The sequence below is a fragment of the Triturus cristatus genome, chromosome 2_1 (assembly GCF_964204655.1).
Source record: "Triturus cristatus chromosome 2_1, aTriCri1.1, whole genome shotgun sequence".
Taxonomy (NCBI): Eukaryota; Metazoa; Chordata; class Amphibia; order Caudata; family Salamandridae; genus Triturus; species Triturus cristatus.
Genome location: NC_140581.1, coordinates 95,391,475 through 95,463,563, shown reverse-complemented (window position 1 = coordinate 95,463,563; position 72,089 = coordinate 95,391,475). Strand labels below are relative to the sequence as shown.

The 72,089-nt window shown below is 48.5% G+C and overlaps 1 protein-coding gene across 1 annotated transcript; it reads right to left on the bottom strand.

Moving 5' to 3' along the window:
* Window positions 1-18,486: 18,486 nt before the first annotated feature.
* CCL19 (C-C motif chemokine ligand 19) lies at window positions 18,487-52,249 on the bottom strand. The gene is made up of 4 exons (XM_085628278.1): window positions 51,994-52,249; window positions 46,715-46,841; window positions 28,238-28,343; window positions 18,487-19,811 (listed from the first exon to the last, which is right to left on the bottom strand). The coding sequence occupies exons 1-4, from the start codon at window positions 52,052-52,054 to the stop codon at window positions 19,788-19,790; spliced, it is 318 nt and encodes a 105-aa protein (XP_085484404.1). The 5' UTR covers window positions 52,055-52,249; the 3' UTR covers window positions 18,487-19,787.
* Between the last annotated feature and the right edge of the window lie 19,840 nt (window positions 52,250-72,089).

Genomic DNA, 72,089 nt, shown 5'->3' with positions numbered 1-72,089 from the left:
CTTCCGTTGTTGCGGTACGCAGGGGTTGCTGGCCACGCCCCCCCCAAGTGACCAGACCCTGGTGGTAATGTATGGCCTCCATATTATAGGTTTGGCTTTGAGTATGGGGTTTGTTTCCTGCCCCTCACCCCCACCCTGGCCCCTGGGTGTTGTTCTCACCTTCTGCGGCATGTGCGTCGGGTGCGGTGCACCAGGTCGTAGGCCAAGAGGACTGGGATGACACGTACGACGGGGTTCATGGCGTGTACGTCATGTACCGGGGCTCCTCTGCGTAGCGGTTCGCGTCAGACTCTGCTTTTCCGGCTGTGTTTAACTCCCGTAAAAAAAGAGCCGTACGGTGTGACGTAGGGACGAATCGTACTTGCTGGGCCGGAAACAGCTGCCTGAATACGTCCGGACGTCGCGTACAAGCTGTTCCGGATCAGAATCGTAGGTTTTTTTGACCCGTACGGGCTTTTTTACGAAACGTACAGAAATAGGCTTTCTGTACGAATCGTACTTCCTAGGTTGTACGGAAAGTGTACCGGGTACGAGTCGTACGGGGTATACGCTCTGTACAACGATTCGTACAGCCTTTTTACAGGATCGGAATCGGCCCCTTAGTGTCAGAATTAAGAGACTGAATAAACAGACATTTTGTTACCTGAGTTCTTGTGACCTACAGATCAATCATTTCACAGTTCCACTTGTATGCTCATTATACAGACACGGGATGTGGCTCTGCTGTTAAGGTTTCGGACCTGATACAGGGTGATTCCCTTTGAAATTGCATTATCTGGCTGTAGATCAGACACAGCTTTTGTGCATGGTGATGGCTCTCACAGAAATAGAAATAGTGGCGGCTCCAAGCAGGATTATCCAAAACAAGGACACAATGAAGCGTGAGATCTCAGCACCTGTTTGTCATTAGCCTTCCTGAGCAGTCATCAGGCAAAGAGAAAAGGGCAGCCCTGCTTAGAAACGTGGTCACCTTTAGCAAAAGAAACGTCTGACCTAACTTTCACTTCTGGCATCTACCCTAGGCTGTCACTCAGGAAGAACCAATAAGCAGCCCTTTGCTAACAAAGACCTCCTATGAATCCCACTGCTCTGTGCAATTAGACCTTCAGCACAGAAGGAATCTTATTACTATACACTTGCTACATACCCACCAGACATACACCAAGATGGAATGTCAGCACTAATGTCTGGGAGTCACACAGGCTACTCTACTGGTCTTGACACTCATTGCCTCCTTGATGACCTTACAATCACTTCTGTCACATATGTATCTCCGCCATCCTTCATCCCAGAGTTTCACAGACCACTCGTCTTGTGCAGAAGCAATCACTGCTGGCCTTGTTTCCCAGCGCTATCACAGATGGCAATCAGAGCTGTTTTCTACTCAGTGCCCCTGTGGACCATCTGAGATGATCTATTTGAAGCCTCCCTCCACCCCTCATCTGCTCATCAGAGCTCTTTTATGATCCTGAGTTTCTCCTTCCTGATTGCAATAGCCCTTGACCTCCTTTGCTTGCAGACATCTGACTTTCTCAAACTCTTTCTGCTGTCCTTCTCAACTAAACTCCTTTTCACCCATCCACCTTTAGACACCTCTGCCAAGCTACAGTCCCTCTGCCACCTGATTCAGCATCAGACAGTGTGTTTTATCACTCAGAGGTCAGAGTGCAAAACTTCTGTTTTGTATTCATTTAGCATGCTCTGACTTTTCAGCAAATACTTACCAGTTATATACATGGGCTGCAAAAGTTGGGGGTTTCTAGAGGTTGTCAGCATAAGAGCATGAATAAGAACCATTTCCAAAAGGGATTATCCTCATCCTGGCCCTGGTCCTATTAGTTCTAGTCACCGTGCTACTGGTTTCCTGAATCTGGTGCTGCTAGCTCTAGTCCTTCTAGACCCTGGTCTTCATGGCCCTGCTCCTGATTCTGACCTATCCTTGGATTCACCCTTCCTAGTCCTCCTGATACTGGTACTACTGATCCTTACCCTAATCCTGCTAGTACGATGGGTCCTTCACCACCTAGCCCTATTGTCCTGGTTCCCCTAGTTTTGGCACTCCTCGTCTTCCTGGTTTGGGTTTCTGATCTCCTTGCCTTGGTCCTTGTTGTCTATATGATACATGATCTACTGGCCCTGGTCCTCTTTATTAGATTCTCTTGGGCTGAGCATTGTCATTTTGGTCCTGGTCTGATCCCATTGGTCCTTGTGGCTCTGGTTGTCCTGGTTCCTCTGACCCTCACCAGCCTGGTCCTGATACCGCAATTCCTAGTCCTGATCGACTTGGTACTTCAATGTTCAGGTCTCCTTGATTCTGACCTCTTTGTTTCTCCTAACCCTGTTCCTGGTCCTATGATCCTTGTAGTCAACGGCAGCCCACAGCAGACCCAAAAGAGCTCCGCAACTACAGACCCACCTCACTGCTGCCTTTCTCATCCAAAGTCATGTAGAAAGTTATCCACAAACAGCTCTTTAACCACTTGAACAGCAGCACATATTAGAAATTGTGCAATCTGGATTACGCAGCAGCCGCAGCACAGAACAGTTCTCATTGTAGGAACTGACGGCATCTGGACCATCAGGGGCAAAGGGGAAACTGCAGCACTCATACTACTCAACCTCTCCGGAGCCTTGACATCATCTCCCACAGCACCCTCATCACACGACTCCACAACTCCAGAGTACCGATGAAGAATCTAATCTGCGGAGTCCCTCAAGGATCATCCCTGAGCCCTACGGTCTTCAAAGTCTAAATGGTACCACTTGCCACATCATAACATCCCAAGGACTCAACATTGTCTCCTACACAGATGACACCCAGCTCATTCTCACCCTCACAGACAACCATACCACCAGGACCACCTTCACCACCTTTCTGTCAAACATAGCAAACTTGAAGAAACAGAACTGCCTAAAACTCAACACGGATAAAACAGAAGTCCTCATCTTCGTGAACAAGTACTCTCCATGGGACTCCTCCTGGTGGCCAACAGACCTGGAACCTGCACCCACCCCAACTGACCACACCAAAAACCTCAGTGTCATCCTGGATGACAAACTCACGATTGTCAAAGAAGTGAATGCTATCTCATCCCATGTATGCTCTGCAAAATATTCCAATGGCTCCCCACTGACAATAGATGCACTGTCATCCAGGCCTTCACCACATACAGACTAGACTACGGCAACACACTCGACATCAGCATTACGAATCACCTCAAAAAAAGACTCTAGACCACCTAGACTGCCGTGGCCAGACTCCTCCTCAACATCTCCCACAGCACACACATCACGCCCCACCTCAGAGAGCTACACTGCTACCAATCCAGAAGCGATGCCAATTCAAACTGCTTACCCACGGTTTCAAAGTCCTACACAACATCAGACCTGCCCACTTCAGCCACGGCCTAAACTTACACCAACCCTCCAGGCAACTGCGCTCAGCCACACCCCACCTTGCACAAATGCCCTACATCCGCAGGACCAAATCAGGAGACTGTTCCTTCTCCTACAATGCCATCAAATCCTGAAACGACGTTCCACACCACATCAGGACCTCCCCATCCCTGCCTGAGTTTTGCAAGAAACTGAAGATCTGGCTATTCAACTAGGAGCCTGATCAGCCTACTCTTCTACTCCAGGGCCTGGATTCCTCTTGGTTGATAGCATGCTATGCAAATCCTTATAACAAAATACCTAATACTCCACCTTCTGCTCCCTGGCCTTACTGGGCCCTAGTCCTCCTGACCTGACTAGTTCTCCTCGTTCTCTTCCAACATGTCATGATACTATTGGACCTGGTCCTCCCTCTCCCTATTACCCTGGTTCTGTACTAACATGTCCACACAGTCCTGAACCTCCTTGTTCAGGCAATCCTGTTCTTAGCCACTTGGCTTGGTCATCCTGGCTCCTGTCATCCTGGCACTCCTTGTCCTGGCCCTCATTTTCCTACATGTCCTTTGTCCTCCTTGTCCAGGTATGCAAGGCTCTGATATTCCTGGACCTCTGAGATGACTTGATGTTCCTTATCTCCTTGGTAGTGATCCCACTGGTCTTCCTTGCAATGGTCCACTGCGGCCTTGGTTCTCTTTGTTTGGGCACTTCTGAGCCTCACCATTTTGGTTCGGGTTCTCCTGAACATCCAGGTCTAGTCCCCTTAGAGTTTCTGGTTCTGACTGTTCTGGTCCTCCTGATCTTCCTCACTCTTGTACTCTAGGCCCTAGTCTGATAGTCATGGTCCCCTCAGGACTCCGAGGCCTGTTCCTGGTCTATTTGGTGGTGACCCTTCTAATCCTCCTTGGTCTGGTCCTGATCCTCCTAGCTCTTGTCCTCCTGGTATCCTTGGTACTGATCCCTTTGCCTTCCATGCTTATTCTGGTCCCCTGATCCTATTGGCCATAATCATCATGATCCTCTACCTAGTCATCCTGGATCTGGTCCTGATCCTCCTGGAAGTGGTCCTTCTTCTCCTTGTGCTTCTACACAAACTGATCAGGCCCTTCTTCCTGTGGTACTCCTTGGCTTGGCCTTCCTGTTTCTTATCTCCCTGGCCATCTTGTTCCTTGCCCTGAGGCCTGAACCACCAGGTTGTGTTCTGATGTCCCTGATCCTCCTTTCCCTTCTCACCCTGTTCCTCCTCGCTGTGATATTCAAGGTCCTGATCCTCTTTGCCCTGCTTTTCCTGGTCCCTTGTCTTTTGTTTTCTGCTCCATTTCTTTTTCGCTGTGGATGCCTGTGTCCTTGATCTCACTTACCTTGCACTCCTGGCCCTACTCATGTCCTTCTTGTTTATAATAGTCCTTCTCAAGATTCTGTGTTCATTGGCCGTGATCCTCTTCATCCTCGTCCTTATAGTTTGGAATCATCTGGCCTAGTTCTCCTGGACCGGCCCATCAGCAATTCTAGTCTTGGGTTGCTTTGTCTTGGTTAACCTGGTCCTTCTTGGCTATTGGGCATGTTATCATAAACTTTGCCTTTATGTTATCAAGGCCATTCTTGGTTCACCTAGTCTTGGCCCATGTGGTTCTCCTGGTCACCTTGTTCTGGTTCTCCTCAACTTGAACCTCCTGCCACTAGTACTGCAGATCCTGAACCATCGTACCTCCAGTGTTCTGCCCTCATTGTCTTTGGCCTCCAGGTTGGATTTTTCCTGGTCATCCTGGATCTATTCCTTGTCCTATTAGGAATACTGGTACTGTAGATATCGATTATGGCCCTCTTGATCCAGGTTCTCCTTGTTCTTGTCCTCCGAAGCCTGGTCATTTTGGTCTGGCTCCTCCTGGTCACCACTGTCCATTCCCCTTGTTCTACCAGATTCTGGTTAGCCCTCTAACATCTGATTCTCTTCTCTCTGGTCCTGCTACCTGCAATGATTGCTCTGCCTCACTTGATAATCTACACCCATGTCCCCTAGGTCCTGATCGTCATGCCCCTCTTAGCGTTTTTTCCGGTTCTCCTGCTCATGATCCTTTCAGCTCACCTAGTTCTTGTTGATCTGATCTTCTGGGTGCCCTTAGTACTGGTCCACCTGTTCTTTTTAGTCCCTGTCCTGCTTATCCTGGTATCCTTATCCTACTGGCCATTTCCCTCCAGGTCCTGATCTTTGCAGAAAAAAACATAATAATTAACTATATGTAACACCATAACACACAAGTCTGCCAAACGCTGGTCGTGCAATAATGCAAATTTGTAATTAAAAAAACCTGCCTGATTTTACCCCTTTGGTAAACACAGCCATCAACCAATCACATCACCAGTTTGAAGCCCCATGTACTTTCATATACCTTGAACTTTGCACGGTATACCATACGACATTGCAGACAATGTATAAGTTTACAATTACTTATACACTCAGAAAAGTAACATTTAGATAATCAAATTCATATTTTACAGATATAATATTCAAGTTTTCCCATTTTTTTATTGTACCTTTCATTTTAATTACACACTCCACTTTACGCCACTCCAGTGTATGAGTTGACTTTATGCCACTGCACCCTACTTTATTTACACTATACCACTCTATTGTACGACACTCCATTATACCTATTAAATTGTACACCAATCCACTGTACGTTACTCCACTCTACTCCTCCCAACTCCACTGTACGTTATTCCATTATGACCCATCTTATGGTACATTACTGGAGTGTATGCTATTCCAGTTTACGCTAATCCACTCTATAGCACTCAATTCTACTAAAATGCAGTATACACCACTGCAGTGTACCACAATGTACAATATGTTATTTCACTTTACAAAACTACATTCTGTGCCACTACCTTAAACAACCCTTCAGTGTACATCACTAAACCCTACGCTTGTATATTGAACCCTTTTGAATTGTACTGCACTCTACTGTACACTACTCCACTATATGCCACTCCAATGTACATCTCAAGACTTAACGCCAGTAATCTCTACATTCTTACAGTAAAAGCTAGTTAAATGTAAGCTATTTCACTGTATGGCACTACACTTTAGGCTACTCCAGTATACATCATTGCACTGTATCCTATTACATTGTACGCCACTATAGTATACACTATTCTGCTCTGCACCACTGCACTGTACAGCACTCCAATATACGCCACTCCGCTTCACAAAACTGGTCTTTACAACACTACACTGTACGACACTCAATCTCTGATTAAGCCCACTGTACATCAATCAACTGTACGCCACTCCACTGTGTGGCACTCCACCATACCCCACTCCAGTGTACGATATTCCAGATTATGACATGCTACTGTACCACACTCCACTATATGCCACTGGACTGAGCTCTATTTTAGTATATGATTTTGATATATATGCCACAACACTATACAACACTCCACTCTATAGCATCCTCTATAGTCTACACGAATACACTCTATCCCACTGTATACCACTGTACTGTATGCCACTACACTCTAAGTCACTGCAATATATGCCACTCTACAGTATCCGACTTCAGTGTACACCATTCCCCTGTATGTGACTCCACTCTACGCCACTCTGCTGTATGCTGTATACGTAATTCCCCTTTATTCCACTCCACTATAGTAAAATATACTGTACCACAGTACACTTTACATCAGTATACTACACTATATTCTACCACACATCACTTAATAACACTCCAGTCCACACTGCTAAACTGTACCAATAATATACATTTGTTACTAACATTAGAAAAACCATTAAAATCCACACAAAAATCAAAGGTGCAAAATAAGTTATAGTTAGGAAAACCTTTGTTATGTTTGGTATACAAACCCAGCGTAAACTACACAAACATTAGAAATTATACTGTGATAGTTAAATCTTTAATTTCTCATATAAGCTCCACTTACAAGGTTATGTAAGTTATACTTATAACTCACATTTATACTTATTCACCACCTTGAAATTCAGATAATTCACGCACGTCCATACACAGTCTTTTACCTCACTTGCCACACTACATTAACTATATCTCGCACCTTCTCCATAAATTACCCATACTCTTGCTTATTACAGAAGTTAGAGCATGTGAAATCACTGTATTAATAGCAACACTTATGACATCTCAAATTATATGATTTGCCTGAACACACTGCATGGTACAGTGGCTAGTTATTGTTAATGTAGTGTGGCAAATGAGGTGAGAAGACTGTACGGAGATGTGTGAGTTATTTGAATTCTAAGGTGGTGCATAAGTATAAATATGACTTATAAGTATGACTTATACAACTTTCTAAGTGGTGCTTAAGTTAAAAATGAAAGCTCCCTGGGCCAATCAGAATGCTCTATTTTTAAATTGGCACAAGACCGTCTTGGAAGTCCCTCGGACAGTCCAGAAATAGATATACAGATATTTTGAAACCTTAAATTCTCAAAAACTACTGAATTGGTTTACACCAAATCACTAAAAGCACAATATACGGACTACAATTTTCCTTCCTGACAAATTTAGTGCATTCCATTTAGCAGTTTTTGCAGTTGCGCTTTTTAAAGAAGTCTATTGAAAATGCATGGGGATTTTGGGGTTTGGAACCCCCTTTTTTCTTGGACCCCGTTCAGTGGTGATTGCTCAAACAGTGCCAAAGTTATTAGCAACACAAAAAATGCCTTTCCTTTTTTTTTTTTTTTTTAATTTCTTTATTGAATAGAGATCACGGGTACAAACAAAGAAGAAAAGAAACATAACACACGATTCAATTTGTTATACAATGCAGGATCAATTCACAAAATTTAAATTGCTATAATATTCAGCAGATTTCAGGCTGTATAACAGCCGGTATAGCTAATACAGAAGGAAAAAATATTCCATTATATCATTCAGTGCAAAAATAATAAATAAAAAAAAGATAAGACCAGGTAATTAATAGGTACACCAAATAGCTCAAGACCATCCTACTTATCCATATATGCACGGACAGCACCCCATATCATCTGCCCCAATGCCATTTTCCGCCTCCCCTTAACAATATATAGGTTATATTCCATATTATACGTGAACAAAAAACGAGTTCTCCACATCTCAAATGGGGGGGCATCAATTTGTAACCAGACTGAGGCAGTACACATCCTAAGCACTGCGGCTGCCATAAATATCAGATACCTAACTTCCTTACTAGAGTCCGTGCGTGCCCCACCTGCATCTATACCCAATAGAATCTCACTAATTGACACTTGTATAGAAACACCAAGAATCTCAGATAAAAACCTATTTATATGTCCGAGCAATTCTGATAATTTAGCACAGGTGGCAAAGATATGTGCTACATCAGCGTGTAAAATGTTACATCTGAAACACTGAAAAAATGCCTTTCCTATGGAAATACTGACCTTATTATAACTACGCTGGGGTGACTAGAAAATGTAGGATCAGAAGAAAAGAACAGCCAGCCAGGGCAAAAATCCTGATCCCACAGGATACAATGAGTCACAAAGAAATTAAATATACAAGAAAGAAGCGACTCAAACAGATGGACTCACCAAAGAAAAAAATCTTCTTCCACTACAACATTTCGGCTTCCACCATCCTCATGTAGTACAAGATTGTTTGCTCAGTGGCTGCACAACTGACACTACTGGGTTTTCAAAAAGCATCACTCGTGGTGCTTTGGCGAGTCCATCTGTTTGAGTCACTTCTTTCCTGGATATATATATATAATCCCACAAGCTGTCATCCCACTTTTACGGCTCGATACATTCCCAGTCGCATAGCCCCCATTGATCGCGGGATGGTGCGTCCTTCACGGCAGGGACCGCCGTGTTTAAATGAAAGCTCCAGTTGTGCCCCTCAGCAACAAGAACACACTCTACAACAGCTGACTGCCAAAGCTTTAATGTGTGAGGACGGAAACAGGCAATGCGATGTCATTTGCAGTCCCAAAAGCTGATTTAGCCTGACGTGTTTCAGGGCTTGGTGCACTTTCCTCAGAGGCTCGCCGATGGTAATTGCTCATATTCCCACGCCCTCATATTTAACTGAATAACCCACCCTAACATGTGCCGCATTGATTTCTGGGCATTGTAGTGCCTTAGCCAACTTTACAACTCCAAATGGATGCACATAATCATTTCTGCAAAATGTGAAAGTTTTCCAAAGCCCTGGATGGGCCTCGCAGTGCCAGACCATCCATAATCTCACAAGCTGTCGTCCCACTTTTACGGCTCGATAGATTCTCAGTCGCATGGCCCCCAGTGATCGCGGGGTGGTGCGTCCTTCACAGCAGAGACCGCCGTGTTTAAATGAAAGCTCCAGTTGTGCCCTTCAGCAACAAGAACGCACTCTTCAACAGCTGACAGCCAAGTCTTTAATGAGTAAGGATGGAAACAGGCAATGCGATGTCATTTGCAGTCCCAAAAGCTGATTTAGCTTGACGCGTTTCAGCGCTTGGTGCGCTTTCCTCAGAGGCTCGACAATGGTAAGTGCTCATATTGCCACGCCCTCATATTTAACTGAATAGCCCGCACTAACATGGGCCGCATTGATTCCTGGGCATTGTAGTGCATTAGCCAACTTTACAACTCCAAATGGATGCACATAATCATTTTTGCAAAATGTGAACGTTTTCCAAAGCCCTGGATGGGCCTCGCAGTGTTGGACAGTCCATAATCCCACAAACTGTCGTCCCACTCTTAAGGCTCAATACATTCCCAGTCGCATGGCCCCCATTAATCGCGGGGTGGTGCGTACTTCATGGCAGGGACCGCCGTGTTTAAATGAAAGCTCCAGTTGTGCCCATCAGTAACAAGAACACACTCTACAACATCTGACAGCAAAGTCTTTAATGAGCTTTCATATAAGCAGGTATATAAGTCCTCATCTACATTCAAACCATGAGACTCCATGCTGTTGAACTCTAATATAAACTAAGTTTCTAGTTTTCTTAGGTCCTTTTCCTGACCTGAGTGATGTCAACAATGACGTCCATAAACATGTCATGAGTGTTGTAATATGTAAGGTCAAAAGGAGAAGATGGCATGGGCACAAGCTATAGTTAGCTCAGTAAACTATAACTAGTAAATTTCAGCATTTTTCGGTTTTGTAAGCATACATTTGTACATTATACAACACCTAACTATAACATCACATTGACCTTTATTTTTTCAGTGAATTTATAGGATTTTTTAAACATACGCTACATTTTATTACCTTACCTAACTAAAACAATGTAACCTTTTTTGTGTGAATATTTTCATTATTTTGATCCAGTTTTCCCACCGAGCAGTATATCCCAAAATGCTGCATCTTGTCATAATGTTCTTGCTGTTCTTGCTGCAGCACTTTTTCAGTATCTCTGCATGCTTTATACTGTTTGGGTGCATAGCCCTCAGGTGCTGCCATGTTCCAGTGGTTCCCATTGAAGATTGCCAGGTCTTTGCTCTTTGGAGCACCATCTGGCACAAAGTGCACATCACCGTCTGCGCCCCCTTTTTTTTGCCTTCTATAAGGTCGAACAACTGCCACAGCAGTTATTACTTCGATGACCTTGCATCTTGTGTGGCTGCGGAAATACATGGTAGAACATGACGTCATCACCTTCAGATGCTTGCATAGGCCTGATAGATGATGCGCTTCATGTTTGCTGGTCTCCAGTTTTTAGATGTAACAGTACCTGAAAACAGTACTGCAGTACCTGTGACAGACAGAGAAACACCATCTCATTGGCTAATTCTGTTAAATTCACATATTCCCACGGAGTTCCCTCTCATGTTCTGTTATTAGCGACGGAAAAGATTTCCACCCTCTGCGGTGTCTCCTGCCTTTATTTTTGGTTTTCCTAATTTGTTTCAGATTGAGGATTAATCATGGCATCACCAGTAGAGGACAGAGAAGAACATTCCCATGAAGAGGGCAAGCAGCAGATTGAGCCACAGACCACACACAAGTCTGCTGTGTAGGAATGTTTACAATTCCTGAGGGGCAGAAGAAAGTGGCATGATCAAACCGGTCTTACCACAGCAGGCACCTTATCGATGCAAGCATGATGTAGACGAAGATTCTACATCAACAGCTACCCTACTCATGGTCCAGGAGGTGACACTGCTCCTCCTGGTGCAGCTGATGCCTTCTGTCATTGACCCAGCCCCCTGTACCAGCTCTTTGAGCTCTATTGAACTGACCGGCAAATCTGTATCTTCAGGCAAGCAGAATACAAAGGGCAGGGGAAGTTTACTAACTGTACATGTAAATCTTTGCAAGTAGTCTTTTATTTTAGTTTTTTAATTCAGGTTTTGATCCCATTTATATTCCCTTTTTAGATGCATTAAAAAATAATTTAAAAAAACAAAATAAAAACAGTTTAAAAAGGTTCCTGTTGGAACCACCTTTTATGGTTGAAAATAGGAAAACGTATGTATGTTATTTGCTATGTCTTTCTATTATAGTCTGCCATACAGGGTATAGCTATCATAAAAAGACCAGCCTGCTCTGATAAGTGCAACCTAAAGGCAAACACCTATAACAAGAGATTTGGACTTCAATGACCACAATAGCATGCTATAGCTATATGTAAAAGTATAGGAACATTCTGCTTTATGATGCAGAATGTCCTTATGTACCCTTATAACCCACAGCAGCAGGATACACAAGCAGTAAAAGGCCTACTCTAGAATAACTGCCCCAAGGCAAAAACAATGACTTAGAACAAACAAGGGAATAGGCCATTAATGGCTGTTATATGCTGCTAGGATAGTCTATAAACTATTAGAGCATTCCACTCCATAAGGTTGAAATGTCCTAATTGACAACAAAACAGACTCCAGGGACGCAAATAAGGTTTACAATATCGCACACCTTTGAGGCTTAAGCACCTGTCTAAGCATTTTCTGTGTGTGTGGCAGTGTTAGATCTGGCATCTTTTGGCATGGTTTCCCCAGCCTTTTTGCTTCCCACCTCCTGTTTTTGACTGTGTACTGAACTTCGTTTTTGTTGGTTTGGGACTCTGGGCACTTTACCACTACTGACCAGTGCTAAAGAGCATGTGCTCTGTGTCTAAAATGTAATGGCATTTGATTTCTCCATGACTGGCATATTTGATTTGCTAACAAGTCCCTAGTACAGTGCACTACATGTGCCCAGAGCCTCTAAATCAAATGCTACTAGTGGGCCTACAGCATTGATTGTGCCACCCACATGAGTAGTCCTTCAAACATGTCTCAGACCTGCCACTGCAGAGCCTGTTTGGGCAGTTTAAACTGCCACGTCGACCTGGCAAGTTCACCTACTTGCCAGGCCCCAACCTACCCCAACCTACCTTTTTATTACATGTAACCCCTAAGGTCGGCGACAGGCAGCCCTATGGGCAGGGTGCAGTGTATTTAAGAGGTAGGATATGGGCTTTTAGGAATTACATGTCCTGGTAGTGAAACACCACTAAATTCGTTTTTCCTTACAGCAAGGCCTATCTATCCCAAAGGTTAACATTGAAGCTGCCTTGTAACACTTTACAAGTGTAACTTCCAATTGAGAGCAGATAGAAAATTGGAGTTTGGTGTCTCTGGACTCACAATTTACAAACACAACTTGTAGTGAAGTTGGTTTTTGAGTAGCAGGTCTGAATATGCCACTTTAGAAAGTGGGCATTTTCTTACTTTAACCATTCTGTGCCCTGGTCTGTCCCTAAAATACACGTCTGTGTCGGATGACACCTGGGCTTTGTAAATTTTGTTTAGACAGTCACACACAAAGAGAGCTAAGGTGTGCCCTGCATATCCTGATCGGCCATTTTAATTCTGATGAGCCTTCCTGAGCTTGAGTGGGGGGGGTGACACTTGCACCTGAATAGGACTGTGCCTTTCCCCACACAAAGAGCTGCATACCTCACCCCCCTGTAGTGTGTCTGGAGCCATGGCTAGGAAGGGCAGGGTTCTGGGCACTACAAAGACCTTTCTTTGAAGGCGCCCTACTTCAAAGACCAAAATGGATATAATTACTGGACCTCTGACACCATACACTCAGAACACTTCTGGACTGAGAACATTCTGCCAGGAAGAACTGTTGTCCTGTAAGGAGGGACTGCCACTTTGCTGCATGCTTCGCTGTGCTGGCCTGCTGCCTGCTGCTTCTTGCCTGTGAGTGAGAGGACTGGACTGGACTTTACTCTCTACATCCTGCTTTCTATGGTTCTCCAAGGGCTTAACTGATCTTGCCACCTGTTGCTGAAGATTCAGGGACATCAAAGACTTCTCCTGCATGTTTCTACCAGCACCTGGGCTCCTCTGCTGTGACTCCTGCCCTGCCAAGCGCTGGCAAATCCAGTCCTGGGTCTTTGGAAGTGAATTTGGTGCTGCAACCAAGAAATCAACATATCGACTCCAAAACGTCAGTTTGGAGCCAGCGCATCCCTGTGAAATCGACGCATTGCCACTGCCTGCACCGAAGCTGTGGTCCCCACTCACTGAGTGTGTTCTGCAACAACCGCAACTTACAACTCAGTCCTGACTTTGCTGCAGCACCTCCGAAGAACTGCCACTGCATGAGTTTCAAACACCGCCTTACCGAAGTCTGTGACACAGCATTCACCTCTGATGCAGTCCTGTCCCTGAGTGGCTTTCGATCGACACATTGCCTTCAGTCCAGCAGTTCGACTTCGACACAGTAGAATTGACGCATCGTGCTCTGAGATCGAGGCATCATTAAGGAACCAAGGCCTCACACCAGCAACCAACGCATCACTTTCTTTGCACACTGCATCGTCCCCAGACGTTAAAGGTTCAACGACCTTACACTGCCTTCAGGAACTGACGAACCACCTGCATCCACAACGTTCACCTCCTCTGCGTCACACATCATCTTTGATTTCTAATGCATCCAAGGTACTGTAAGGGGGTCTGTGTGACTCCTGTATCCAGCCTGCACTACATTGCGGTCCGACTGAACTTTTGGATTTGTTCCGGTAAAGCCTGAGCTGATAGCCCCAGTTGGATTTACTTCTAAAGCACTGAATTTTGTCTTACTCAGATAAATAGTGGCTATTTTTCTAAACAAGTGTGGATTACATTTGTGGCGTTTTCCCTGTGTTACTGTGTGTGTGTGCACAAATACTGTACACATTGCCTCTTTAGTTTAGACTAACTGCTCTGATAGCCAACTTTGATCTGGTCCTGAAGAAGGCCCACAGACCCGTGAAGGCTTCCCAGGGCCGAAACATGTCGACCTTCCATGAACTATCACCAGGTGCAGTGTAACAGTAGCACTTCCACAAGAGCACCACCCGACACATTTTAATCTTGCCCCATCCTCAACAATTAAAGATTCAAACTGAGGAAAGAGGGTATTTTTAACTCACGCTACGCTAGGAAATTCTTCCACTTTTTATCACAACTGTAAAAAAACAAGGCGGTCTACCTCCGGGTGGAAAAAGCAGATCGCTGGAGAACCCAGTGTTCGAGTGATAAAGGAACCAATGATGAGGCTATTCACATAGCCGACAGGGCGGAGAACTAAGATATACCGCACCACCTGTCGCATGTGAATGAGGGTCTTCAATATACTAGAACCCTAGACCCTGGAAATAACAGATTTTGTGATGCATTCCTGCTCTCTCCATTTGACACAGATCTATTGTCCAACGTTCATCACAGGACTGTTTTTTTAATCCTTCTTAGGCAATGTTCTTGTTTAGATTCATGTTATGTATATTTATCTCACTTGGATAGTCTGAACATCTGGAGTATCACTGCCCTCCACAGACCGGTTTTAGGCACATCTTGGGCCAGATTTACAGACCCTTTGCCCTTAGTTTTAAAAGGTTTGTTGTTGGATTTAAAGTTGCCTGAAAATAACGCCATGAAGTGCTGCTTTCATTACTCTCCAACAGAGGGACGTAACATGGGTGGTACGTAGGTGTTCCCATGAAACCACCCATTCTTTTTAAAGCAAACCCCTATCTACTAACAATAATAAACAGGGTTTTCTGCCAACAAATTATGCCACTTTAACCCCTTCGGTGCTGCGCGAATTCTCCCGCTGTGCGGGAGAATTAATGAGTGGGCGTGTTTCGGGCGGCCCCCGGCCGTCCTCCGCACACGCCCACTGTGACGTCGGACAGCCGGGGGCTGTCCTGAGCGCCGTAGAGGTTAAGCAGGCGTTAAAAGGAGAAATTCTTTTATTCCTCTTTTCTTTTCCAATTTTGCATGTGTGCTGCACTGTACAAGATACAACCAAAGTAGGAAAAGTTTGACAGTGTATCTATGCATAGTATGTTGTACTGGAAGGGTACCTTTCCTGGGCAAAACCTTTGCAAGACTCACACAGATACCTTTGTACTATGGTGCAAAGGTGATGTGGGGCACTCAGCAACATGACTGTGAGCCAGTGCTAGGGAGAGGGGACAAGAGTGCCACAGCTCTACAGATATGGTACTTCAATCCCCGCTCCCTGTCACGTAACGCAGTGCAGCAACTTTGTATGCTGCGCTGCGTTTTATGACAAAGTCGTGAACCTAGGCCTCAAATTATTCACTCATCTGGTCACTTATAAACTTATGTAGAAGGCGTTTCTTCCACTTTTATTGCTCATCTTTAAAAAGCAGGGAGTGAGCAAAGCAGGAAAGGTGCAGTAATATCGACAGCGAGCTGAAACGGTTAGCAAGGCTTTAAGTGGGCCAGGTCCCTCCAGGTCTAAGACCCGGTAGTAATAGCATATTGAAATGGGTCTTTTTTGGGCCATACATCCATGTCAGCACTTCAGTCCATGTTTATATTTTTAATGTGTTACTTGCTTTCTCTAAGAGTGCAGGCTATTAGCATGCTGTTGTTTCTTTACTTTACGTGTAGCATATTTCTATTGCATAGCGTATACTTTCAACTGAGTCACCTCCGAGTATTTATAACGGGCCTTGATTGAGAGCTCTGGAGTTGAGGCTGAAGGCAGTGTGAGTTTCTCACAGTGCCTGTCAGTCAGTGCTTAATTTGAGCTGGTGGTTTCCAGTGCTTAGCACCGGCACCTAATCCTCTGCACCAGCACTTATAGCATCAGTTAAGGAGACACTCATTTGGAAGGCACACGATTTTGCCTAGAATTGTAGGATGTTGAGCCACACCAAGACTCGAACCAAGTTCCCCGCTCCGGAATCGGCAGCTCTAGCCATTAGGCCAAATCCTGTCCAGAATAATAAGTGCTGGGCCTCTAGTCAGAAGGCAGTTTGCACCAGCACATTGCTCCTGTTAGCGCTGCCTCCTGAGGAGAGCCCGGCACTTTTTATTTTACAAATTAACCACTGCTGTCAGTGGGTCAGAAAGGTGTTCAGAATACAGGACCATCCAATCATTGGCCTCTCTGCAGAATGCACAGAGCAAAGGCCATGTGTTCCAGTTGCAATTGTGACTCTGTGCAAGTGCCTAGGAAGGAAAACATTGACAAGGCGGAAGTAAAATCAAATGTGATGCCTACAGGGAGGGTGCGTTGTGTCCTTTTTGGGTGGTGAAGTGAATGAGATGCGAGGAAGTCCATTCATGATAAAGTGGAAAGATTGTGCGAAGAGGAAAGAGATGAGGTGTAACATATGTAGATGGTCGAAATGTGGAGAGAAATAGGGTGTGAATATATAACATATAGTGAACATAACAGGAGTGATTGAGACACACTGAAGACTTTCCCCAGGCCCCAAAAATGGTTATTTTGCCTTCTCACAACTTTAGAATTGAAAAATGTTCAATATTATTTACAACAACATCTTTGTTGCCACTTATTTCTCTACCTAAAAGCTATTGACAAAGCCAGTAGCCCTGGCTGATTTTAGATATGTGTCACTTATGTTATTTATCTGAATTAAAAAAGAGGAAGCTCAGAAAGGAACTAAAATACCATTCAGTGGCTCACTATGTGAATCACGAAAATTCGGTTTACATATTTGAGCCACACCCTTGATTACATAAGCCACACCCTTTTTAGAGAGCTCCCCACTTTTTTCATTGCACTTAACGCCCTGACACCTAGACTCCAACATAAACTTTCTGATAAATGAGGCAGCTGCTGTAGTAACATTGGTGGTCCTTCCTACCACCATATTTAGAGGTTTCCTGGTAAAGATGGGAAATAACTGGTGGTGACATTTGTTACCCATAGCTACATTCTAAGGACCACATGTATGAAGCCTTTTTGAGGTCGCAAATGGGCCGATTCGCAGAATCAGCGTGTTTGTGACTGCAAAAAGGCATTTTGACATTCACCAAACCCAAATAGCGATTCGTTAACCTGTTACCAAATCGCAATTTGGGTTTACGATTCGGTATTAGGAAGGGGTGTGTTGAGGGCGTCCCTTCCTAATACTGAATCGCAGCAGTAGGTATGAATGTTTTGTGACCGAAAATGCAGTTGCAAAACATTTACATTTTACCACCAAATTTAATTTGGTGGCAACCCATTTGCAAATGGGAAGGGGTCCCCAAGGGACATCTTCCCCTTTGTGAATATTGTAAAATATTTTTTTAAGAGCAGGCAGTGGTCCCACAGACTCTTACAATATGAAAAGAAAACTTTTCATTTTTTGTTTTTGAAACGCAACTTGTTTTCCTTTAAGGAAAACGGGCTGCATTTAAAAAAAAAAAAAAGATAAGATTGCTTGATTTAAAAGCAATCACGGACATAGTGGTATGCTGACCCCAGCAGGCCACCATCCCTGTTATTTTGCCGATTCCCAGGGGTTCGTAAAACGAGACCTACCTCATTAATATTCATGACGTAGGTCTGTTTGCGACCCACTGGGAATAGCAAATGAAACTTAAAAGAGTTTCACATATTTGAAATAGTGATTTCTTAATTGCAATTCGCAGGAAATCACAATTCGGAACTCGCTATTTCAAACTTTCATACATGTGGCCCTAACAGTCTTCAGCCACTGGAAGCACTGCCAGAAATGACTAGGTTGTGCAAAGGTATTAACAACGAAACTGGTAATTTCTGCTAATGGTAAAATGTAACAGAGAGGAGGAGTCGTCTACTCAGCCTCGCCCAGCGACCACACTGAAACTGGCACATGTAACGAAGAGCACCACACAGCACCTTTTAATTATATCATTTATTGTATTAAAAATATACTTTGAGAAAAGTTAAAAATCAGAGATTATAATGCATTAATCCTGCATGAAAAGGTACAGCCATAAACCACATGCTCCCACCCTCTCCCAATGTACACTGGTGACTAAGAAACAGTCATCATACGCAGAAACCAGGAAGCTCCAGTCACCATCACCAAAGAGCAGCTTTACAACATAGAGCCCTACGTCACCAGATCCCTCGTCCTATCCTGTAACGTGTGCCATCACCGCTGGGATGGACAGGTGCTCATCTGCATGAAATGGGGGAAGAGCCGAGCTCTCCTTCTAAGAGGGCGTTTCATTGGATATTTTCATGGTCCACAGACTGGTTCACAAATTTGCACAATATATCAGCATAAAAACCAGACTGAGGGCAGCATTCAGCACAGCAATAATTGCCCAATTCACAGCGAACCTTGCAATCCAAGCTGGAAAGATCACCTTGCACAGAGCTAAGAATTTCCAAGAACAGGTCACGCGTCGAGCGCGCGGGCCTGACTCTGGCTCGCGCGGCTTGGGCGTGAACGGTCTTGTGCCGCAGCGTCCAACAGGCAAACTTGGGATCTTCATTAATGCCAATTTCTGTCAGGTGGGAAACTATCAGCAGCCTGTGCAAGAAGTTATAATAATTTGTTATTCTTTAGATCTAAGGGTGTGGAGGGGGGCTCCCGGAATGGGGGTCTGTGGAATAGAAAAGATGCTCGGCTCGCCCTGTCTTCCTTGGTTTCCTTAGAGAATCTAGCACCTCCAATCAATTTACTGAAAACATGCATAGTACCATAAAAAAATGTTGATATTGATTGGGACAAACATTTTAAGGACCACTCATTGTCATGCATGCCACACCACCCTATGTCACCACTATAGATGCATGCATCCTCATAGTGGACAAGCTCCCTTCTCTGCCATACACAGACTCAGCTATCTAATTCACATTTTGTTTCACAATGGCAAAATAACTTCCAGAAAATGCTCTTTCCAAATGACCATCACGTCTGTCGCAGGGATTTCCTTTCCAAGAAGTCAGAAGAGACACAAAAGAACACACAGTTTGCTGGGGAGGACAGGTTTCAGCACAGGAGGCCTCACTCCCCTGCTGTCTGCCCTCAGAGGCCCAGCTTCACATTTGAAAGGACTATGGCCCTCGCCCTCAGCATCTGCCGCTAGGGAAGCTGGGAAGGAACGAAGACTTCAGATGTTGCCCCCGAACTTCTTGCATCCTTCACTTCCCAAGGTCACGGGTCAGCCTTGGGGGGCATCATGGTGGCTAGTAGCTGCTGTCCTGCTTGACCTTTAAAATACAAAACAGAGAATATGTCCTGAGTGGGAGGACAGCGTGCTTCATGACAAATGCATTTTGTCCTAGTAGTCACTCCCTAGACTTCTGGATCGCAGAGTGACACACCTCTTGGGCATTATTTGAATGTCCAGGGCTTTTCTAAGGCAGACACATCACATGAGACAACTTCAATACAATAACACCATGGTCAGAAAAGAAGTTACATCTTCAAAAGCAGTCAGAGTATCTTTGAACAGCGCTCTGATACCTTGATGGTCATTCTTTGCGCTTTATGAAACATTATAAATAAATAGACGTCATATTGAGAGGGCCACTGAGAGAAGATCATCCCTGCCTTCCATTTGAGATCTGAGTGACAAGGTGAAAGTGTCTGATGAAGGATGTGTCACAATATATCACAATCTCTTGGTTCCACAGGACCACTAGACAGGTTTGCTAGTTGTAGTAAAGGAGCTATTCTTATTGATGGATTTCAGTATGTACTTCAATGTGTATTTATTTATAAAGAACCAACATAACGCCCTTCAGCCACTCCCGAACACTGGGGGCAAGGTGGAGAACATAGGGGCATATTATCAAGACAGGCGATAATATTATCGCCGCTTTAGCGGCAGAAAACTGCCACTAAAACGGCGATAATGGGCTTGATAATATGCTCCATGGAATTCCAATTGAAGCCCGTGTTAGATGTGAAGGACATCTAACCTGAGCTTCAATTGGAATTCCATAGAGCATATTATCAAGCCCATTATCGCCGCTCTAGCAGCTGCCGCTAAAGCGGCGATAATTTTATCGCCTGTCTTCATAATATGTCCCATAGTTGGGTGGTTATGTGCTTGGTGGGGTTTTAGTAACAGACTGAACTAGTTGTTCGTTTGAGTTCAGTGAATGACAATACATCTGCCTGTTTATCACAGTTCATGGTTGACTTGTTAACAGTGGAATGTGGACAGAAACTCTGACAATAGCTCAAACATTGTAAGAAGACTGACCTTGGCTTCAGTTTCTATACACTCGAAGCTGTGAATTGTACGGTGATTATAAACAGTGTTCTTTTAATTTTTTGTATTGCATGCTATCAGGAGAAGCTGACAAAAATCACAGTATTCTATTATATTGCATTGTATTGTAGTGTTCTTGTTACTGTGTGCTGTCACTTCCCATGATTTTCAGCAGTGTCCTGAAAATGAGGTCATCTGGTTGTGGACCGGAGGGAGAATGATCTAAGGGTTTTGGCCCTGAAACCACTGGCTTCTGACCACATGATTTAGCCTTTTGCATTTTGGTTGTGAGAGGTCTTTGTATTTATATTGCAAGTACTCTGCAGAACCTAGCTGAGCAGATTCAGGGCCGTGTTCCAGAATCATGTGCGCATAGCCCGTAGAATCTTCAGTCCAATCCTGGCTCGCAGCCAGAGCAAGTGGAATGTCTCCAAAGCAGGTCTGATGCCAGCTCCTTTCCTCTGAATCAGACCCAGCCTTGTTTCTTGAAGCTTCTGAACAACCCTTTTACGTTGGGGGGTGCAGCCCAAAATGCAATTGTCTAGTCGATCATAAGTCCTGATCTGGTGAGAACCACTCTGGGTTCTGTTTGCAGAAGAGGTAGAACTTTATGGACCTGCGAGAGCTGGAAGCTGGTTACTTTTACAACAGCATTTATTTGTCGGTGGACGGTTTATGAAAGACCAAAGTCAAAGATTCCACCTAGGTTTCTTAAATTTCAAAGAGTGAAAATCTTTCCAAAAATCTAGTACAGGCTAGTCCATAAAAAATAGTCACCGCATCTGTGAAATTGGGTTATTGGTTAAGGGGGGTCGGTCCTGCGGCGTTATCCTCAGGCTCAGCCTCCTCTCTGACTGTGGGAGTTTTAGGAGTGGGTTTCCCTCATCCCCTATGCTTCCTCTTTTGGCGGGTACCAGGGCCATTTTTCAAGGCTCCAGGTCCTCTCAGGGGGTTACGCACACCCACTCAGGCAACCCTAACATTTCCAGGTGGAACTGGAGCTCCATCTCCTTGCAAATAGTGTGCTACGTGTTGTTACCAAGCGGGCAATCCTCAGGCATGGCTAGACTCGCTGATACTCTCAAGGAACCTGACAAATTGCCCCCATTCAAAGGGAACCAGAGCAATGGGATAGTGACTCTCATGGTCGTCAGCTACTACAACCTGGTGGAACACATTAGGGGTTACCTGAGGACACCAGATGACACTGGACAGTAGTCAATGAGGAGGCCGTTGTCTCTTACAGCCTCCACCCGCTGCCCATTGATGGTAACCCACAGCCTATACCTTTTAGTATTATTAGGCATATGGGCCTTTGAAACCATCTCTCTGTCAGCCAGGCACTACGGTAACCTCTGCTCTACCCTACATGCTAACTAGGAAAACCTCCTCCCCAAGACTACACTGTTCATCCCTGGTGTCTGCATTTGGCGTCGTCCTTGATGTGCCCGTGGCACTCACAGCATTTGGAAGAGAACTTCCCTGAGGATTTCTTCTCAGGGAAACAACTCTTCTTTTGGTCAACTGTTTTGCAGGCCTTTTGAGAACTCCTTGTTTTTATTTTTGTCTCCCCCCTCTTTCTTCTGATGGGGATCATATCCACCCTTTTGGTGATCTCCCCCCAGATACCTTCTTGGTCACTTAGATGCTGACCCAGAGGCCCGCCTCCTTGGCAAACTCCCTAGGTGAAGTGAGTTTGTTATCAACCAGCAAACAGGTGTTGGCAAAACTCTGTAGAGCAACTACTGAGTATGAGCTCTCTCAAAATCAGATCGTACACATACAGCCCAATAAAATCACTCACTTTACTGTCCCTCGCCCAACCACTTTGTGCCTTACTGGAGTAATCCAGGAAATCCACCTAAGACTAGACTGACAGTTTCTGGCTGTCCCTAAATCTCATATGGGACGTCTCTGGGGTGACCCCAAAATTGGTGACAAGAATGGCTTTCATAGGGTCCTATGGTCCTCTACCTCTAATGTCAGCAGGGTATCCTCCCCACCATAGGTATGTGTTTCCAGAGACTCGCACCCTAATCCACTCTGGGACCCTGTGCATCCTTAAGGCTACCTCATATGCTGCAAACCATTTATCAATGTCATCCCCCATCACGTAACTAGGTACCAGGTCCAAGGGAATGTGAACCCGCCTTTCTCCACTATTGCTCCCACCAATAGTGCTGGACCCTATGTCTTTCTTTACTTTCGGGTCCAGCTCCTTTAGACTCAATTCATGAGCAAGAAAGCAAAAGTTTTCTTTCTGCCGAGGCCATCTCCACCTCAGCGTTCGCCTTGGCCAAGGCGATCACTGCCTCATTCCTCCTCTCCTCTAAGAACCTCTTTGTTGCAGACTCCTCCTAGGCAGCCTGCCTTTCTGCATGTGCCTCCTCCATTTTGAGCTTGGCCAGCTGCAGCCTGAACTCCCTTTCTGCACTCCTGCTCTCCAGTTCCTCAGGGAAAATGTTGCAGGAGGATACACTACTTCCTGCCTTAGATCCCACAGGGGACCTTACTCCTGCGGGCCCTCGTACCTACTCTGAGGCCGTGATCATGGTTACTGATGGGCCTCCTACGCAGGCCCTGAGGGCCTTTTCTTTCTGGGCCTCCTGCTTCTTGGAGCTCTTGGTTGCTGGTTTACTTTCTGACTAAATGCACCCTGACTTTTGGACCTGGCCCTCTCTGCATAGTCACTCCCAAACTCTTTGCCTTTTTCTCTCCATTTTTCTACCTAAATTTGTTTTGTTGGCCTTAGGACTCTGTGCACTTTACCACTGTTGACCAGTGCTAAAGTGCATGTGCTCACTCCCTAAACATGGTTAAATTGGGTTACACCTGATTGGCATATTTAATTTACATATAAGTCCCTTGTACAGTGGTATCTAATACACCCAGGCCATGTAAATTAAACGCTACTGTAGACCTGCAGCACATATTGTGCCACCCACTTTCAGTAGCTCCTTCAAACATGTCCCAGGCCTGCCTTTGGCGCCTCAATGCACTTTTAAACTGCCAATTAGACGTGACAATATAACCCCTTAGTCAAGCCTTAAACTTCTCTTTTATTTCATATGTCACTCCTAAGCAAGGACTTAAGTAGCTCATAGGGAGAGTGCATTGTAATTGAAAGCTTGGACATATACCTTTAAGTTTTACATGTACTGGTAGTGAAAATCTCCTAAATTCGTTGTTCACTACTGTGAGAACCACTTGTCCCATATGATAAAATTGGGTAGCCTAATTACATTTCATAAGGGCTAACTTTTGATTGAGGTCAGATATTGAGGTCAGATATATGCATTTTATGTTTGGCATTTAAGAAATTGTATTTAAAAATCTTCTTTAATGGAAAAGTCAGATTTTAAATTTCTATTTTGAAAATGTTACTTTTAGAAAGCTGTCTTTTTCCTGCCCTTAGCCTTTTGGTGCCTGCAGTCTTAGATCACATCACTGGATGTAACTGCAGTTAGACTTTTTGAATTCATCCCAGAAAGTCACAAAATAGCGGAATTAGAGTGCATTAATGGGCCATCTGCTTAAAGCATGGGGGGGCAGAGCTGGGCACAGCCCCACTTGCAATTAAATTGGCTGTGCTATCACGTCAAAGGCACACTAGGTTTAAGAATAGATCCCTCAGACTCACTCTTAAGTTCCCTTTCTGGACTTGCAGAAGGAGTCTCAGAGACATGCATGCTGCTGTGGCCTGCTATGTACTGCACAAGAGTGCTATGCTTCACGTGGAAGGACTGATTTCATGCCTGGTGCCTGCCTGCCTTGAGCCCTCATAGCCCTGTCCTGCTGCTTGAACCCTGCTTCACCACTTGAACCCAGGACTATCAGAGTGACTCCAAGGGCTAGTTTGCGACCCTCCTGTTCAGGGCTACAGGGACATAACAGGCTCCCACCATCTCAATCCCACACCTGGACCCAACCAGAGTCAGTCCTAATGCACCAAGAGGTGCCCCTCCAGTCCTAGACCCTTAGTGGTGGTGCTAAATGTGCCCAGATAGACCAATCCAAAACTTGGGACCTAGAACATTTTGGGCTCAAAACTGCTCTGAGAACTGAGGGAAGATGTGGTCAACCTGCACGTCGATCCACCCAAGACGCAGTGCTGGTCAGCCTGACTTTGCGGCTTCTCCCGCTATGTTCTTCTCTGCAGCAGCAAATCCTGTTCAGTGTTCCTATTTAATCAAAAGTGTATCCGGTCTCCTGGCACTCTTGCCGACTACAGCCTCTTCCTTCATCCCACTTGAGATTTTTGACTTCTATAAAAGTCCAAGCGTAGAAATATTCACCGCGACTTGGTCCAGTGGTTCTTCGTCGATGCTCTGTCTTTGGGCGCCGCCTGCAGCCTTGCCCTGCTGAACTTTACCTTCTCAGAATGTTTTCACCAGAGTTTCCTCTAAGTTCGAAGATAAGCGCCGACCAGACCCAATCCACTTCCTGTATCTGACTCATGGTCCATTGTGATTCTCTATGTTTTCAACTTTAACCTGGTCTCACATGATTAGATATCTGCTGTTGGTACTTTGATATTGTAGGCACTAGTTGTTACTAAAAACTTTAGAAAATCATAACTCCGGTTCAACTGATAGGATTTTTGTCGTTTTGGTGTCAAATAGAAATTTGAAGCAACTCCACTGGCTGCAGTGGCAGGCCTGAAACATATTTTTAAAAGACTACTTTAGTGGGCGGCACGATGAATGCTGCAGGCCAACTAGAAACTTTGAATTTACAGGCCCTGGGTACATGCAGTACCCCTTTACTAGGGACTTAAACGTAAATTAAATGTGCCAATTAGATTCAAGTCAATTCTACCAGGTTTGAAGGAAAGATCACAAGCAGTTTAGCACTGGTAGCAGTGGTAAAGTGCACAGACTCATAAAGCGAATACAAATGAATTCAGCAAAATATCAGGAGTGAAGGCAAAACGTTTGTGGGCATACCACACCAAGGATTTCAGGTCTAAAAACATCAATAAGTTGTTTCATTATATTAGAAAAAGCATCTTTAATGACTGCTTTAAAATAAAAGTTATTTATATTGGGTTTCGGACTGCTATTGCTGGACATTTACTCTGAAATGGACCTGATCCTCATATTCTCAATCCTTTAATCAACACAAATAAATATGTTGACACCATGAGAGATGGAGGTCTACGCTGACACTGTGTTTATCCTGAGACTAAATGAGCTCTCACCACTGCACTAGAGAGAACACGCAAGGTCTTCTTGCAGAAATATAAATTGCAAAGGATAGCCTCCCTATTGTACAGGTCTGCCTAGGCAACCCCAAGCCAATTCCAATTGAAACTTTACTCTTAAAAGGGTCTATGGCATAATCCTACAAATATATCTACCAATGGTTTTAGGAGACTTTGGTACAAAGAATTTACACTTACTCCACTATAAAAAGTCTAATGGATTATATAGGCCCCGAAGTGTTTTATAGGAATCAAGCTAATAAAACAATCAGGAAAGGACTTTGCCCAAACAATAGTAATTCACAGAAGGTGTGTCACAAGACAATATGGACAAATGTGACTTGAGATAAAGAAGGGGCATCTCTTGAATTTTTACAATACTTGATGAAAATGCAGGTATGTTGGGATGTCTGCTAATACATAAACGAAGATCACCCAATCGAAGTGAGTGTATTATGTTTTAAGTTGAGGTCTCCACAATCTGTTCATATAAGAGTGTAACCCTGGAATCAGGTCTCTTTGTCGGACTATTCAGGGGAAGAGGTTTGGTCAGGTGGCAAAAGTGCTGACTTAACACCCTGGAGAGTTGGACTCCAATCCGAGCTTTGGTACCCAGGCCACCATCGGCCGAGCCCGGACAGATCACTCCGATTCCTACACGTGAAGTTGTGTATTTTAGGATGAATGTGTTGTCAGGTGTATTGTCCCAACCGTGGCAAATCTCTCCACCACTACTTTTTGCAATCATTACACTACCAACAATCTAATGGACAATTTGCTACTATGTGCAACATTTGGGGTAAAAAGTCTTAGTTTACAAATAACATTCTAGTCCCTGAGGGCCAGCCCATCAACTGGCAGCAGTGACTCGCTGACTTCACACTCGCCACCATTCCAAGCATCCACCGAACGACCACCGGCGGCAGATACTTCTCCCACCTCGCCGCCAAGACATGGAACACCCTCCCCATCCACCTGCGACAGACCCAGGACCTGCTGACCTTCAGGAGACTTCTCAAGACCTGGTTATTCGAGCAGTAAGCATCTCCTCCCACCCCCAGCGCCTTGAGACCCTTGCGGGTGAGTAGTGCGCTCTACAAATGCTTGATTGATTGATTGACTTTAGTGAAAAAGGTATAATGCTTAGATGTTGTTACATTATCAGTACAGCACATGTATGCCATAATGTTTGGTGGTGTGAAAGCACGACACAGATGTCTCTGTGATCGAAGTAGCAGCGCTGCAGCTTATTGTTGGAAAAATGGATTTTCCTGGCTTTGCAGAAATGTAAACGGCAGCGGTGGCTCCTCCGTAATGGAGGTGGAGCGTCTCCCTACCTCTCAAAGCCATCAGCTGAAAAATAAAATAATGATAAAACAATTCTATCACTATTTTATTTTAAAGTGACTGGCTAAGCCTGTGAGCCATGCGTGTGTAGGGAGGGGCGGGCCGGGCCGTGGCAGGGAGGAGGAGTGGTGGGCACTGTAAGTGCGCATGTCAGTTTGGTCGGCCGTCTTAGGGCGGCCAAACCGACATACGCACTTAGGTTTCTCCAACCCCGCCAGGTGCAGAAATGGCACAGACTCCCTGTGCCTGAGCGAGCATCAAACCAGCCCACACAGGCCAATCCAGGCGCTGCTCTCATGCTTGGTAATAGCATGAGAGCAGCCTCTGGATGGGATGGGGAGTCTGTGATGGTGTCCCAGGGACTGCCGGGAGTAGGAGAGCAGAAGAGCACCAAGGCAGCCGGCAGCATCAGGTAAGTGTTTTTTAAATTTCTTATTAATCCCCCACCCCGCCAATGTATATTGGCAGCAGCCGCGACTGATAAAGGGGTCTGCAATGTTTACGATGCACAGGGTAAAGGTGTTTTACGGTTTGGCTTGCAGCACTCGGCCCACAATCACCCCACTGGGGTGCAGAAAGAGTGCAGAAACATGAGGTTGCAGATCCTAGCATGTGAGACATATGCAGTGGAGGAATCCGATGATGTATCACGCAGTCACCCATCCAGAAAGACGTAAACTTAACCTTGTGTCTTACAGGAAGTCAAAGGACAACTTCCGGGGGCCCCTACAGCCTGCACAGTGAGACCAGGAAGGGAAAGTCACACAGGAAGTGCACACTTGGAGCTAGTTCCTGGATTGGATAGATAGTTGCAGCATCGCAGAAAATAAATTCATAACTATGAGGTGTAACCAAAATCTGCTTACCACATTATTCACCTGATGGGCAAGGTTTTTTAGTTGGTTGATCAGTTTATGTACCCATCGCTGGCTAGGTGGGGCACACAGAGGCCTGTCTCTCTTGGTAATAAATCTAGAGGAAGTAAAAGAAAATTACTATTCAACAGCTCGATATAAAACATCAGTGTGAAATGAGCTATGCCAGCCTATGCATCTACGCCAGCATCAAAATACAAGCATAACTTACTGCAAAGTACATTCATGGAATATCAATACATGTAGTAGAACCAAGGAATAAAATGCATATATTGGGGGGCAAAGCTACTCCGGCAACCTGATAGATGTGTGCCAGCTTCACAAGCGGGATGTCAGCTTCACAAGTAGGGTGCCAGCTTCACAAGCGGGATGTCAGCTTCACAAGCAGGGAGCCAGCTTCACAAGCAGGGTGCCAGCTTCACAAGCGGGGTGCCAGCTTCACAAGCGGGATGTCAGCTTCACAAGTAGGGTGCCAGCTTCACAAGCGGGATCTCAGCTTCACAAGCAGGGTGCCAGCTTCACAAGCAGGGTGCCAGCTTCACAAGCGGGATGTCAGCTTCACAAGCAGGGTGCCAGCTTCACAAGCGGGATGTCAGCTTCACAAGCGGGATGTCAGCTTCACAAGTAGGGTGCCAGCTTCACAAGCGGGATGTCAGCTTCACAAGCAGGGTGCCAGCTTCACAAGCAGGGTGCCAGCTTCACAAGCAGGGTGCCAGCTTCACAAGCGGGATGTCAGCTTCACAAGCAGGGTGCCAGCTTCACAAGCGGGATGTCAGCTTCACAAGCAGGATGTCAGCTTCACAAGCGGGGTGCCAGCTTCACAAGCGGGATGTCAGCTTCACAAGCAGGGTGCCAGCTTCACAAGCGGGATGTCAGCTTCACAACAGGGTGCCAGCTTCACAAGCGGGATGTCAGCTTCACAAGCGGGGTGTTGTATCAATCAGAGAAGCTGTGGTTTTCTAGCTTTTGAACTCTTTGTAGGCACCGAAGGGGACTCTGGGTGTCAAAGAGGTGGTGATCAGGGAGTGGAAGAGTGAATCTGGCCTTGTGAATATACTGAGAGACAAGATGAGATCCTGCACGCTCCTAGCAACTGGGATTTCTCCATCTCTTAAGGACTGGACTTTTACATGAACTGAGACCCAATCACAGTGCCCGAGACCAAGGTAGGCACCCTGGTGCCCGCTCTTGCAAATTGTGACAGCTGTCCTCTCAGGCCTGACCGCCTGGGACTGGTGTTTGTAGTAGTGGACTTTGTGGTGGAAGGGACAGGCCTTTTTACCAGTCTCAATCATGGGGATTTGCCTACTGACCATCTCTATGTAAAGGTTTCTACCAGTCTCATAACCATGGGTCTTTACTCTCATCTGTGTGCGTTGGGAGTGAAAAGTGTATGAAGACCATGGGCAATGCACGGAATGAGTGTAAAGCCCGCGTGCATGTCTGGCAGGGTGCAGGAGGGAATCCATTTTGGCTTCCCTGCATGGGCATGGCAACTTCAAAGAGTCAAGGGCTTTGCAGAAGGCTGGCCTCCTCACCTAACCTCTGCCCCTCTTCCTGCATTGTCTGCTTCACAAAGCAATTGTTGTGCTGTCTGTGCCCCAAACCACATCCATTTCTGAACTGTCCGCAACCAGCTCAGGAGGACTCCTGTTGTCCATGGTGTTTGCATGAGCTGATCATGCAGTAGCCATCCTTGATAGGAAGAGCCCTCCTACAATTCGAACCATGACTGTGAACTGACTGGTCAGATATGGGGATGAATACTGGATAGCTTGAGCAGTAATTTACTCCAGGATCCCTCATGACAAAGGAAGGGGCTGCACACCAGTACACTTGAGGAGAGACTGAGCTACAGGGCTAAAAGCTCCAGTCCGCATCCTCTGACCAGACCGCGGAGTACGTCTGGATCAAGATTCCAGTTGAAAGGATTTGCTGGACTGTCCCCTGCAAACAGAGCATGCCCGAGAGGAGGAGTTCTTTAGCTCAGCTTCCTGAGGAACATTGGAAGCTTCCGTGAGGTCTAGTCATCCAGGGAAAGAAGGCTGCCCAGCTGCTGTGCAGGAAGAAGCCTCTAATTTTCTGCATTGCCTGGAGCCCAGAGAGAGATTCAATACCTATAGCGTCTGTTTTGGTGAGATGTTTCTGCCCCATCAGCATCACAGGGAAATCTGTTTTTGGGGCCCAGGCAGCCTGCACATTGAGGTGTGGTCTGCCTTCTTAGAACCTTGGTTATCCCCTTGGTTCCATCTCCTGGCCTGGAGACAGTCAGAGGGGTAGCTCAGAGTGGCTTCTCTGTTTCCAACGCTGCAAACCAAGATAATGACCATTCAATGTTTGCAAAGATATAAGAATGTGTAACCCCGCTCTACAACCTTTAAATCTGTTGCACAGCAATCGCATCGCATCTCACGGAGATGTGGGCACAAAAGCAAAAAATACCAGTGGTTTCTGAGATTTTTAATTTTTAATTAAAAATACCAAAAAACTTGGCATTCCAGAGGAGGGGCGGTGGAATTATATAATCCCCTGAAATTAAAGACTGTGTACTGTGCCATCCAAGATATGCTGCACCTCCCACCCCCTTTGAGTCACTCTCAGCATGACCAGGCCCAGGTGGGATCTTCAGGCCATTTTGGGTGGTGACCATTGGGTCAGGCCGGAACGTTTTCCGTGTTAAAGACCAGAAACCCTGCATCTGTCTTGCAGCCTCTGAAGTCAACTAGACCGAGTGACCATGAACTGTGTCTGATAAGAACAGCTTGGTCGTGTTGCACTTTTGCCTGTCTGGTCCATGGATTGAATTGAGGATTGCGCACCCGGTTTCTTGAGCACCACTGAAAAACAATGACACCGACACAACACTGTATGAAACCAAGCATTTACCACCTAGGCGTTGCAATAAGGTTTTGACCTCTTGCTAGGAAGGGCCCAGAATGTTTCTGATTTATGTGCAAATTTTTTCTAACTTTTTTTAATGTGTATTTAAATCGTTTTCTTTCTACAAAGTTAAGCACTAACTGAGGTGGGTGTTGCTACTGAGTGATATTACTGTGTCTTACTGTGTTCTTAGGTTCTGTTCCACACCATCATCTTGAGGGCTCCTTGGCAGCCTCGATATCCTGAGGGTCAAGTGCTAAAGGGCGTATTTGGTCATCCAGATGGCCAACAGTATTGTGGTTCCTAATGGTAAACGACTCCAGTTGTCTAGTGTGGAATCCAATAACCTGAGACTGATCTTGGATCACAGACATCAGGCATCAAAAGCCACCCATGGCGAATACAACTCCTGCACTCTGAACGGAAGCCTTCACCTCATGATACTGAATTGGATTCTTTCTAACATCTCTTATTACTAATGTACTGTTAACTGCTCAAGACTCTGTTGTTAACGTTGCTTTAAAGCACTCTGATACCCCTTGGGTCGTGCCAGCGCTATATAAAACTCCTAATTGTGGGGCTTACTGCAGGGGACAGAGGTCTCCTGCCACGATCGCCGGATCACACTCAGCGGTAGACAGATTATGTATGCTCTCTTTTGAAGGTGTATAATAAGACGCCGAAGTGCTGCTCACACAGAAGGTTTGAGAACAGAAGAGGCTTGAGAGTGCTGTCATGTACTGTAGCCTTAGACCATGTTCAGCAGGATAAGAAAATCATACAGAGAAAAACGAAGATGGCCTCCAATGCTCCTAACAATGGCGCTCTTGAAACAACTCCACTGAGCTCTAATTTGTCAACTGAGGTCGCTGGCGTAACAAAACTTTAGGGGGCCTCCCTGCAAGGTACGTGGAGGGGCCCCCTCTGGGCTCAATCAGGAGCTCTCTGGCGAGAGTGCTGTGCTAAGGGGGCCCACTGGAGCTTGGGGCCCCCCGCACCGCGGGGACTGCGGGGGCCTGTGTTACACGCCTGACTGAGGTCCTAAATGCATTTCTAGTGGATACAACGCAACTACTCAGCAGAACTTATACCAATCAATGGCTTTAACTTTCCCATGGGGCTGTGGGGTGACAGACCTTGAAAAGGTGCAGCCAGTGGATGTAACTGCCAGACGCCATTTTCCCTCACTTGGCAGACAAGCTGATAATATCAACTTAACATCAACGAAAATACAACAGACTTCACATGTCTCCAACACCTAAAATAGTGATGCCTACCTGCGCTGGTGAGAGGATACTTTCTATTTACTGTGGCCATTATCATGTTGTCCTTGATATAATACCGTGATAAACGTGTGTTGAAAATGGGCCTTTCTGCAGGACCACCCCCAGACTTTTTGCTTTCCTCCTCCCCTTTTTGCTGAATTCGTTTTTGTTGACCTTAGGACTCTGTGCGCTTTACAACTGCTAACTAGTGCTAAAGTGCGTCTGTTCACTCGTCTAAACATGGTTTGATTGACATATTCACAACAGGCATATTTAACTTACCTTTAAGTCCCTAGTAAAGTGCACTACCTGTGTCCAGGGCCTGTAAATTAAATGCTACTCGTGGCCCTGCAGCACTGAGTTTCACCCGCTTAAGTAGTCCTTTAAACATGTCTCAGTCCTACCATTGCACACCCTGTGTGTGCAGTTAACACAGTTTAAGCCATGTCGACTTGGCCTTTAAAACCCATCCCAAGCCTTAAACTCCCCTTTTATTACATATAGGTCGCCCCTAAGGTAGGCCCTATGAAGCCCTTAGATCAGGGTGCAGTGTAATTAACAGATAGGACAGGTACATTTAAGTTTTACATGTGTTGGTAGTGAAAAACTCCCAAATTTGTTTTTCAGTACAGTGAGCCCTACTCCTCCCATAGATTAACATTGGGGATTCCTTGTTACCGCTAATAAGCTGTAATTACAAATTGAAAGGAGGATGAGCTGTCGTGTTTAGTACCTATGGAATTGTAATCATAAATCCTCTTTAATGGTAAAGTTGAATTTATCAATACAATTTTTAAAATGTCACATTTGGAAAGATGGCATTTTTCTACTCGTAGCCCAGTGTGTCTTCAATACATGTCTGCGAAGGGTGAAAGCTGAGCTTTGTGCTTTCTCTCTCGACAGTCACACCCAATGGGAGGTTAGGTGTGACTTAATTGGCGGAGAATGGGAGGAAGGATCTGGTCACAGCCTCTGATTTATACCGGAATAGGCTATCTCCTGTCTCCACACAAAGGGCTGCATACCTCCCTGTAGTAAGTCTGGAGACAGGGAAGTAAGGGAGGACCCCTGTGCACTTCAAAAACCCTTCTTCAAAGTCCCCTCTACTTCAAAGGCACCAGTGGGTATAAGAACTGGTCTTCTGACCCTACCACTTCAGTACACTTCTGGACCTGTGGACACTCTGGCAGGAAGAAAGACTGCTGTGCCGCTGAAGGTGCCACACTGCTGCTCTGGAAGAACTGATTTCTTGCTGTGTTGACATGCTGCCTGCTGCCCCCCTTGCCTGAGAAGGAATGGACCCACGTCACTTGAACCAAGAACCAGAGTGAATCCAAGGGCTTGCTGGCTTGCCTCCTGATTGAAGTCTCAGGGACATAAAAGACTTCCAACTCACTGGGCTCAGCACCTTGACTCTGCCTTTTGTGAGTCTGCCCTGCCAAGTGGTGCCAACCCAGTCCTAGGCCCTAGGAAGTGGGTCTAAGTGCTGCTCCAGCAGAATCCACGCATTGCCAGTGTCGCAGAGGCCTCGGAACCGCTGCAAGGATCGACTCCAATGCATCACCCACTGCACGACGCATCGACTCCATTCTCAACACATCATCACCGATGCATCGCCTACCTGTGTGAACCAACGACTACACATGGCCTCTCTGCACCCTGCATCTCGTCTTTCAGGATGACGCATCCAAGGTACTTTGCAACGGGCCAAGGCTGTTCCATTTTCGGACCCTCGCTCAATTGTGGTTGGCCTTAACTTTTGGATTTGCCTGGTCTAGAACCACCAGATAGCCCTGGTTGGCGCTTTATGCTTTCAAGCAGTATATCTCAGTTTATTCTTTAAAAATGTATAACTCCGGCTCTACTTACTGGATTTTTGTTATTTAGGTGTTGTTTTGTACATTGGAAAATGTTCTATTTGTGTAACCAGGTGTGGTATCTTTTTGTGTGGTTTTTATGTTTGAAGTGGTGCATACATACTGTACACATTGCCTCTTAAGTTAAGCCCGACTGCTCTGTGCCAAGCTACCAGGGGTGAGCACAGGATAATTTAGGGTGTGTTTGTGACTTACCTTGACTAGAATTGTGGCTCCTGCTTGGGTAGGGTGCATACCTCTGCCAGCCAGAAACCCAATTTCTAACAATGTGCATACTAGAACACAGCTAGTGAGCATTAATTGATGAAGGGACAGATTAAGCCTTCACGTATACACTCACTGCATGATTTTTGTTTCTCTATTTGTGTGCGTTTTAAGCATAACTCCAATTGGATAAGAATTATTGTAGATTTTAAGCCCAAGACAGGGCAGAGCCAGGGACAGATATTTAAAAACAACATGTCATTCATAAACGTCTGCACACGATGCACACGTTTTCTTCTCTTTAAAATTGTATCCCGTGTACCCCACAAACCGCAATAAAAACCCATGGAGGATTATAAAGCCACCTGCACAGATAACAAAGCAACGGCTAGTAAATCATTTCCTGTCTCCTTCCTCTGTGCCCTCTATGCAGCCTTTTGGAGAGCCCTTTGGCGAGCCGCCAGCAGAGGAGCACGCGCCGGGGATTTCTTCTTGAATATCTCCACCAGGAACACAGCAGAGTCCGCTGCTGATGGATTACAGCTCGATTGATCACTGAGACTGTGAGAACGATTGTAAAGAAACACAGTCCCGAAGTCAAATACAGTGTAATCTGTATTGCATTACTTAGAAAAACTATTTTTACAACTACTTTGAAATTGTGTTTGTAGAAGTAAGATGTGCAGTGCCATGAGGGAGAGGGTCCTGGTGGTGGTAGAAGGAAGTGCAGTGCCATGAGGGAGAGGGGTCCTGGTGGTGGTAGAAGGAAGTGCAGTGCCATGAGGGAGAGGGGTCCTGGTGGTGGTAGAAGGAAGTGCAGTGCCATGAGGGAGAGGGGTCCTGGTGGTGGTAGCGCGTGTACAGCCATGTGGGTGAGGGGTCATAGTGGTAGTAGCACATGCACTGCCATGAGGGAGAGTAGTCATGGTGGTAGTAGCACGTGCACTGTCACGAGGGAGATGGGTCATGGTGGTGGTAGCACGTGCACTGCCATGAGGGAGAGTGGTCATGGTGGTAGTAGCGTGTGAACTGCCATGAGGAAGAAGGGTCCTGGTGGTATTAGCGCATGCACTGCCATGAGGGAGAGGGGTAGAGCTATTTTGACAGTCAGATCTATCATTTCTTTGCATCCTAGCACTGAGCATGAGGTTCCATGTCTAATTTGGGTGGTTTGTTTCTGAGTTGAGGGCTGCTGACACAAACCGATCACTGTAGTACCCACGGCTGGAACCACAGTGATTCATAGCACCCACGACTGGAACCACAGCAATACACAGCACCCACGACTGGAACCACAGTAATACACAGCACCCACGACTGGAACCACAGCAATACACAGCACCCACTTCTGGAACCACAGCAACACATAGCACCAAAAATGGAACCATAACAACACAAAGCGCCCACTACTTGTAAAACAGTGATACACAGGACCCAACATGGAACCACGATACATAGCACCCACGACTGGTACCACAACAATACATGGCACCCACAACTGGAACCACAGCAATACGCAGCACCCATGACTGGAACCACAGCAATACACAGCACCCATGTTGGAACAACAGCAATGCATAGTACCTACAACTGGAAACACAGAAATGCTTAGCACTCATGACTAGTATAACAGTGATACACAGGATCCAAGGTGGAACCACAGCGATGCATAGAATCCACGACTGGAATCACAGCAATACATACCACTCACGACTGGTATAACAGTGGTAGACAGCACCCACGACTGGAACCATCGGGAAACACAGCACCCACGACTGGAACCACAGCAATACATAGCTCCCACGACTAGAACCACAGCAATACATAGCACCCACGACTGCAACTACAGGGTTACATAGCACGCAAGACTGGAACCACAGGCAAAGATAGCACCCATGACTGGAATAACAGCAATAGATAGCACGCACGACTGCAACTACAGCAATAAATAGCACCAATGACTGGGACCACAGATATACATAGGTCAACAACTGGAACCACAGGATATATAGAACCCATGACTGGAACAATGGAGACATATAGCACCCACGGCTGGAACCACAGGGATACACACCACGCACGACTGGAACCACAGTAATACACAGCACCCACGACTGGAACCACAGCAATACACAGCACCCACTTCTGGAACCACAGCAACACATAGCACCAAAAATGGAACCATAACAATACAAAGCGCCCACTACTAGTAAAACAGTGATACACAGGACCCAACATGGAACCACGATACATAGCACCCACAACTTGTACTACAACAATACATATCACCCACGACTGGAACCACAGCAATACGCAGCACCCACGACTGGAACCACAGTAATACATAGCACCCATGTTGGAACAACAGCAATGCATAGCACCTACGACTGGAACCACAGTAATGCTTAGCACTCACAACTAGCATAACAGTGATTCACAAGATCCAAGGTGGAACCACAGCGATGCATAGAATCCACGACTGGAATCACAGCAATACGTACCAGTCACGACTGGTATAACAGTGGTAGACAGCACCCACAACTGGAACCATCGGGATACACAGCATTCACGACTGGAACCACAGCAATACATAGCTCCCACGACTAGAACCACAGCAATACATCGCACCCACGACTGCAACCACAGGGTTACATAGCACCCATGACTGGAACAACAGGCAAACATAGCACCCATGACTGGAATCACAGCAATAGATAGCACGCACGACTGCAACCACAGCAATACATAGCACCAACGACTGGGACCACAGATATACATAGGCCAACAACTGGAACCACAGGATATATAGAACCCATGACTGGAACAATGGAGACATATAGCACCCACGGCTGGAACCACAGGGATACACAGCACCCACGGCTGGAACCACAGTAATACACAGCACCCATGACTGGAACCACAGCAATACACATCACCCACTTCTGTAACCACAGCAACACATAGCACCAAAAATGGAACCATAACAATACAAAGCGCCCACTACTATTAAAACAGTGATACACAGGACCCAACATGGAACCACGATACATAGCACCCACGACTGGTACCACAACAATACATAGCACCCATGACTGGAACCACAGCAATATGCAGCACCCACGACTGGAACCACAGCAATACATAGCACCCATGTTGGAACAACAGCAATGCATAGCACCTACGACTGGAACCACAGTAATGCTTAGCACTCACGACTAGTATAACAGTGATTCACAGGATCCAAGGTGGAACCACAGTGATGCATAGAATCCATGACTGGAATCACAGCAATACATACCACTCATGACTGGTATAACAGTGGTAGACAGCACCAACGACTGGAACCATCGGGATACACAGCACCCACGACTGGAACCACAGCAATACATAGCTCCCACGACTAGAACCACAGCAATACATAGCACCCACGACTGCAACCACAGGGTTACGTAGCACCAATGACTGGAACCACAGCCAAGCATAGCACTCATGACTGGAATCACAGCAATAGATAGCACGCACGACTGCAACCACAGCAATACATAGCACCAACGACTGAGACCACAGATATACATTGGCCAACAACTGGAACCACAGGATATATAGAACCCATGACTGTAACAATGGAGACATATAGCACCCACGGCTGGAACCACAGGGATATACAGCACCCACGGCTGGAACCACAGGGATACATAGCACCAACGGCTGGAACCACAGCGTTATCCCCAACACTTCCTTAACCCTCAGAACAAGCACTGACAGGATTGGTACTTGAACCTGTGTAGTAAGAGGTGGAGGCTAAAAGGCTCATACCACTTTATAAGTAGGGTGACCAACTGGCATGGTTGCAAATTCAGGAGGGTGAGTTAAAAAGTCAGGACCAAGGGTCAAAATTCAGGACAAAAATTCAGGACAGAAGGTTAAAATTCAGATAAAACTTTGGGACAAAAGGTAAGTTTTACAGACATATCAGAGGAGGTTGCGCGATAGTATATAAGTAAGTAAACAGACAACCACTTAAGTACAATTCAAAATACGTTTATATTAGGTTGAGACAATCATACACTTCACGGTTTTTCAGTATGCTTACAGATTTGAGCAACTGTGCAGGTCTTTTTGTGGTATTTCATATGATAATAATTTATTGATATAGTTACTGCACTGGGTTGTCCAGTCTCATATTTTGTTTACAATTCATGGTCCTGAGCAGACATGTTTAGTGAGAGAAGTGCTCAGGAAGATCTGCTCGGATAGACTTTAACAGCATCTCATATCTGAGTGCCATTGTGAGATGTAAAGCGGCCCGCATATGTGAACTAAAGGGAGGATTGCTGTGATGAACCCACTATAGGGAACGCATTATGAGTGTTTCAACTAGTGAAACTTAAAGTATGGAATTAGACTTTGTTTATGGAGACTTTGCAGAGAGTTGCACTGGCTGACAGAAGTCACAAAGGTGCTTTTCCCTGCAGCTTTCTAAAAGAAGGCACTGTCGATACACTATTACTTAGTATATTTTTTACGCCTTGCCTATTGCTACAAACACAACATACATCTCAAACACAGCTCATGGCACTATGAGGCTCTCCCTAAAACTGTACACCTAAAACAAAACATGTAAATATTTAAAATTCATAGTGTGACATTCAAGTCGCAGTTGGGTGTCACTCAAAATGTCCTATGCATGATGTATAGATCCCACACATAAGCACACAGCAAATACAAACAAAGTCACACATAGGCAAGGGAGTAGCCAGAAAATTAAAATACCTCCCACTTTAAACTAAAGCTCTGATGTCACCAAGACAGCAAAGTAAGTAATTACAATCCTCCCCAGAAGAGATCTCTTATCCAATGATCTAGCCATTCATCCTTCCATCAACCCGCTGATATCTACCATTTCACATTTACATTCTGTCATCCATTCATTCTTTATCCATCATTCAATGTTTCACCATTCATTCTGTCCTTCCATCTGTGTGCCCATCCATATCCAAACCTATTCAACAATTTGCAAACTTATCCATTATCTATCCTTCCATCCACCATTTCACTCATTCATCCCTCCATCCACCCTTTCACTTATCCATCCATCCACCCTTTCACTTATCCATCCATCCACCCTTTCACCCAATCCATCCTTTCACTCATCCATCCACTCTCCCACCCATTCACTCATTCATCCAACCAGTTACCCTTTCACCCATCCAGCCATCCTTTCCCTTACTCATCCACCCACTTAGTCACTCATCCATCCACCCATTCACCCTTTCACTCATCCATCCTTTTTTCCAGCTCTCCACCCTCCTTTTCACTCATCTATGCATTCTTTCACTCATCCATCTTTACATCTTTCTTTTCACTCATCCATGCACCCATTTGTCCATCCATCCTGTCAATCATCCATCCGTACTTTCACTCCTCCATCCATCCTCCCTTTCTCTCTCCATTCCCCTTTCACTTAGCCATCCATCCTTCCATCCACCCTTCACCCATCCATCTACTCATCCACTCATTAATCCATCCATTGACCCTATCACTCATCCATCCCTTCACTCATCCATCATCCCTTCACTCATCCATCATCCTTTCTCTCATCCATCCACCCTTTCACTCATCTATCCATCCTTTTGTCCATCTACCCTGCCTTTTACTCACTGATCCTTCCTTACATCCACTGTTTCACTCATCCATCCATTCAGCCTTTCACTTATCAAATCATACTTTCACTCATTCACCCATCCTTTTACCCATCCATCTACACTTCCATCCATCCATCTATTTACCCACATCCATCCTTCCACTCACTCATCCATCCTTTTCTCATTATCCATCCATTCACCCTTTCACTCACCCATTCATCCATTCACGCTTTCACTAATTCACTCAGCTATTCCACCCACCCCTTCACTTACTTACTCACCCACCTTATGAGCTGAGTCTTTGTCTGCAGAGTTGCAGATAGAAGAGGCCCATCAGGAACTCCACCCTTGCTGTAGTTTCTAAAGCAAGGAGTTGGGTGGGGTGAGGGTTCCGATATGGAAGATTGGAATAACTGATTTAGTTTCGATCATTGGAATATCGACTGACTGACTGCATATGGAACTACTGAGTTCAAACAGAAGATCCAACTGTATTACGGTATGTTTGTGAGTAATGGTCCTAGGGTTTTGGCAGACACAAATTACAACACACTCTGATGTGATTTTAAGCTTCAATATATTTTTTGCTAAGAAATAAAATGTTCTGTACGATATTACTTTGCTGGCATATATTGTCTCTTGATTGAGGAACTCTAGTGTAGGGTTCCTGCGTGTGTGTGAGATGCCTCCTTGCCCTAGGACTTTGACTTGGAGGAGCTCCAGTGAGTGTGTTGGTTATGGGGCGGCGGAGAGCTTTTGCTCTTGATGCATCTGGTGATGCTGTTCATATTGTCTGTTTGGGACTTTATTGTTGTTGATCTGTTTGGTTGGAATTGGAGCCTCCCAGCATTTGTTGCAATGCCCTGGGGCCATGTTTAATGTTAGGAAGATAAAACGGACCATAAATGGTCTGGCTCTTAGATTTGATACTTTGATGTTGAGTTCAATCACTAAATCCAGCCCCTGGCTGCTTTTGTGTGGTGCCACTTACTGCACATAGGCAATCTGAAAACATGGAAGTCATGAGTCATGCATGATGCACAGGATGGGAGGTGACTGTGACATGGTGTTGTTTCCAGGGCTTTAAGTGGTATGAACAAACTTTGGGGTCTCTCCAAAGGGCGTGTCCGATGCAATTAAGGGCGTGGCTTAAAACACCTCAGTTAAAAATCTGTGCTTAGTATAGTGTGCCCGCGACAGGTATTTTGCTGCTTCTGTCATTGCATCCAGATATATAACACAACAAGTAACGTTATACCTACAACAAGCCATGACTATTGGCTTTGTCAATGGTTGTTGGTTGCATACATTTTTTAAAAAGCAGCAACTATGGCTTTGTTGTATATAATATTCAAAATGCTTCAGCTCTGAAATATAGAGACGGTGAAAGAACCATAACCTCTTCTTTTTAACTACTTTCGCCGGCTTCTTTTCATGAACTGGAACATAGCAGCATGGGCGTTTTCGTACATTTGTTTTGTACATTTCTTCCATCTGACAGAATGCCCTGCCTTAGACCGAGGCTGGAGGAGGCCACCATATTCTTTAACAGCCCAGATGGGCCCATTGTCATTCTGTATGTGGCAATCATCAGCCCATACAGAATGACACTGGGCAGGGTGGGGCTGCTCTTGTGCTCAGAGGATGAGTGGGAGGGCGGCCCCATCAGGGAGTTGAGGCTTCTCACAGGGGGGCAGTGCTGCTCCCTGCAAGGCCCAAAATTAAGGACAAAAGGCGTCCTAAGGGGATCTTCACGGTCAACGGAGGTGAGATTCAAATCACGGACGGTCCGTGAAATGTACGGAGGGTTGGTTTGGTCTGGTCACCCTATTTATCAGTGTGTGCTGCATCACCAGGGCCGCAGCTCTCCTCTACTCTACTCACTGTTTACCCAGAGAGCACGGGGCGTGCGTAGTTCTGCACGGACCTCCAGACCCACGCGCTCCAGCAGAGGCTTGGAAGTCCAGAGATTCCCCCCACCCCCCTCCTCACCCCCCTCGTGGCTAATTGGTTCCCTTCAACTATCTAAGCATCACTGACTTAGAGCTCGTCCAATTACCGCACGGGTCCGAAATATCGCTTACTTTGATTTGTTTACTTAATGGAAGGAGATTTTATAAATTCAGACACGTGCCAATCAGATGAAGTGGCAGTGCCCAAGACCACACCGAGAATACAGCGCTGCTCTTTTATACAAGCTCGCACTTCTCCCCTTAATTAATTAGCAGTTGTTTTATTACTAAGGCAGCAATATTTGTTTCAGTCAGGAGCACGAGACAAAAGTCGTGGGTTTGGATTAGCCGGCATACTGACTCAGCATGCATTGTGTGATCCTGGGTAGAGGACATGATCTTCCTCAGAGGCGTGGCTAGAGCTTGTGGTGCCCGGGGCTATCCCTCAGATTGCCGCCCCTGGGGGTCGGGGGGTTGCTGGGGAAAAGGGACAGCAAGCACTTGAAAGAGGACCGAGAGACACGTAGTATCGCCGCTAATAGTTACCTCAATCATGCAAGTTACATGCACATACATGACACGGTCCAAGGCTACACAGTTGAATACACCGGTGACTGGCAGTGACTGACAGTACAAAAGAGAACACACAGACTGCATGATCTATCTGGGGACTCAGAAAAAACTGCATGTGACATCCATCAGAGAGCTGCGTGAACAATTACCTGGTAATCCCCTCAGCACAATGCAAACATGCACATACATGACACTGTTCCATCATCTACAGCTAACATTAAATGACCATTCATCATGGTCCTCCCATTAAAGCAGTGCACTTTGTGATCTGCATGGTACATGTTCTTTGCAGCAAGCACATTAACCCTCTGTGCTACCTTTCCAGGAGTCAACCCTTCCACTAGACAAAACCTGGACCTCTCTCTAGGAAGAACATTAATCACCGAAGTTATCATGACATTTTTATTGTTTCTGAAAATTGCTGGCGGCCAGGAAAAAGTCAGCAATTTTTTTTAAACCATAATATACTTGCAAACACTACGCACCCACCCGAAATAGGTACCCAGTGCGGTCACACCGTTCGCACCCCCTTAACCTGCTCAAGGTTCATGTGACCTCAGTGACAGAGTCACAGTGACTGGATCACTGTTGCTCTAGGGTGTGCTGCTTCGTAGACCTGCCAGCAAGACTGGAGATGAACTTCAGTATGGATTGTGGTGGAGAACCCTTCAAGGTTAACTCACAATTGACACCACTAGGGTACACCTGCTTGTGCTAAGACATCAAGCCTTCTAAGGTCTAGTGGGGCCTTCTAAGGTCTAGCATGGGAATATGCTCCCTCAGTAGAGTGGTCTGGTAGACTGGTCATGAAGGCTGAACCCAGTTCCCCAGTTCCAAACTCGACAGCTCTGGCCATAGTGCCACATCCTCTCCCCCAATGAACACCATACCGCCCCACTGAGAGAAACTCGCACTGCTTTCAGCTACAACCTAATCGTGCCCGCTATAAACACTTGGATGTGGCTCAATTCAAATTATGCACTTGATAAGAGTAATATGCTGCCTAAAAAAAAAGTAAAAACAAACAGTCATAGGGAATGCAAGATTAAGTAAAGCATGTAAAATGTAAGCAGAAACAACATGGCTACCGTAACGATCTCTCACTCACTATTCAGAAATCAGTGAGTGGTTTTACCTGAAAAGTTAAGGACATGACTAAAGGGCCCTGAAGGGAACCGTTTCAATGTCCATTGCTTATATCCTTACAAAACGTAAGCAGTATCGTTTAAAAAGACCACATCCATAAACACAGAGCCATGGTACACATTTTGTTTTCCAATCCACCCATCAACCAGGTATTGCAGTACCTCCAGGAATGGTGCACTTCCCCACCTGGGGACAACAATGCTGTTCAAAGAAAGACGAGAAAACAAAAGTAGCGCTTCACTGCAAAGTCTGTAAAGTGAGGCTGATGTGTTTGGATGTGAATAAAACCAATCTGGCCACTTTGCAACCCCTCTGTCTTGCTTTATTTAGTTATGTATTTATTTTTCATATTTAAAACCTTCTATTTATCTCCATCCCGCTGCCCTTTGCAAGAGAAAAATGTCAGAAAAAGGGCATTTCCCGCAAGAGTGTTTTTCTTTTTTGGATCCATTTCACAGGGAAGCAACTAAATGAAAGAAGGAAAGAGGTTGTGAACCGTTTCTTCAAGTCACGGTTTTCAGTGAGTGAGGAGCAAGACAGAAAGAGAGGGAATGATAGGAGGAGAGGGGGGGACAGCTGCCAGCACAAAAAAGAAGAGGACATTGCCCGAGTCCTATTCCTTCTCTGCCCGTCCCGAATGTCCACGAAAGCAAGCCGAGCCTTATCTGAATGCCTTTGTCCGCCCCCAAAATAGTGCCGCCTGGGGCGGACCGCCCCCCACCGCCCCCCCCCCCCCTAGCTACGCCACTGATATTCCTGCTTCCAAGCTGCTGAACGAGGAAATACATGAACCTGGTCATTATCCCATATAGTTCATGAGCCTTGGCGGTGATAGGCTGGGGCCCGCACTGCTGTCTGCGGTACCCTCTGCACAGCATCTCTTTCATGAGCATGACCATGCACAGCCTCTTCGGGCCTACGCTGCCGATGAGAGACTGCGACAGTCACGTGTGGCCTCTCACTCCAGAGTGCGACTGCCAGGCACAGGCTGTGGTTCATGAGAGGCTGCATCCCAACAGGGCCTCACAGAGACTGCCTACAGCCCCTGCACAGCAACGCACAGCACTTCTGTATTTCCATAGGATCCCTCCTTCCAAAGCTGAGGTCGGGAAATGAGAGAGGACACTAGTTGGCCACTGGCTAGTAATAACTTATTACAAGTGAGTAGTGACATCCTTTTCTTATTACACTTGGGCACTGCTGTCTGAATGCGCCTGCAAACATACATTTAAATACAGCATAATATAAAGACAGAAACATCGTGGAGGAGTTTTTTGGGTCACTCGCGGAGTTCCGCGAACTCTGCCCACGCCTCTCTTGTATTATAATTCTGTTATGTTTTTAAATACCCTTTTAATATTGTATAACACAGTTTGGGTTACCATCACAAAAAACACATGCCAACCATTGTGCAACTTGAGAAAAGTAGTTTCATCCACAGCGACTGAAATGTGGTGAGAATCCGAGTAGCCATTCACAGGCAGCTGCGGTAGGATATTTCCTGGCAGGAAGCTTTTCACACGTATCCTGCGGCCATTCTGCACAGACAGAAGTAGGGAGCGGAAGGCTACGACAAGGAGTCCCAGTAATTTCAATATTTCATTGAAGACTGATAGTTAACACATCAGATCAAGAATTTGCACCACTTAGCATCTGCATGACGCTTCCCTGGACCCAGCCCCAGTGCAATGCCCCTGCGTGGGTGCCTCATGTAACTGGAGAGTGACAAAGGCCACGTGTGAGGTGGCCCGTCACCCCGAGGCCCGAGGGGAGGCATCGATGCCCAGTCTCGTGAAGGTGCCTTGGGCCTGCCTTGAGCAGCGTGCCTAGAATCAAAGCCCGGACCCCGAGGCAGGTGAGGAGAAAAGCCAGAGCAGGCACAAAATACTCCCTGATGTGACGTCATCGGGAAGGGAAACTGAGCACACCTGGACAGAAGAAACTGTGTGACTTATAAGAGTGGAGAGGGGTACCCAGAAGGAAGCTGGTCATTTATCTTAGATGCCTGATGAGCGAGCTGCAGCATCAACTCCAGGCTCTGTCTCTTGCAGACTTACGGCTGCATTTATTTTTTATTTTAAACGCATTTTATTATTTTCAAAGTAAACATTAAACAGCAGCTGCAAGAATTTGTTACAGAGAATAAACAGTGCACAGGAAATGTAAAAAAAAGTCAAGTAAGTGAATAAAAATTACAAGCAAGCAAGGACATATAATAAATAGGATAACACTGACAAGCGAGCAAATACATGTGCTAAATAGATTAAAAATGACAAGCTAGGAAATGCATACAAAAGTATCAAATACATCTAATAAAAAGGTAAAAAATGTTTTGCAAGCAAGTCCATGCAATAGATACAATCTGAGTGCAAAAGCCATTGGAACAACCCATTAGACCCTTACATCCCCCAACTAGCAATCAATAACAACCTACTCCCCCCTCCTATAGCTACCCCTTGTCCTACGGCTTCATGACTGCAATCGATCACTGACCCTTCCCACCGTGTCGTGGGATCCCACCGCAGAGACACCGCAGCAACGCCTCAGGACACTGGGTAAGCATGAAGGCATTCTTAGACCTGAGATGTGCATGACATCTAGGCCTTGGTGTAGACCATGTCTGCAAATTACCTTGGACATAGCTGGTCTGATATTAACATTACTGCCAGCAGTTTCTACTGTATCGGGAACACGCATGGGCATTTTGGGGAACCACTCTGCCGAAACATTGCTTTGACCAGAGTTGCAGTGCACATCACCTCCTCCCCACCAACATACATGGAAACAGTTGGCTGTCTCCAAGTGGAGGGGTTGTAGATATAAAACACATCAAAAGTGTGCATCATCTGGACCCTGCCGAAGCAGCTGATGACACCGCAGTTTGCTCTTCGGAGACCCCCAAAATAGACCATTCTTGGATACTCACACCACAGCCTCGATGTCGCAGCCGTCTTCAAGGGACTGGATTTGGAATCCTTTCAGGTGCCGGAAGGGGATCCGCGTTGGACTAACTTTCAAGCAGCAGTCCACGACATCATTGCTGCTGCAGCGAACTAGGAAACACAAGCAACATTCTTTTGGTGAATGAACCCCAACTCTCACTGGAGACTGAGCAAATAGACAAGAGTGATATCAGTCAATCCCTGAGGGGGATCTTCACAGTGTGGGAAACCTTTGAGATTAAAGGCCTCATTTAGGAGTGGGTGGTAATGGCAAATTCTCTGATTTACGGTGAAGTGATCAGTACAAACGAGAAACCCAACCAACACAACCTCCCTGGTGGACCAGAAACAGCAGGGGGTAGGACATTCCTCAAGCAGAGCCACACCCAGATGTAACGCTCCCTCCCGCAGAGCCACACCCAGATGTAACGCTCCCTCCCGCAGAGCCACACCCAGATGTAACTCTCCCTCTACAAATCAAAACAATCCATTACCACTGAAGTCTAAATCCGGCCCTACAAAATGGAAGATTTTGTTCTATCACCCATCTCTCCATAAGGGCCTGCAGACCTGACTTTGAGTCGGGAGGCAATGGAAAATCCTCTTCTTATAAGCACAGTGGTACACACTCTGTTGGAGAATACTTACCTCCGCAGTACTGATCGAGTTGCAGAGGTAGTTACTTCACAGTATTCTCTGCTGGCTGTGAATCCTCCAGCAATGGATGTTCCACTAACTCCAGCAGCCATAGGATTTTACTGTAGCACCCCACTCTAAAGCAGGCCAGAGACTTTATGAACATCTGTCCACAAATGTGGTATAAGATAGGGGAAATGCATCACCAGCATACAGGAACTCTGATGTAGCTCACTGTGTCATCATTAAGTACATTTTTTGGAGTGTTTTTTTTTATATGAATAGTCTTAAGCCTCTCTATCGATAACAGAGAAGAGCATTCAATAAAATAAGAAAAAAGTATTGTGGAAAAATAACGGGCCCGATTCGCAAAGGACCCTCGGCTATGTGGCCTGAGGCACTGCATCGCGCGCTACATGGTACCTGCCCCACGGTGCAGGGATGTTTAAACCACCAACACAGCGGTCGGATCGTAATCTGGGACGATTCCGCTACGATGCCGGTCGGACGCGTGTCCAAACGGCATCGTAATCGGCCCCTTTATACATAAAAGCCTATGTACTTTGCAGCCATTGTAAAAAATGCAACCTATGTGGATTTGTTGGCACTTTCTGTGACGGATAGTGATACAGAAACATAGAATGCAATTTGAAACAGGTATTACCGGCCCACACCTGTCTCCATCATCTTCAGCCCTACCCTGCTACCTTCTACTGCTCCACTGTTTCATCCCATGTCTTTTAATGTTTTTATTGTTATGTTATGTTACATTACATTACGTTATGTTATGTTATATTACGCTATGTTATTTTATGTTACGGGCAGCTGCATTGCACCCAATTTGCCATTGCAATGTCAGTGCAACATCTTTCTCCATCTCACCCACTGGGAGGTGTTTCAAGCAGTATGTGAAAAGTTTTATCTAATATATAATCCCAGACTTCCCTTTCTCTCCCATAGTGGGACCTCGAGTTCCAGTAACACTTTGGCTAAATGCTACCTCCTTCCTCCTTCCTTTTAACGTCTACTTGGGACCGGGAGGCAGTGAAGCCGGTCCTCTTTCTAATGAAACACTTGGTGCCGCGGATGGAAATCACATCAGATCTGCTCCTGAGCCAAAATAAATAAGGCCGGATTACAAAACGTCCATGGCTGGTGCCTTTCCATGCCCCTGGTGGTAAGTAAGGCAGCACTTGCTGCAAAATCGTTTCAGGATGAAAGCAGATTTGTGTATGTGGTAATGCATAACTAGAATATATGTGTGAATGATTAAGCAGGCAAACTGCAGCTGAGGTACAGCAACACCACAACACAAACCTATGTTACCATAGCACAGAAACATCAAAACAGTACACAAGCAAAACAACACAACAATGTAACAATACCAATGTGCTTTTGTTGTGTTGATGCTTCACTTTGTGTGGTGTTATTGTGTTTTTCACTTACTTTGGAGATATAAACAAATGCTGCAAGTCCCTGTAAAGCTCCGTGACAAACAACCATTTTTCACTATCAAAAGTGGTAAAATGTACTCCGCTATCTCTTGCACTATATAAAACACCAGCCAGCCCAAATCTGAGACGGTTCCTGGATTAGCGCTTTCAGTGCTCACTCTGTGTGATATTGCGCTATAGAGTCCCTGCTGACTTTTGTGAAATGGCCTTAAACCGTGATACTACTACTAGCACCCTATCACCCCACACCTTGCATTGGATGGATACACACTGCACACACATGAATTCAGAACCCCACTGCTGCCTGCATACACATAGCGCACACAGGTACAAAGAAGCCCCCTGTTTCCTGCACTGGATGCATACACACCACACACACAGCAATTCAGAATCACCAGGCGGCTTGCTTCGATACATGCACACCACACACACCAGAATGCAGAATCACCCGGCGGCTTGCACTGGATGCATACGCACTGCAGACAATAGCCTCTCTGTTCCATGGATTGGATGCATACACACTATGTACACAGGTATGCAGAAGCCCTGCGTTTCCTGCATTAGAGGCTTACACACTGCACACACAGCAATTCACAATCACCCGCAGCTTGCACTGGATGCATGCACACCGCACACACCAGAATGCAGAATCACCCAGCGGCTTGCACTGGATGCATGCACACCGCACACACCAGAATGCACAATCACCCAGCAGAAGCCCTGCATCTCTGGCATTAGTGGAGTGGTGTGGCTCACTGGTTAGAGGCAGCAGACCCGGAAGCAGAGGTCGGTCAGGGACCAGGGTTCGATTCCCGACGCGGCAGGGTCTTGGGCCAAGGTCAGCGGACTCGATAATTCTCGCCTCGGTGCCTACTCTAATCATGGATCACACTCAGCAACTCTGGGCAATAGCTTACTTAATCTCCACTAACGGCCCCATCAGCGCTGGGGATGCTTGGTCTTCACCTTGGAGATGCCCAGTAAGGGACCATCTCACAGGGAAAGCCAGGATGGGTTCCCCAGCAGTACACAGCGCCGGGACACTCTGCTTGAGTAGCTGAGCGCTCAATAAAACACCAGATAACATAACATAACATAACATTAAAGGCATACACACTGCACACAGAAGCCCCCCACTTCTTGAATCTATTGCATACACACTGCACACAGTAGCACCCCATTTCTTGCATTGGATGCATACACACTGCACACAGTACCCCCTCCTGTTTCCTGCTTTGGATGCATGCACACGGAACACAGTAGCACCCTGTTTCTTACATTGAATGCATACACACTGCACACAGTAGCCCCCCGTTTATACACACTGCACACAGTAGCACCCGTTTCTTGCATTGGATGCATACACACTGCACACAGTACCCCCTCCTGTTTTTTGCATTGGATGCATGCACACTGCACACAGTAATCCCCCATTTCTTGCACTGGGTGCATACACACTGCACACAGCAGCACCGCATTTCTTGCATTGGGTGCATACACACTGCACACAGTAGCACCCCGTTTCTTGCATTGGGTGCATATGCCCTACACACAGTAGCCCCTGTTTCTTTTATAGAATGCATACACACTGCGCACAGTGGCCCCGCTTTTTGCATTAGATGCATACACACTGCACACAGTAGTGCCCCGTTTCTTGCACTGGGTGCATACACACTGCACATAGAAGCACCCTGTTTCTTGAAACAGATGCATACACACTGCACACAGTAGCACCCCGTTTCCTGAATCAGATGCTTACAGACTGCACACAGTAGCACCCCGGTCCTACACACTGCACACAGTAGTGTCACGTTTCTTACACTGGATGCATACACACTGCACACAGTAGTATCACGTTTCTTGCACTGGATGCATACACACTGCACACAGTAGCACCCCGTTTCTTGCATTGGGTGCATACACACTGCACATAGAAGCACCCTGTTTCTTGAATCAGATGCATACACACTGCACACAGTAGCACCCCGTTTCCTGAATCAGATGCTTACAGACTGCACACAGTAGCACCCCGGTCCTACACACTGCACACAGTAGTGTCACGTTTCTTACACAGGATGCATACACACTGCACACAGTAGTATCACGTTTCTTGCACTGGATGCAAACACACTGCACACAGTAGCGCCTTGCTTCTTGCATTGGACTCATACACACTGCACACAGTAGCGCCTTGCTTCTTGCATTGGACTCATACACACTGCACACAGTAGCGCCTTGCTTCTTGCATTGGACTCATACACACTGCACACAGTAGCGCCTCGTTCCTTGCATTGGACTCATACACACTGCACACAGTAGCGCCTCGTTCCTTGCATTGGACTCATACACACTGCACACACTAGCGCCTCGTTCCTTGCATTAGGGGCAAACACACTGCACACAGTAGCGCCTCGTTTCTTGCATTGGACTCATACACACTGCACACAGTAGCACCTCGTTTCTTGCATTGGACTCATACACACTGCACACAGTAGCACCTCGTTTCTTGCATTGGACTCATACATACTGCACAGTAGCGCCTCGTTTCTTGCATTGGACTCATACACACTGCCCACAGTAGCGCCTCGTTTCTTGCATTAGGTGCAAACACACTGCACACAGTAGCGCCTCGTTTCTTGCATTGGACTCATACACACTGCACACAGTAGCGCCTCGTTTCTTGCATTGGACTCATACACACTGCACACAGTAGCGCCTCGTTTCTTGCATTGGACTCATACACACTGCACACAGTAGCACCTCGTTTCTTGCATTAGGTGCATACACACTGCACACAGTAGCGCCTCGTTTCTTGCATTGGACTCATACACACTGCACACAGTAGCGCCTCGTTTCTTGCATTAGGTGCATACACACTGCACTCAGTAGCACCTCGTTTCTTGCATTAGGGGCAAACACACTGCACTCAGTAGCACCTCGTTTCTTGCATTGGACTCATACACACTGCACACAGTAGCACCTCGTTTCTTGCATTGGACTCATACACACTGCACACAGTAGCGCCTCGTTTCTTGCATTGGACTCATACACACTGCACACAGTAGCGCCTCGTTTCTTGCATTGGACTCATACACACTGCACTCAGTAGCACCTCGTTTCTTGCATTAGGCGCAAACACACTGCACACACAGTCCTAGGACGCCTTTTCTCACCTTGCAGAATGCTCCCGATGCAAAGGATGCTGAGGCAAAGCAGGGGTAGATTCAGAGCCATGCTCGGGCAGCAGCTCACAGCACAGTCTGCAGGAAGCAAACACTCGCAGAAACAGCAGAGGGCCTCGTGGAGAGTTCAGTGAGTGTCAGCAGACGGCCAGGGTGAGTGCAGTGAATGCCTGTCCCTCTGCCTGTCTCTGGGCTCTGAGCGCTGCTGAGTGCTCCCGCCTCTATTTATCCAGCTCTCCGGCTGCTCTCAGTTTCATTTCATATCAAGCAGAAACAAAGAAAGAAAAAAATGCGAAGGAGTGGGCTGGGACGTTAAACCCACAATGTGAAGTGCCTCGAGCCGCTTCCCAGCATCACACACTCATTCACTCTTTTGGGAGCTGCCAAGATGCAACAAACAAACTTTCCCTTCTCGTGCGTCCAAGTTCCTAACTGCCACATCTGAGTCAATTTCCCATATATTTTTTTGAGCGAGATGAATGTCAACGCTCACAGGAAAGGTCAAACACTTTTTTGGGGTTTTCCTTGAAATCGCAGCTGGTGCCTAACTTAGGTCATTGATTGAGGGTGGTCTTAACCCTATTCAAGCAACAACCATAATCCCTGTCAGGGTGAACCACAAAAAGTTGCTAAATTAACCTGTGCTTAAACCCACTGGTAGCTTGGCACAAAGCAGTCAGGATAAACTTATTTATGCAACACATAAACAGTAATAAAGTGAAAACACAATAAAAGAAAAATCTCACACCAATGTAGAACAAGAATTGACAAAGGCAATAGGTCTCACCTATGCAAGAGCTATTGACTTTGCCAATATGTTTTAGCCACGTTGGACACTAGCGTCACTGCAGTTCAGCATGGCTAAAAGTTAGTGGGCAAAGAAGAGTGGCATAGAGTTTTATAAAGTGGAGTAGAGAAGAGTGTTATTGAGTGGCGTAGAGTGGTGTTGAGTTGGGTTGAGTGTCTTGGAGTAAGTAGAGTGTAGTAGAGTGGAAGGGCATGATGTAGAGTTGCCTGTTGCAGAGTGGAGTGGAGTAAAGTGGCATAGAGTGTCGTGGAGTGGTGTAGAGCAGAGTGGAGTGGCATAAGTAGAGTGTGGTAGAGTAGAGTGGCATAGAGTGGCGTAGATTGGCGTAGAGTGGAGTAGTGTAGGTGAGTGGAATGGCATAAAGTGGCATAGAGTGTCGTGGAGTGGTGTAGAGCAGAGTGGAGTGGCATAGAGGGTGTTGCGTAAGTGAAGTAGAGTGTGGTAGAGTAGAATGGCATAGAGTGGCATAGATTGGCGTAGAGTGGAGTAGTGGAGGAGAGTGGAATGGCATAAAGTGGCATAGAGTGTTGTGGAGCAGAGTAATTGGCATAGAGTGTTGTGGCGCAGAGTAGTTTGCATGGAGTGCCGTGCAGCAGAGTAATTGGCATAGAGTGTCGTTCCGCAGAGTAGTTGGCATAGAGTGTTGTGGTGTTTAGTGTGTCTTGGCTTTCAGTAAATGGGTGTTTAGTGCATTGGCATATAGTGCAGTGGCACAGAGTACAGTGGTGTAGAGTGCAGTGTCAAAGAGTTCCAGTGGTGCATAGTAGAGCATTGTGGGGTAGAGTACAATGTCATAGAGTGGTGCAGAGTAGAGTGCAGTGACGCAAAGTGGAGTGGCGTAGAGTGGAACATGCATGGTGTGGTAGCACACTGCCATTACAGACAACACATCTTCAATTAAAATGATCATTACATTTGCAAAGCCATACAGTTTTACAGATAAAAGTATGCAGCACACAAACGATAAAGTGTGTAAATGTCATCACCTAGTGTACTGATTTGTTATGATCGTATGTAAATATTTGTTTCCAACACACTTCAGAATTACCAAAAAATGTGCTTCATTTGTGCTTTTGTAAATTTGATATATTCTGAAATATCTGCCCAGTTCAGTCACAGACATTTAAATTTTGTTGTGTGCTAGAAAAAAACCTATCATGCAGCCTTCCTCAAGCCCCCCCTCCACCCAGTAGCCAGCATGATTGTCAAATAAATCCTCTCTCTTTGAAGTTAGAGAAAGAAAAGTATACACCAAGCTTCCAGGAAGACTGAACCTGACATTTGACCTCTGTCTTTGAATACACAGCAAATGTGACAAAACAACACGATTTAAAGGCATATTTACAGAACTCCAATCCTGGAGGAAGAATACAGTAAATAGGGTTTGATCAAGGAAATGGAGGATATCGAGCTGGAAAGCCAAAAACAAATAGAGACAGCAAATAGAAAACAAGCAAGTGTGAGTTACAAACCACAAAGCCAAAGGTAAGCAATGGACCGAATGCATTCACAGAGATTTCTAGCAATTTTGTATAGCAGCGTGGCTGCTGTGTAGCATAGCTGAAAATAATAATTAAAATATAAGGACCATGACATCTCCAACGCAGATTTTGTTTTAAAAAAGTTGTTGGAAAGGCGTTCGCCAGAGGGGGGTTCGATGCACGTCTTGCCCACCCCTTTGACCCACCTCTCCTAAGTAGGCCGAACCAGGCGCGCACACCCTGAGCTTACACCACGAACAGAGTGACACCACACGTATTCTTTGTAGGACGATAGGTTCTTTTATCGAAGGTTTCACGGGATCTTTATGATCCAAAGCGTAAGGAGTACAACAGCGGCACAAGAGTCTACAAATCGGTGGTAGGGGAATGGGGGTAGCGGGACAGTCTTTGGTGGTAGTGTCTCTGCGAAGTACCCTGCGGATAGCTCACAATCCTCGAGCTGGAGGGTGTTGTTTCTCTGGGCGATCTCTTGCCAATTTGTCCTCGAGGGGAGAGCCACGAGTCACTCAGCAGGCACAGGTAGTCGGAGTTCGGGAGCCGCGATCTTATCAGCAGGGCTCAGATGGTTCAATGGCTGGGGGCCGCGAGTCACTCAGCAGGCCCAGATGGTTCAGAGTTCGGGAGCCGCGACCTCGTCAGCAGGGCTCAGATGGTTCAATGGCTGGGGGCCGCGAGTCACTCAGCAGGCCCAGGTGGTTCGGTGTTCGGGAGCCGCAACAGCGTCAGCAGGCTTCGATGGTTCCAGGTCTTCTCTGCCATTCGTTCCCCCGGCACCCCTTATTATACTCCCCCTGCCCTTTGAAGTCCGGAGTCCTCGCAGAGAGGGGCCTTGGGAGACTGCGGGGGTTCGGCGGGATTTCCTGCCGCTCGTTTCTTTGGTCTTTTCAGGTGGGTCTGGGAGGGACCCCAGACGCTCGGCAGGCGAGGCGCCTGCTCCCCAGGGGCCTGGTGGCCGATCGAGTCCTCCCGGGGGAAGGCGACCCGAGGTGTGACTGGGCTGGCGCCTCGGGGTCTGGCTCGGGGGTTCCGGCTCCCTCGGTCGGACATGCGTGATAGGGTGTCGAGTTTGTCGGGGACTCTGGCCGGCCCTTGGGTCTGTGTGGCTGGGGCGGCCGGAGTCGGAGATGCCGTGTCTTGGGGGTGGTTGCAGGTTGGCTGAATGATCGGGAGGGCATACGCCGTGAGGCCGGTCTCACACGCGTCCCCCCCAGCTGAAAGGCGTGGAGAACTACCCATCCACTGGGGGGTTCTCCTCGCCGAAGTGGAAGAACCGGGACAGGCCGTCGGCGTTGGCATGATCCGTTCCGGGGCGATGCTCGACAGTGAAGTCCATCCCTTGGAGGGAGATGGACCATCGTAATAGCTTGGGGTTCTCTCCCCTCATCTGCATCAGCCACCACAAGGGCCGGTGGTCCGTCGGCACTCGGAAGTGGGTTCCGAACAAGTAGGGCCGTAGTTTCTTGAGGGCCCAGACTACGGCGAAGGTCTCTCGTTCTATGGTACTCCAACGCTGTTCGCGAGGCAGCAGCCTTCGGCTGATGAAGGCTATGGGCTGATCTATGCCTTTGTCGTTGAACTGCGAGAGGACGGCTCCGATGCCGTGTTCGGATGCGTCGGTCTGGACCACAAACTCTTGGGAGTAGTCGGGGGCCTTGAGTACTGGTGCGGTGCACATGGCGGTTTTCAAGGCGTCAAACGCCTGTTGGCACGGGGGGGTCCACTGCACCTTCTTCGGGAGTTTTTTGGAGGTCAACTCCGTGAGAGGCCCTGCGAGGCTACCATAGTTTTTAATGAACCTCCGGTAGTATCCTGTGAGGCCCAGGAAGGCCCGGACTTCCGTCTGAGTGGTGGGGGGCTCCCAGGACTTGATGGCGTCGATCTTTGGTTGGAGGGGGGCGACCTGCCCGCTGCCCACCTGATGCCCCAGGTAGACCACGGAGCCTTGCCCGAGCTGGCATTTGCTGGCCTTCACTGTTAGGCCGGCTTGGCGCAGGGCCAGCAGGACTTGCCGGAGGTGCTGGAGGTGCTCGTGCCATTGAGAGCTGAATACGGCTATGTCGTCAAGGTACGCTGCGCTGAACTCCTTGAGTCCGGCCAGGACCTTGTTTACCAACCGCTGGAAGGTGGCCGGGGCATTTTTCATCCCGAACGGCATGACCCTGAAGCGGTAGTGTCCATCGGGTGTGGAGAAGGCGGAGCGTTCTTTTGCTCCCTCCGTGAGCGCGATCTGCCAGTAACCGCAGGTCAGGTCGAAGGTGCTGAGGAAACGAGCGGCCCCAAGGCGGTCGATGATCTCGTCGGCGCGGGGGATAGGATGAGCGTCCGCTCGGGTGACCGCATTGAGCCCCCGGTAGTCCACACAGAATCTTAGTTCGGGGTCGACCCCAGGGGCGGCCGCTTTCGGGACCAGGACTACCGGGCTGGCCCAGGGGCTATCGGATGGTTCGATCACTCCAAGGGTTAACATCTTCTGTACTTCGGTCTTGATGCAGGTGCGGACCCGGTCAGGCACCCGGTAGGCTCGGTGTCTCACAGGTGGGCTGTCGCCGGTGTCCACGTTGTGGACACACCAGTCGGTGACTCTTGGGATGAGGGAGAAGAGGTCTGCGAATTGTCTGAGCAGCTGGCGACAGTCGTCGGACTGTTGGGGAGTGAGGGTGGTCGACAGTTTCACTCCCTCCACGGAACCATCCAGTTCTTTAGCGCACAGGGGGTCGGGCAGGGGTTCCGTGTCTTCTTCCGCCCCATCATCAGTGGCCAGTAGCAAACTCAACTCCGTTCTCACAAAGTGGGGCTTGAGACGGTTCACGTGGAGAACCCGGAGGGGGTTCCGTGGGGACTGTACATCGATCAGGTACGTGACCTGACTCTTCCGCTCGATCACCTTGAAGGGGCCAGTCCATTTGTCCTGTAGGGCGCAGGGTTTCACCGGGGCCATGACCCAAACCTGCAGGCCCGGCTGGAACGCGACCAGAGTTGCGTTCTGGTCATACCAGCGCTTCATTTCTTCTTGGCTGGCCTCGAGGTTAGCCTCTGCCAGTTCTCGGAACTTCCGGGTCTGGTTGCGGAGCGCCAGGATGTAGCGGAACACATCAGGAGGGGTCCCCCGGGGGCTTGTCTCCCAGCCCTCCTTGACCAGGCTCAGGGGCCCTCGGACGGGGTGTCCGTATAGTAGTTCGAATGGGCTGAACCCTAGGGACTTTTGGGGAACTTCCCGGTACGCGAACAGGAGGCAAGGGAGGAGGACGTCCCATCTTCGGCGTAAGGGCTCCTCTAGGCCCAGGATCATCCCCTTCAGGGTTCGGTTGAAGCGTTCCACCAGGCCGTTGCCCTGGGGGTGGTAGGGGGTCGTGAACTTATATGTTACTCCGCATTGCTGCCACAGGGACTTCATGTAGCGGGATATGAAGTTAGTTCCGCGATCGCTCACAACCTCGCGAGGAAATCCGACAGGGGAGAAGATCCCCATGAGAGCCCGGCCCACCACGGGAGCCGTCACGGTGCGGAGGGGAATGGCCTCGGGGTAGCGGGTGGCATGGTCCACCAGGACGAGGATGAATCTGTGGCCCTGGGCGGTCTTCGGATCCAGGGGTCCCACGATGTCAATGCCGACCCGCTCAAACGGGGTACTCACAACGGGAAAGGGTTGTAATGGAGCCTTGCGCTCTCCGCCACTTTTCCCACTGCCCTGGCACGTGAGGCAGGATTTACAGTGGACCTCTACATTAGCTCGCATCTTGGGCCAATAGAAGTGGGTAACTAATCGCTGATATTACTTGTCTTGGCCTAAGTGTCCTGCCAAGGGTACATCGTGGGCTAGGCCCAGGAGGAGGCTTCGGAAGCGCAGGGGTACTACCAGTACTCGGGCTGCGCCTAGCTCGGCTGACTTTTGTTCACTGTATAGGAGGCCATTGTCCCAATAGACCCAGTGGGTTCCGGTCCGGTCACCGGCGGTCTGTGCTTCTGCTTGTTGTCGGAGTCCCACGAGGGAAGGGCAGGTGGCCTGTTCCTGGCAGAACTCTTCACGGGAGGGACCTCCCTCACAGCGCCACTGGGCCATCTCGGGCAGTTCTCCGAGCTCCGTCAGCGCCTCAGAGGCGGAAGGCTCCGGCCCTTCTCCCGGGTTAGTGTCTGTTAGACGGCGACCTCAGAGGAGCCTGGAAGGGGCCCTGACTACCCTGAGACCCACCCTCAAAGTATCGTAGCCGGGCACTGGCGGGAGACTCCCCAGGGGGAGGAATCTAGGATCGTACTTCTGGCACCACACGACACAGAGTGACCACACCGGGTATTCTGAGAAAACAATCTTTATCAAGTAGGTTATCACTGCAAATATGTACAAGGTGAGCGCGAGCTCAAGAGTCTCGGAAGGGGTAGGGGGTAGCGGGACAGTCTCTGGTAAAGGTTCAAAGCAGGGACGTATCCGGCGCACAGCTCACAATCCTCGAGCTGGGGGATACGATGTTGTAGTTGGGGTCCGGCGGGACCGTGAGGGTCTGTTGGAGCCACGAGTCACTCAGCGGGCTCAGGTACAGGTTCGGAGGTCTTACGATCTTCAGGGAGCCGCGAGTCACTCAGCAGGGCTCAGGTACAAGTTCGGAGGTCTTACGATCTTCAGGGAGCCGCGAGTCACTCAGCAGGGCTCAGGTACAAGTTCGGAGGTCTTACGATCTTCAGGGAGCCGCGAGTCACTCAGCAGGGCTCAGGTACAAGTTCGGAGGTCTTACGATCTTCAGGGAGCCGCGAGTCACTCAGCAGGGCTCAGGAGGGTCCAAGTTCCAGGAGCCGCGACCACGTCGGCAGGCTCTCGTTGTTCCAGCGTCGAATCTGCCGGACAGACCCAGAGCACCCCTTGTTATAGGTCGACCCCTCTTTGATGTCCGGAGTCTGTGCAGGCAGGGGTCTTGTCACCTGAGGGTCGCTTGTCGGGATTTCCTGCTATTGTCTTTTGATCCTTTCAGGGCCGAATCGGGAGGAGTCCCAGACACCCAGCAGGCACGGAGCCAGCCCTCAGGGAGGCCGGAGGGCCGATCGAAACCCATAGTCTCAGGGGAGTTCAGAGGTGCGATAGAAACTGCTCCTCCCTCTCTCATCCCCTGGAAGCGTGATGTCCTCCAGCCGGAGTGGCGCCTCTAGGCCCGGGTCGCGCTGGGGCCGGGCGGCCATCTTGGTGCATGAAGTGGGCACGCGGGCCCGGGGTGGCCGAAAGGAGAGAGGCCATGGACGGGGATGTCCGGGTCGGTGCGTGTGTCCTGGTGGGGAGGTTCGGCTGGGCCGTGTGCTTGGGCTGCAGGTACCAGGTTTTTGGGCTGCAGGTACCAGGTTTCGGTGGTGCGGGGGCACGGAGGGCCTTTCTACGAGGCCGGGTCCATCACGCGTCCCCCCCAGCTGAAAGCCGGAGAGAACTGCCCATCAGCTTGGGGGGTTCTCTTCGCTGAGGCGGAAGAACCGGGAGAGGCCGTCAGCATTGGCGTGGTCCGTACCAGGGCGGTGTTCTACGGTGAAATCCATCCCCTGGAGGGAGATTGACCACCGCAGTAACTTGGGGTTTTCTCCTCGCATCTGCATGAGCCATCGCAACGGCCGATGGTCAGTTTGGACTCTGAAATGGGTGCCGAACAGGTAGGGTCGTAGCTTTTTGAGTGCCCAGACCACGGCAAAGGCTTCGCGCTCTATGGTGCTCCATCTCTGTTCTCGGGGCAATAGCCGCCGACTGAGGAAGGCGACGGGCTGGTCTAGGCCTTGGTCATTCACTTGGGACAGGACAGCCCCAATGCCATGCTCGGAGGCATCGGTCTGGACTATGAACTCCTTGGCGTAGTCGGGAGCCTGGAGGACGGGGGCAGTACACATGGCCTTTTTTAGGGCATCGAAAGCTTCCTGGCAGGCAGCCGTCCACTGCACTTTCTTTGGCTGTCTTTTAGACGTGAGTTCTGTGAGAGGGCCGACAAGGCTGCCATACCCCCGAATGAATCTTCGGTAGTAGCCCGTGAGTCCCAGAAAGGCTCGGACCTCCGTTTGGGTGATGGGTGGTTCCCAGGCCAGGATGGCGTCGATCTTTGGCTGTAGAGGGGCGACCTGGCCGCTCCCGACCTGGTGCCCCAGGTAGACCACGGATCCTTGCCCGATCTGGCACTTGCTGGCTTTTACTGTGAGGCCTGCCTGGCGCAGGGCGGTTAGCACCCTCCGGAGGTGCTGGAGGTGCTCACTCCACTCTGAACTGAAGACAGCGATGTCGTCTAGATAGGCCGCGCTGAACTGTTCTAGCCCGGCCAGGACCCTATTCACCAGTCGCTGGAAAGTGGCCGGGGCATTTTTCATCCCGAAGGGCATTACGCGGAAGCGGTAGTGCCCATCGGGGGTGGAGAAAGCAGACCGCTCCTTGGCCCCTTCGGTGAGCGCAATCTGCCAGTATCCGTAGGTGAGGTCGAATGTGCTGAGGAACCGGGCTGCCCCTAGTCGGTCAATGAGTTCGTCGGCTCGTGGAATGGGGTGGGCATCGGCTCGGGTAACGTCATTGAGCCCCCGGTAGTCCACGCAGAATCGGAGCTCGGGGGCGACACCGGGGGCCGCTGCCTTCGGGACCAGGACCACGGGGCTGGCCCAGGGACTGTCAGAGGGTTCGATCACCCCCAGGGTCAACATCTTCGAGACTTCCGCTTGAATGCAGGACCGGACCCGGTCAGGAACCCGGTAGGCTCGGTGTCTCACCGGCGGGCTGTCCCCGGTGTCCACGTCATGAACACACCAGTTGGTGACCCGGGGGGTCAGGGAGAAGAGGTCGGAAAATTGTCTTAGGAGCTGTCGGCAGTCCGCTTGTTGCTGGGCAGTGAGGGCTGGGGAGAGGTTCACTCCTTCCACGGAGCCATCCTGCTCCTTGACACACAGGAGGTCCGGGAGGGGATCCGACTCATCTTCGACCCCGTCATCGGTGGCCAGCAGGAGGCTCAGTTCTGTCCGCTGGAAGTGAGGCTTGAGGCGGTTCACGTGCAGGACCCGGAGGGGATCCCAAGGCGACTGGACGTCCACCAAGTACGTGACTTCACTCTTCCGCTCAACCACTTTGTAGGGCCCAGTCCATCGGTCCTGGAGGGCGCCAGGCTTCACGGGGGCCATGACCCACACCTGCTGGCCCGGCTGGAACTCGACCAGAGTGGCATTCTGGTCGTACCAGCGCTTCATCTCTTCTTGACTTGCCTCCAGGTTGGCCTCGGCCAGTTCTCGGAACTTCCTGGTCTGGTTCCGGAGGGCCAGGACGTATTGGAACACATCTCGGGGGGTGGTCTGGGGTGCGGCCTCCCACCCTTCCTTAACCAAACTGAGGGGACCTCGGACGGGGTGTCCATAGAGTAATTCAAACGGGCTGAACCCTAAGGACTTCTGGGGGACCTCCCGGTAAGCGAACAAGAGGCAGGGGAGCAGGACGTCCCACTTACGCCGGAGGGGCTCTTCTAGGCCAGCGATCATCCCTTTCAAAGTCCTATTAAACCTTTCTACTAGGCCGTTCCCTTGGGGATGGTACGGGGTGGTGAACTTATAGGACACCCCACATTGTTGCCACAGGGACGTCATATACTTCGAGATAAAATTAGTGCCGCGATCGCTCACGACCTCGCGGGGAAAACCCACCCTGGAAAAGATCCCCATCAGGGCCCGGCCCACCACGGGGGCCGTAATGGTGCGTAGGGGAATAGCCTCAGGATAGCGGGTGGCGTGGTCCACTAGGACCAAGATGGAATGGTGGCCTTGGGAGGTGGGGGGGTCCAGTGGTCCCACGATGTCGATTCCGACTTGTTCAAAAGGGGTACTGACGACCGGGAAGGGTTGGAGGGGAGCCTTGCACTTCCCCCCACTCTTCCCACTAGCCTGGCACGTGGGGCAGGACTTGCAGTGGGCTTCTACCGCTGCTCTCATTCTAGGCCAGTAAAAATGGGTCACGAGACGGCTGTAGGTCTTGTCCTGACCCAGGTGGCCGGCGAGGGGGACGTCGTGGGCTAAGCCCAGGAGGAAATCTCGGAAGCGGAGGGGTACCACCAGTACCCGTCCGGATCCCAGCTCCACCGACTTCTGCTCACTGTACAAGGTGTTATTTTCCCAATAGATTCGGTGTGTCCCGGTCTGGTCACCTGCGGCTTGGCCCTCGGCCTGGCGCCGCAGCCCGACCAGGGAAGGACAAGTGGCTTGCTCCCGGCAAAATCCTTCCCGAGTGGGCCCGCCCTCGTGGCGCCAATGGGCCAACTCGGGTAGATCTCCCAACTCGGGGACCGGGGCGGGGTCGGATGGTGCGGGTTCGTCGCGGGCGACGGACCCTTCTGATGGGGGGACGGAAGGACCCTCGGCGGGGACTGTACTGGTCTCTTCGATCGGGGTGCTCTCGACTTCTCTCCGGGGAGTGAGTCGGGCTGACATAGATCGGGTGGTGGCGCACACCCACTCGGGGAGTCCCATCATTCCTAAGTGGGCCTTGCGCTCGACGGGCTTCCAGGGAGAACTCTCCAGGTCATTCCCTAAGAGGCAGTCGACCGGCTGGGAGGTTCTTACGGCCACCTTGAGTTTACCTATCACCCCTGCCCACTCAAACGGCACCAGGGCTACCTGACTCATACTTTCTCTATTGTCTGTGGATATTACGGGGCAAAAGACGTTGGGGAGGATCTGCTCCTCGGGGACTAGGTGCCTGAGGACACCGGTGATACTGGCCCCGGTGTCCCGCAGGGCCTCTACCTGGTGGCCATTGATCTTGACGAGCTGCCCGTATTTCTGTGTGTTGGAGGGTAGGAGGCTACCAGGGATCATCTCCCTATCTCCCAGGGATACTAGGGCCATCGCTGCGGGTTCCCACTCCTCGGCTTCCTCAACCTCCTCCCCCAGGGCTACGTTGGCTATCTGTCTCGCAGGGGTGGTAGGGGAGACTTGGGTGGCCATGGGGAACTCTGGGTCATTGGCGTAGTGCCCGGGTTTCTGGCAACGGAAACATGTGACGGTCACCCGGTGTCCCCGTCTCCCAGGGGGCCCTGTCACCGGTGGGGGGGGGCGCCGGGAAAGGTGGAGGTTGTGTCTTCGGGGGGCTAGGCTGGGACTCTCTCGGCCCTCCCTGGTTCCCTCCCCCTCTCTGGCGGGGTGGTCCCTGACTGGCTCGGGGGTACTCTCCTACCATGCCCCGGGAGACCCGGGTGTTGGTCCAGCGGTCGGCCTCCACAGCCAGCTTCCGGGGATCTGTGAGCTTGCTGTCAAGCAGATGCTGACGTAGTTCTATGAAGCAGTTCGCCGCCAGATGTTCCCACAACATGAGGTCAGTGAGTTCGGCAAGGGTGGTGACTTTGCTGCCCTTGATCCACCCATCGAAGGCCCGACTGAAAAAGTTTACATACTCCACCCAGGTGGTGCCCGGGATCTTCCGGCAGTCCCGGAATCGCTGACGGTACATTTCTGGGGCGAGGCCGTATCTTGTGAGTAGAGCCTCTTTCATGTGGCTGTAGGAGGTCTGCAGGGAGAGGGGTAGATCGAGCAGGGTGTCCCTTCCTTCGCTCAGAAACCGCCCCCACAACCCCGCCCCCCAGTCCTTCTGCGGGATCCGATGGGAGGTCATGGCGACCTCGTAGGCCCTGAACCATTGCTGAATGTCATCGTTTTTATAATATTCCTTGACCACATCCTTGGGGATGTGGACCTTCTGTTCCGCTGGGGAGGCCGTCTCTCGGTTTCCCGGGGGCCTTCCTTTCTCGCTTCTGGCCTTGAGCTCGATTTCTTTCAAGCTGCGTTCGTGCTCTAGTTGGAGCTTCCTTCCTTCGTGCTCCCGTTGGAGCTTCTTTTCTTCTAGTTCGCCTTGTACACGCATTTACTCTACTGCTAGCTTTTTCTCCGCTAACTTCAATTCGCCCTCGATTTTGAGTTTGGCTAACTCGAGTTCATGACTGCGGCTTCTCTCTCTGTCCGCGAGCTCTTCCGGGGATAGGCCCCCGTCTGGTACGATGCCTCGCACCTGATTGCTACTGCTTTCACTTTGGGGGGGTTCGGCTTCGTCGGGGCGCTCCCCCGTGCCTTCTGGGCGGGAGGCCCCGGTCTCCACCCAAGTTTTCAGTGCTTTCTGCAAATCCTCTTTAGTGTTGAGACCAGTGGTAGCGATTTTAAGTTCTTTGCAAAATTGCTTTAGCTCTTTGTGCGTGTATTCTTCTAGCTGCTCCACCTGGAACACCCTGTTGGCGTTGGTTTCTGCGGGGCTCACGGCGCTTCCTTCTGCCATCTTTGTCGGTAGTGCTTCCGTTGCTCACGGTACGATCTCTAGGTGATGGGCCCGAATCCCGTCGCTTGCCACCAATGTTAGACGGCGACCTCAGAGGAGCCTGGAAGGGGCCCTGACTACCCTGAGACCCACCCTCAAAGTATCGTAGCCGGGCACTGGCGGGAGACTCCCCAGGGGGAGGAATCTCGTATCTAGGATCGTACTTCTGGCACCACACGACACAGAGTGACCACACCGGGTATTCTGAGAAAACAATCTTTATCAAGTAGGTTATCACTGCAAATATGTACAAGGTGAGCGCGAGCTCAAGAGTCTCGGAAGGGGTAGGGGGTAGCGGGACAGTCTCTGGTAAAGGTTCAAAGCAGGGACGTATCCGGCGCACAGCTCACAATCCTCGAGCTGGGGGATACGATGTTGTAGTTGGGGTCCGGCGGGACCGTGAGGGTCTGTTGGAGCCGCGAGTCACTCAGCGGGCTCAGGTACAGGTTCGGAGGTCTTACGATCTTCAGGGAGCCGCGAGTCACTCAGCAGGGCTCAGGTACAAGTTCGGAGGTCTTACGATCTTCAGGGAGCCGCGAGTCACTCAGCAGGGCTCAGATACAAGTTCGGAGGTCTTACGATCTTCAGGGAGCCGCGAGTCACTCAGCAGGGCTCAGGTACAAGTTCGGAGGTCTTACGATCTTCAGGGAGCCGCGAGTCACTCAGCAGGGCTCAGGAGGGTCCAAGTTCCAGGAGCCGCGACCACGTCGGCAGGCTCTCGTTGTTCCAGCGTCGAATCTGCCGGACAGACCCAGAGCACCCCTTGTTATAGGTCGACCCCTCTTTGATGTCCGGAGTCTGTGCAGGCAGGGGTCTTGTCACCTGGGGGTCGCTTGTCGGGATTTCCTGCTATTGTCTTTTGATCCTTTCAGGGCCGGGTCGGGAGGAGTCCCAGACACCCAGCAGGCACGGAGCCAGCCCTCAGGGAGGCCGGAGGGCCGATCGAAACCCATCGTCCCAGGGGAGTTCAGAGGTGCGATAGAAACTGCTCCTCCCTCTCTCATCCCCTGGAAGCGTGATGTCCTCCAGCCGGAGTGGCGCCTCTAGGCCCGGGTCGCGCTGGGGCCGGGCGGCCATCTTGGTGCATGAAGTGGGCACGCGGGCCCGGGGTGGCCGAAAGGAGAGAGGCCATGGACGGGGATGTCCGGGTCGGTGCGTGTGTCCTGGTGGGGAGGTTCGGCTGGGCCGTGTGCTTGGGCTGCAGGTACCAGGTTTTTGGGCTGCAGGTACCAGGTTTCGGTGGTGCGGGGGCACGGAGGGCCTTTCTACGAGGCCGGGTCCAACAGTGTCCTCTTCTCCTTCCGAAGGAGGGTTGTCCGTTTCTGGCAGGGTGCCCCGGTTCTCGGGGTCAGTGTTCGGTGGGAGGGCCTCACCGCCCTCGGAGAGGGGCAATCGCGCGGTCATGGAGCGCGTGGTGGCGCAGACCCATTCGGGTAGGCCCATCATCTCGAGATGGGCTCTTCGTTCCACTTGCCCCCACGGGGAACTCTCAAGGTCGTTGCCCAGGAGGCAGTCTACGGGCTGTGACGTTCGGACGGCTACCTTCAATACTCCGGAGACTCCTCCCCACTCGAAGGGCACCAGAGCCATCTGGCAGAGGCTCTCGGAATTGTCGGAGGATATGACCGGACAGAGGGCATCGGGTAGGATCTGGTCTTCCGAGATTAGGTTGCGGTGGACCGCGGTGACACTGGCCCCGGTATCGCGGAGGCCCTCGACTCGGCGGCCGTTGATGGTCACCTGCTGTCGGTACTTCTTCGTGTTGGCGGGCAAGGGTGTCCCGGGGACCATCTCTCGATCACCAAGGGAGACCAGGGCCATGGCAGCTGGTTCCCACTCTTCGGAGTCCTCGATCTCTTCCCCTAGGGCCACGGAGGCCATCTGCCGGGCCGGGGGGTTGGTCGTTGCGGTTCGTTGATACTGGGGACACTGGGGGTCATTGGCGTAGTGTCCGGGCTGTTGGCAGCGGAAGCAGGTGATCCTGGTTCGTGGCCCTAGCCGCACCGGGGCTCCGGTGTTGGCTGGGGGCGGAGCTGGACCTGCCGCTGGTGGGCTGCTGGGAGGGCTGTGCGGGGGCCCCCCTGGGAAGTCTCTCGGTCGGCCGTGGTTTCCTCCGCCCCTCTGGCGGGGGGGTCCTTGACTGTGGCGACCGTAGTTTCCCACGGGGCCTCGGGTGGCCCGGGTGTTCACCCAACGGTCAGCCTCGGCGGCCAGCTTCCGAGGGTCGGTGAGTTTACTGTCCAGGAGATGTTGGCGCAGTTCTACAAAGCAATTGGCCGCTAAATGTTCCCAGGCGATCAGATCAAACAGCTCTTCGAAGGTGGAGACCTTGCTGCCTTTGATCCACCCGTCCAAGGCCCGGCTGTAAAAGTTCACGTATTCTACCCACGTGGTGCCCGGTATCTTTTTGCAATCTCGGAACCGTTGCCGGTACATCTCGGGAGTGAGTCCATACCGGCCCACGAGGGCTTCTTTCATGTGGCTGTAGGAGTTCATGACCGTGGAGGGCAGATCCAGCAGGGTATCTCTTCCTTCGCTTAAGAACCGGCCCCATAGCCCAGCCCCCCAATCCTTCTGCGGGACTCGGTGAGAGGTCATGGCGACTTCGTAGGCCTTAAACCACTGCTGGATGTCGTCGTTTTTGTAATACTCCTTTACTACATCCTTGGGGATGTGGACTTTGGCTTCCACGGTGGAAGCGGATGGTAGATTCCCGGCAGGTCGTGACTCTTCCCTTTTAGCCCTCAACTCGATCTCTTTCAGGCTGCGTTCATGTTCCAGCTGGAGTTTCTTTTCGTCGTGCTCTCTTTGGCGTCTCTTTTCCTCGAATTCCCCTTGTAACCGTAACTGCTCGACGGCTAGCTTTTTCTCGGCCAGTTTTAGTTCTCCCTCGATTTTCAGCTTGGCCAGTTCAAGTTCGTGGTTGCGGCCTCTCTCTCGGTCTGCTAGTTCCTCGGGGGACAGGTTCCCCTCTGGCCCGCTGTTTCTCACCGGGATGCTTTGTGGTTCATGGGCGGAGTCTCCTTCCGTTTGGGCCGGGGGCGCCCCCGTCTCGACCCAGGTCTTCAATACTTTTTGGAAGTCTTCCTTTGTGCTTAATCCGGTGGTAGCGATTCCAAGGTCTTTGCAAAATTGTTTTAATTCTCTATGCGTATAATAGTCCAATTGATCCTTTCGGAACGTCGAGCTTATTTCGGTACCTGCGGCACCCAGGGAGGTTTCTCCTTCCATCTCTGTTTGGTAGTGCGTCAGTCGTTCACTGCACGCTCTCTTCTGGTGTCGGCTCGGATCCCACCGCTGCCACCAAATGTTGGAAAGGCGTTCGCCGGAGGGGGGTTCGATGCACGTCTTGCCCACCCCTTTGACCCACCTCTCCCAAGTAGGCCGAACCAGGCGCGCACACCCTGAGCTTACACCACGAACAGAGTGACACCACACGTATTCTTTGTAGGACGATAGGTTCTTTTATCGAAGGTTTCACGGGATCTTTATGATCCAAAGCGTAAGGAGTACAACAGCAGCACAAGAGTCTACAAATCGGTGGTAGGGGAATGGGGGTAGCGGGACAGTCTTTGGTGGTAGTGTCTCTGCGAAGTACCCTGCGGATAGCTCACAATCCTCAAGCTGGAGGGTGTTGTTTCTCTGGGCGATCTCTTGCCAATTTGTCCTCGAGGGGAGAGCCGCGAGTCACTCAGCAGGCACAGGTAGTCGGAGTTCGGGAGCCGCGATCTTATCAGCAGGGCTCAGATGGTACAATGGCTGGGGGCCGCGATTCACTCAGCAGGCCCAGATGGTTCAGAGTTCGGGAGACGCGACCTCGTCAGCAGGGCTCAGATGGTTCAATGGCTGGGGGCCGCGAGTCACTCAGCAGGCCCAAGTGGTTCGGTGTTCGGGAGCCGCGACAGCGTCAGCAGGCTTCGATGGTTCCAGGTCTTCTCTGCCATTCGTTCCCCCAGCACCCCTTATTATACTCCCCCTGCCCTTTGAAGTCCGGAGTCCTCGCAGAGAGGAGCCTTGGGAGACTGCGGGGGTTCGGCGGGATTTCCTGCCGCTCGTTTCTTTGGTCTTTTCAGGTGGGTCTGGGAGGGACCCCAGACGCTCGGCAAGCGAGGCGCCTGCTCCCCAGGGGCCTGGTGGCCGATCGAGTCCTCCCGGGGGAAGGCGACCCGAGGTGTGACTGGGCTGGCGCCTCGGGGTCTGGCTCGGGGGTTCCCGCTCCCTCGGTCGGACATGCGTGATAGGGTGTCGAGTTTGTCGGGGGCTCTGGCCGGCCCTTGGGTCTGTGTGGCTGGGGCGGCCGGAGTAGGAGATGCCGTGTCTTGGGGGTGGTTGCAGGTTGGCTGAATGATCGGTAGGGCATACGCCGTGAGGCCGGTCTCACAAAAGTGCATTAGCTCTTGCTGCATCAAAGTGCTTTTAAAAATTAGTTTCAGACACTCCAGAGCATCCGCACTGTTGTACAGCATGGCTACAAAACATTGCTAAAGCAAATAGCTCTCAAAGGCGAGACCTATTGACTTTGACAATGCTTGTTAAAATCTGGGGTGAGCTGAAAATTTCAACTTCCAAACCTGTATGGCCAACTCATGTTTTAACACCCCCTGAGGTCAAAAGACTGACTTGTTAAACTCTGTAGCAAAAGCACCTGCTATTTACAGCTGGTAGAAATATCAAAATAGCAAAACGGAGCGCTATGTAAAAGAAAGATGCAGTGGTATTAAAATTCAGCTTGTCAGGGCAAGGAAAGAGTTGCCAAGGATCAGTGCTTTAAAGATGTTTCATTTGAGTGCATCACTAGGAATCAGTATAGACGTTCCATGTTTGGTCCAATTTTCTTTTATCAGGTCTGGAAACTAGACATTGTGAATCACACTTTTGTTTGGAAAAATAATAAACGAGAACTTTGGACTTCAAATATCAGCGAGGTGCTGCCGATATTCTCTGACTGATATTTTAGTGTTTATAAGGGCAGACACAACTTTATCAGAGATGCAACATAAAAGACCTGCTGAATTCCATCTCTGGAATATGCGAGAATAAGTGGCAGAAGACTGACTGAGTCACTCACCTGGGCTGAATGAGAACTGTGATTTGCTGCCAGTCAACAACTGGAGCATACGCATGAGAGAGTTTGGAACACGGACAGGAACTAAATGCGCCCGTTCACCAACCCTTGTGGGAGTTACATCTTGAAAGGGTGATCAAAAAAACATTTCCATGCGCCGTATTATTTCCATCAAAAAGGGATGTATGACGGAACCACGCAAGCAATTACCACACATGGCTTTACAACATGGTCATTACAATGACCGTGACACTATCACGCAAGACTTTACCATGCAAATTTTTACCACGCATATGCCTTTACCACGCTTGCCTTTACAACAAAATTTGCGTTGTTAAAGCATTTATGGTAAAAACTTACCAGGTAAGTATAACCCCAAATTATTTATATATATATATATATATATATATATATATATATATATATATATATATATATATATATATATATATATATATATATATATCAACCCAATTCGGCTCCGTTCGTAGGACCCCTGGCGCGTCTTGATCCGGTGCTGTGCTAAGGCAGAGCCATGCCGTTTAGTATTGTCCCCAAAGATTCACTTCGCAGTGAAACAAGTAGCACGCACTCACAGTCTGTTGAGTTTCCCAATTACTTTATTTTCGTTTTTAGTAGTTCTCCAGTCTCCAAATTAACCAACGCGTTTCGCCATCCACCGATGGCTTGATCACGGTTAGCACAGTACATTACATTTGCCCAATAAAAACATTTGTTGTTAGTCATGTGGGTGTTGATGTCACACCTTCCTTGGAAGCATGGAATTCTGGTATATGCAGTTTTTAAGTTTTTTTTGTTTTTTCGTTTTTTAACCAACCATCATTTACACAGTGTTGATAACTTCCACCAATTATCAATAATTGGCTCCCTTACCATTAATAAATTTGGTTTGTGACAGAGAACCGGTTCTCAATAGGGTTCGCCAGGAACCCATTTTTTGGGTGATTGGCATTTCACTAGTTTATGTATACGTTCACCATTTGATGTTGGTTGATTCTCCCATTGTCACTGTGAGGTACATTTGTTTCTCTCAAGCTCCTCAAGTCTAACGTCACTAACATCAACAGGCGCGAGTGACAATGATGGGGAACCAACTGAGGAACAAACGACGAGCAGTTTTTTAGGAGACATGAGACTAGTTCTCCAACAGAGATCGTGGGAACAAAATCAAAATCAGTTCCGAACCACACGCGGAAGAGGAAGAGGGCGCAGATGGACCCCACGAACACCGGCATCAACACCAAGAAACCAACAAGAAGAGGAAAAAGGAAAAGCTGGATCAGAAGAAATGGGGACAAAGACCAGGAGCATGCGTCAGAAGACATCAAAATAAACTGGACAGACGAATTAGATGACAAGGAGGAGCTAGTCATCATGAAATTATCTAAACGCTCCCTATCTAACAACGAAATATCCTTACTGAAACATGGGATCAATTTCTGCCCAACTCAGTCGATGGACTTAGCGCAAACACGTATTGATATATACAAATACGTAAGGAAAATCAAACTAGCCAGTTGGAAGTTATCAACACTGTGTAAATGATGGTTGGTTAAAAAACGAAAAAACTAAAAAAACTTAAAAACTGCATATACCAGAATTCCATGCTTCCAAGGAAGGTGTGACATCAACACCCACATGACTAACAACAAATGTTTTTATTGGGCAAATGTAATGTACTGTGCTAACCGTGATCAAGCCATCGGTGGATGGCGAAACGCGTTGGTTAATTTGGAGACTGGAGAACTACTAAAAACGAAAATAAAGTAATTGGGAAACTCAACAGACTGTGAGTGCGTGCTACTTGTTTCACTGCGAAGTGAATCTTTGGGGACAATATATATATATATATATATATTTATATTCACTGAAAAAACCATAGGTTTCACACTTGTTATAGTTAGCTGGACATTTCACTCGTAAAAAACCAATGAAATTCCCCCGTTATAGTTAGTTCAGCTAACTATAACTCACGCGCCCGCAATCCACTGCTGATGACGTCACATATTACATCACTCATGACATGGTCAGTGACATCACTCATGACATCACTTATGGCATCTCAAATGACATCACTGATGACATCACTGATGACATCATCGATTGAGTATGTGTTTCTGAACAATTTTAATATGCTTAATATATATAGGGAAAGGCCTGTTGAAGAATAAGTGGGTGTACAAGTGTGTAAATGGATGATTGTCTGTGGTGCGTAACTGACTCTATAAGTGAGTCATTAAATGTATCTTACTGCAGACTAGTGACTAAACTGTGTAAATGTTTGTATGTGTCTGTATGTTGGTGTATAAGTGGCTGCATGGTTTTGTGAATAGCTATATGAGTTATTGATTGCTTGTCTTAGTATCTGTATGGGTTCCTGAGTGTTTGTGTGGGTAGGGTGTGTGTTAC

Coding starts and splice junctions, on each gene's coding strand:
- CCL19 (XM_085628278.1), bottom strand. CDS start 52,054: ATGGCTCTGAATCTACCCCTGCTTTGCCTCAGCATCCTTTGCATCGGG. Junction 46,842..51,993: donor CATCGGGAGCATTCTGCAAG/GTGAGAAAAGGC, acceptor TGTGTTTCCTAG/TTCGCTGCAGCAGCAATGAT. Junction 19,812..28,237: donor CCCATCAGGTGAATAATGTG/GTAAGCAGATTT, acceptor TGTATTTTAAAG/GTCAAGCAGGACAGCAGCTA.